The sequence below is a fragment of the Pollachius pollachius genome (assembly GCF_949987615.1).
Source record: "Pollachius pollachius genome assembly, chromosome: 8".
Taxonomy (NCBI): Eukaryota; Metazoa; Chordata; class Actinopteri; order Gadiformes; family Gadidae; genus Pollachius; species Pollachius pollachius.
This window is the reverse complement of record NC_136941.1, coordinates 13,600,161-13,660,160: the sequence shown is the minus strand read 5'-3', so window position 1 is coordinate 13,660,160 and position 60,000 is coordinate 13,600,161. Positions and strand designations below refer to the sequence as shown.

At 44.0% G+C, this 60,000-nt stretch overlaps 3 protein-coding genes across 3 annotated transcripts; 2 read left to right on the top strand and 1 right to left on the bottom strand.

Annotated features, from left to right (window-relative positions):
* Positions 1–1,783: 1,783 nt before the first annotated feature.
* On the top strand, positions 1,784–12,286 carry opn7b (opsin 7, group member b; the record flags this gene model as incomplete). Its single annotated transcript, XM_079740848.1, has 5 exons — positions 1,784–1,871; positions 2,039–2,201; positions 3,500–3,627; positions 10,728–11,062; positions 11,804–12,286. The coding sequence occupies 5 exons, from the start codon at positions 1,784–1,786 to the stop codon at positions 12,284–12,286; spliced, it is 1,197 nt and encodes a 398-aa protein (XP_079596974.1).
* Positions 12,287–30,207: 17,921 nt separating this feature from the next.
* Positions 30,208–37,301, bottom strand: spata2 (spermatogenesis associated 2). Its single transcript, XM_079742489.1, has 3 exons — positions 37,231–37,301; positions 35,650–36,461; positions 30,208–35,083 (listed from the first exon to the last, which is right to left on the bottom strand). The coding sequence occupies exons 2-3, from the start codon at positions 35,986–35,988 to the stop codon at positions 33,731–33,733; spliced, it is 1,692 nt and encodes a 563-aa protein (XP_079598615.1). The 5' UTR covers positions 35,989–36,461; positions 37,231–37,301; the 3' UTR covers positions 30,208–33,730.
* A 677-nt stretch (positions 37,302–37,978) lies between these two features.
* rnf114 (ring finger protein 114) lies at positions 37,979–41,664 on the top strand. The gene is made up of 6 exons (XM_079740886.1): positions 37,979–38,154; positions 38,685–38,835; positions 38,990–39,096; positions 39,664–39,778; positions 39,945–40,052; positions 40,401–41,664. The coding sequence occupies exons 1-6, from the start codon at positions 38,018–38,020 to the stop codon at positions 40,464–40,466; spliced, it is 684 nt and encodes a 227-aa protein (XP_079597012.1). The 5' UTR covers positions 37,979–38,017; the 3' UTR covers positions 40,467–41,664.
* The last annotated feature ends 18,336 nt before the right edge of the window (positions 41,665–60,000 follow it).

Genomic DNA, 60,000 nt, shown 5'->3' with positions numbered 1-60,000 from the left:
CAGACTGAAGTAGAGGAATCTCATTGGTTACCATGGACATGTGCAAACTGACGTAAAAGAAACTTATTGGTTAATATGGTTACATGCATATTGAATTAGAATAACTAATGGGTTAATATGGACACGTGCAAACCTAATAAGAATAAGCTTATTGGTTGATATGGACATGCACAAACTGAATTAGGAAAGCTTATTGCTTAACATGGATATATTTTCCAAAAAAAACAAACCTTGTGTTTATCCTCATTTCTGCATTGGGGTAGAAATCTGTAAACACAAAATGTCATGTTCTAGCATCAGTAGCAGATCTTTCCTGCATGTGTGGTTACAAGGGCCCAGTCAAAGAAATATGGCCCTGACCTGTCTGACACAGTTTTCTGCCACAGTTGTGTCTAGGTCCGAGAGCCAGCCTGGGGTCCCGCCAACTCGTGCTTGGCCATCTCTTCCCAGTTCAGATGTTGTGAAATTGCCAGCAACCCTTGAGGAACTTATCGCAGATAATTTATCTCTGCTTCGTCATCTCAGAATGTACAAATGCAGTATAATACCGGTGATTGTGTGGATCCTGGTGGGAGAAGCCTTAAACAATCAACACTCTTTTGGAAACAGCACAGTGGAGCATCATCAGGAGGTAACTGAAAGGTTCCCCTGAGATGTTATAAGGACAAACAGAAGTTTAGTAGTAGGGGTATTGTCACAAGCCGACCGTGGCGGTTTTGGCAAAGAGGGGAGACGCAGACAATTGACTGAGTTTAACAAAAAGGTTTATTATAACCAAGTGAATATAACATAACATAACATAACATAAGGTATGGCGTGTGTATTCAATCTAGTCAGTGATGTAAGTGTGTGTGTACGTAAAAGTGTATGGGTGTACTGTTGTAAGGTGTAAACATACCTAGGATACAACCAAACCAAAAGACCAAAGGAACCAACAATAAGTGGTGCCTCCCAAAGGAGAACCACCCTGACACTGGGCACACAGGTCTACTTAAATAAGCCCAGCTCAGGTGTTGTCAATGAGCTCGTTAGGCTCCCCTCGTTAGGGTCGCGACAGTATTCATTGAGTCAACTTCTTGAATGTGGCTTGTGGTTTGTTCCGTATCATTTATATGTGGATATGCCTAGTTTAATGTTCAGGAGACTCAAGACTCACTTGTTTAGAGTTCGCCAGGACTCTGCATAACCTCCCTTCTCCCTCCCCTTCACCTCCATGTTTGCACTTCCTGGCACTTACTGTACACACTTATTGTATGTTGTACATCCTGGCATTTAAAAATAGTACTTTGCATCCTATCATTGACATCTTTGGTGTATACTGGGAATGGGTTAACATAGCAATTGTAAGTGCCTGGCACTTGTTCTATGAACATCCTTACTGTAACGACAGTGTTATATTGTTGTTTCTTTTTCTTCTGAAAATGTTATGGTGTTGTCTGCTAAATCGCCTTAATGTAAATTAAATGTAATGTAAATGTGATGTAAATGTCATGCAAATGTAATGTAAATGCCTCTAATTGATTTTGTTCTGTTGGGCCTTGTATGATCCTGAGGGTCTTTATGATACATCTTAGTTGTAATTGGCAAAAGTAAAAGTCTTCCATAAAACATATATATATAGGAAAATGTAATAAAATGGAAAATAGCGTCAGCAAATTAACTTTGCTCAAATTGCATTAGACTACTTTGTAGTCGTTAGAAGTAGTTACTAAAAACAGGACTTTAACAAGTCTGTCTTTGTCCTTTTCTTTGTCTACTCTGTCTATATTTTCAATTGTCTTAGATGGGAAATGCCTCCGAAATGAATTTGCTCGTGTCAAGCATATCCAAAGAGAACGACTTTCTCATGGCCACCATTTACACCATTTTTGGTAAGTCTTTATTTGCATATTTTTCTACAGAAACCTCTGGCCTCTTGAACATAACGAACTGAACGGAACAATTAAACAGACAATTCAACCAATTAATAGCACCTTTTCTTCTAATTCCCCTCCTCCTCCTCCTCTTCCTGCTCCTCGTCCTCCTCTTCCTCCACCAGGTGTGCTGTCTCTGATGGGGAATGGCGTCCTGCTCTTCGTGGCCTACAGGAAGAAGTCGTCCCTGAAGCCTGCAGAGTTCTTCGTGGTCAACCTGTCCATCAGCGACCTCAGCATGACCATCAGCCTCTTCCCCCTGGCCATCCCTTCAGCGCTCGCTCACAGGTGAGCGGCCCATTGGCCCTGCCCTTCTCCACACCGACCTCCTTTCCAACCCCATGCCCTCTTCTGCTCCCCCTTTTCGCCATCCCTCACCTATTTTCTCCTTTACTACTCGCTTGTTGCCCCTCCCTGTTCTTTTTCTTTCGATCTGTCACTAAATGTTGTTATTGTTTGATTGTTGGAGTTTACAGCTGACAGATCTATAGACTGTAACATGTACACTGAGTGAGCCAGAGGAGCTATCTGCTTCAACCTTTATGGACATTTTTACACCGTCTGGCTCTCATCCTCCCTTACCCCAGGGCTATACTGCCTGACATCCCTGTCGGCCGTCACATTAACTTGCCGTTACATGTGGTCCCTAGCGGAGTGTCACAAAGTGTTAGGTTGTGCGCTGTATCACTGATCACAATCACTGTACCAAGAAGGATGTCATCGTTAATAAATGTTTGCGGCATGGTTACACGTTTCACCATCGAGAATTGATTGATTATGTGGTTTGGGTGGAGCCATCAGACCGTCCGGCCTTGCCTAGCCGAACGGAACAGCATACGGGATGCTGATGGAGGAGGATGGCCGAGCTGTGGGGTCCGGTTATGGTTATGGGCCATTATTATATACAAGTTTATACGCCATGTAATTCACAGAAGAGAGTGTGAAGTATGATATGATGGACAGGGCCCCACCGAAAACATAGTTGGATGGAGTTTTAAGAAAAAGTATATTTCTTCCTCTGGGGCTCGGAGAATTTCTTTGAATTAATAATCCAATATTAACAGGAATTCACTCTCTGCATTAGGGAATATCTATTAAAGGGTTAATGCCTGGCGATCTCTATCTCCCGCTTTCTCCTCACTCCCGCTATCTCACTCACTTACCTCCTCTCTGAATGGCATCCCTCACCACTTCCCTCATTGCCCCAGCGGCACTTTAAGTGCGATTGATACGCGACTGTCACACGTCCCGTGATGCCTGTTAACCACCACAGCTAGATGTCAGCTGGAGGTGTCCCGATCGGGGGGTACCAGAGCATGATGGGAAGGTCAGGAAACACCCCCCTCCCGGTTCTTCAGCAGGCTGGCACTGAATCATGCCATTTATCAGGCTTTGTTTTTGTATTGCTGTGGATCACAAGAGCAGTGGCCCGGTATTAAAATGTCAGCTAGTGACACATGACGAATGGCCTCCCTCTTGTGGAGGCTTACATGTTTTTACAGCTCACTTTTAAAAGTCTCTCTCTCTCTCTCTCTCTCTCTCTCTCTCTCTCTCTCTCTCTCCCTCTCTCTCTCTCTCTCTCCCAGGTGGCTGTTTAACCCGTCGCTGTGCACTGTCTATGCGTTCTGCGGGGTGCTGTTTGGCCTGTCCAGTCTGACCAACCTCACTGTGCTCTCCTCCGTCTGCTGGCTCAAAGTCTGCTGCCCCAACTATGGTGAGAAGAAAAACCTACAACAGATTCAGCTTGAAAGACCATGGTGCCCCATTATCATTATACACGGTAGACAGTTATGGTACGGAAAAATGACAGATTTGAGCATTTAGCAGACGCATTCATCCTACTTAAGGCGGCAACACACCAGGCCGAAAATCGGCGTCGGTGAGACTTGAGAGGCCGGTGACATGAGTCTCTTTGGTGTGTACGGTGTAATCGGCCACGTCTGCGTTCTTTTTAGCCGATTTAACATGTGACAACGTATTTTATACGTTTTATACTTTCTACTACTTTATCACATCTTATACTTTATTACCTCTTACAATAAAACACATATTTGAAACAGCAAATCTCCCTGCATACTATTGTCTTATATAATAGGCCATGGACTGCTCCTATTGCGTCTGAATGTGGGCCAGTCAGTGTTGTCTATGGACATCATTCACATGAAATGAACACTTCCTTCGTCCTCCATTCCCATGTAAGAGATGTCACTACTGACAAATGCCGATTTATGATTACATTAACTTGACATTTGAACTTTTCACATTCCATTATTCCCTGACCAAAAACTATGCGGCATGTTTCCAACATATATGACGTGTGGTGACTTAGCAGTGATGATGCTACTTGAGGCAATTATGATTTATATGATTTTTATTAATCCTTTGCATGCTCGCAGTTGTATCCACAGCTTCACCCAATAAGTGCGTCTAACTTTTCCCCTTACTTTTCGCTTCCGACTTTCTTCTTCCAAAAGAAAAAGCGCGAGAGCTGACAAGGCCAGTATCTTCGTATCAACATCATCCATCGTTTGACAACAGTGACTGGTGTTGACAGCGTGCTCTGTGTTTTGGTCTAGAGAGAGGACCTGGTATTTCCCTGGTATTTTTTAAACCACAATACAGATTAGCGCCGCTTGTTGTTTTGGAGAAATTACATCTCGCACAAGCGCAGAACGTACAGCGTCGGCTGTAATCGCATAGGTATGTCCTTTCCATTTCAGTTGATTGAGTCGGCCAGATAAATAGCCCGACTTCATTTACCGACGCGAATCGAGCAGTCGGGCCGGTGTGTCGCCACCTTTACAGTGCATTTTAGAGTCAAGAGGAAGCAGGTAGTGGGAAGGGTCATGCTCGAGGCATGCCTACATGTAGTACTGTTGTTTACATACATAGACCATTGGTTTCTGAACATAAAACCTTTCAGCTTAGAGTCAACGTGCCTAGCCACTACACTATCCTCTACGTATTCGCCCCGACGTGGCGCGTCCCAACGATGAGTTTGTAATGGGACATTTCTGATGGCATTTACAGGAAGCAGGCTTGTTGCTAAGTTGTCTGTACTGCTAATGTTTGTAATTTGGTGATAACACTGCACCCATGTTATTTGAGCTCTGGACGACTTAAGGCCAATTTCCACCATAACCAGCACAGAAGCAGCACAGAAGCAGTACGGCAGCGAAGCGGCTGTGTTCCGTACCGTGCATAATTATAATAGGCCTATCTGAATTCTAAAAGTTATTATGATTAGAATGATTCATACAATACTATTCACGAGTTATATTCAACCCCTACACATCAATATTTAGCCATTAAATACGGTATGATTTCTAGATGTCATGGCAACGTCGCGGTCTGCGCGCGACACTGGACTTGCGAATAGAGAATAGACAAGGCATCGACTTTCATTTCTTCTTTGCCACTGATTAGCTATTGATACCATAGATAGACTGTATACTATTACAATACCCTGTGAATTTCATAGGGGTCGATGTGAGCTCATGAATATTCATGAGCAAATGCAAACTGATTGGCTGTATAAGTGTTCTGAGACACTGCTGCGAACCGGCAACTTTCAAAAATAGAAGAGGCACGAATCGTAAGCTAAGTGCCGGTTTGGGGACGGTTCTGTGCCGTGCCGCGACCGTATCCAGTGGAATAGCCTACTTTGACTATAATAGTTTCTATTATTTTCGGAGACCGTTTCACTGCCGTGCCGCTTCCGTGCCGGTTCTGGTGAAAATTGGCCTTTTTGGTGTAATTTCAAATGCAGCATTGCCAGTCTTTAACCTGTGATCCTCCCATCAATATGTAAACGAAGGGACAGTTTCAGAGCTCTGTAGGAGGTTTATGATTTTCCTCTGAGGATGTGCTATCTGTTGAGAACTGAACATCAAATTAATTTGTATGCTTGCTTAAGTTCCTGGAAGCACGTTTCTGGAGGCTTTGCTGGGATCATAACTGTATGCCTTTGAGGGTCAGTATGTTTGCTAAACTAACGATTGGCTTTAGTATAGGCTTCATCCCCCAGGGCCAGGGTTAGCAGCCCCAGACTTGCTAGGACTGCAGCTCTTAAGCACGCTTTTCAAACCTCAAATGAGCAGTGACGTGCAGTCAGGGGAGGCAGGTGAGGCAGAGCCTCACCTGTCATCATGAAAAGAAAAAACAAATTATGATAAAATTTAAAAATTGTAAAAAATATTATATATTGGTATTTGTCTAAATGTAATTAATGTACGATTCCAATAATTTAAAGCATTTTTATTATCAAAATCGCAGAATTTGCCTTTTTCCTGAGGGGAAATACGCGAGCTGAGGCCTGCTGAGGCAGCGAGCAGTGCTGCCTCACCAAGAATTGCGCAATCCCTGGGTAGAGCGCATGCGCTCTACCCAGTTTGCTTTTTCACCGTTGCCACCAATGTAATGTTTGCAGACACTTTTATTGTATGATCGCACTTTACTTAAACTAGTTAATGTATTTGATGTACATTAACTAGTTTCAGTATTAAGTATGATTAAGTATGATAACTAGTTTAAGCATGAGTTTATGCTGATCTGACATAAAACCGCGCTGAAAAAGCATGAAATGAGGCAGCCAGTACCTCTGCCTCACTGAAGGGGGCGTATGCGTGAGCCCACAGTGTTTACAGGATGCTTCCGTTAACTTCTTTTAAGCAGTCAAGTGCACTGCATCAGTTTGTTTATTTAAAAAAAAAAACATTTCTGACTGCAAACATGGAAGATAATGATTCAAGGCCAGTACTATATAACAATTGAGTTCATATTTTTGTAAATCTGACTCTGAAAAAGTCAGTGCCTCACCAGCCACAGACCTCACAGCACGTCTCTGCAAATGAGAGAACACCAGAACTGCAGTCCCATAGTAAAAAATAATATTTCCTTTGTCCTTTCTTAACCTCTTATCGTTGAAAACCTCATGAGGTCAAGGAAAGATGTGAAGCAGAATTCATAAGGACTTAGGAAAAGAAAATCGGAGTGCTAAGTGAAGCCGACCGCACTCACACTAGGCTACATCAGCGGATGTTATAAACGTTTGGTTGCCGTTGGGAAACAGGAAACGTTTCGAAGATGGACCACTAAAAGCGTATTTTAGATTCTTGGACAGTACTGAAAAATGATTCCTTATTGCTACGGTTGGAATTGAAATGGAAAGGAAAGGAATGTAGGCAACAAGTTACAAAAGGGGAAACAAAATGTTATCTTATTGATAATGGTTTCGCACTCTCACACTCCTGTCTCCTGTGAATGGACCAATTGTGGGTCATTTTAAATATTCCTGCCCCAAGGAATTCTGGGACTGCATTATCTTCTTTCCTTTAGTAAAGGATGGTCCAGTGTACCCTGTGCTAAAGGAGGTAAGAATGGAAGTATTGAAGCACCTTTCCATAGCATTGAGAGAATTCATATAGCTCTTATCATGGCGGCCACTAAGATTATTCCGGGTCATTTCAGTCAGTTAGGAACCCTCCTAAACAGACCAGATTATCCGACCGCAGCCCTGAGGTTATTTTCGTTTGCCACGCTGGGCTTCTAGACAATATTTATCATGTAATCTGTCCCTTAAGAACAGACACATTACCGTCCCAGCAGCAGACCTGCCTAAACCAGGAATGATAGTGGCAACATCTAAAGGAGGTTGTTTAATTACCTTTTTAGGTTGTATTATAGTACTACTTTAAAGCAGTGGGAGACCATGGAGGAACAAGGAGTCAAGGACACAGCATATTTTCAATAAAGACCAGAGCCGGATGTGCTGTGTTTGCACATTAATTGGTGTCCTCATGCAAACAAATTTAATCTATTTGACAATGGAGCTTTAGCAAATCTAGCTAATCGTGTCAAATTGAATGAATTTAGTTTTCAGCTTGGTCATTTATAACTGAAAAGGCACTGATATGGCACACAGTAAGCACATACACACACAATAAAAAACATACACACACACATATACACACACTTAGACTAGACAAGCGAGAGAGAGAGAGGGAGAGAAATAAAAGAGAGAAAAAGAATGAAAGAGAAGTGCACGAGAGAGAGAGCAGCATGTAATAAGCCGACGGAAGGTGGACACCCGGTGTGACTTCCATTCTGCTCCTTAGTGAATATACCCATTTCAAACGGTGTTGGGTTGACTCAGCCCCAAGGACTCCAGGGTTGAGTCCTTAGGGAAATTACCTTGTGGACCTTGCAACCCGCTGAGTGCACACCACATGTTTTACAGCTTACAGAACGGGTGCCTTACATGTTTGACATTGCCATGGTTGTGTTAAATATATCAAAAGCATATAATACCTTGAACAGTGCTGTGGGTGGCTGGAAAAGGCCTTCATGAATGCTGCTCTGTGAATGCTACTCTGTGAATGTCTTTTACTGTTGCCTTGTATAGGGATCAGTGAGAGTGTCTCATCACACATCTTAAACCAAGAGATTGGCAGGAACAGGAAGATGTGTCTATAGCTGTATGTTTACATTGTGTGTGTGTGTGTGTGTGGGGGGGGGGGGGGGGTTGTGCGTGCATGCGTGCTTATTCAGTGTACCGATCTTCCTTCTCTCTGTGTTAACAGGGCTGACACATTTTATTCAGAATATACATACACACACATGCACACACACACCTATATACTATATATATCATTATATTCTGACTAATTGATGGAACTCTTTTCGCCCTTCAAAGCTGGCTTTGTTTGCTTGCTATAATTTACTTAATATTGGGATTCTTTTTTAACTCAATTGAAAGCACATAACTAATACAACTAAACAGCAAAGAATGATATATGGCTTTAATGGCAGACAACTTTAGGGGTATGTCTGTCTACTGGCTCCCTGATGGTATTTTCCGCATAGGACGACTGCCACTATTAGGCAAAGTAGAGTCTAAATCGAAGCCCCAGAGACCAACTGGCTTTTTGCTCCTGTTGCAGGATATGTACACAAATCCGTCAAGGCAATAGTCATTAAACTAAAAAATAAAAGCTTGTGCAAAGTAAAACTGGGTACTGCAAAATTGTTGTTAACAATACCGTTTTTTTAGATCTGACAAAAATGAGGGGGAAAATTGGAATAAACTTTATTTTTATGCATTGTCGACACTACCTTAATGACAGATATTCCAATTATTTGGTTGCACCAATGCGGCATGAAGGACACATAAAGTGAAAGGGTCTGAGATATCAAAAAGTTATATTTCAAAAAGCTTCAGAAGTACGACTGGATATTCTAAAGAAAGGCTTGCCCTCAATGCAGAGACAGTTCAATTATATATGTTCTGTCATTCTGGCAGCAGAATTCTGAATAACTTCCGACTTGCAAATGGATTATTTAAAGGGCCGCGGAAAAAAGGACAATATACCTGAGAGAAAAGCATGGATATTCTTTAGTGTGAAATCACGGCAAAGCTTTTAATCACTGGCCTGTTCTTGGAGTGCTCTGTCATCCACTTCTAGGCTACCGGTAGAGCTGGCTTCGGTAGAAGGATGAAAGCATACTGGATTAGACAGCAGCCTCCATGTCATAAACAAACATTCTATTCAGAGACACCTTCCTCACTTGCTTTGTATTAAATTGGTGAAAATCGCGATTCAAACCATGAGATGTCTTTCATTCTCAGAAACTCTTGCGCTCCCCTCATCTCTCAATTTCCCCTTGATGGCCATTAGTATCTATTCTATATGTCTCCACACAGACACACACGCGCAACACTCTGCTGAAAATCAATTAGGGAACCAGAAGCCATTAATAATCTAGATTCCCCTGTATAAAAAACAAAACACATGCACAGAGAGGCAGAGGGAGTCCGGCCCACCGATACTGCGGCCCACCGGGATTTGTCTCAGTATGCCCGGGCGGCCAGCACACCACTGGGTCCCAGAAGAGACTGCTGAAGATAATTTGTAAAGTTTCAATCAGATTACGAGGTCGCAAGAGGAAACTGAGGAACAATGTATGATAAACGAAAGGAAAAAGGTGGAACGGACTCCTCAGGGCCTCGTGTGGCCCTGCTCGTTAAGTACAGCTGTTCTTCTGGTTTCAGGCCTCTAGCAGAGCTACTATTTCTTCAGTGTAACCAACGGTAGCCGAAGGTTAACTCTCACCGTGGTAACCCCTGAGAGTGATATGTGATATGTGCGCCTATCCGTTAAGCAGCATCTTAACGGCTTTTATTGGAGGAAATTCAGGTTAGCGATGAGATCTTTCTCTGAATAGATTATACAACTCATTGCAACTGATCTTCACTTAAAGGCCCTGATTCTTTTTTATGTGAACATGTGGCCATATATTAGGGAACACGGCTATCGTTCCTTTCACCCAGCCGGAGGCTTAGGGAGTCAACACCATTCTAGTTTAACATCAGTGCATGCAGTCGGTTTCTATGGCATGGAACTGCCCCAGGTTATTTGTGTGACTGTTTTTTGTTTTTATAGAATAATTCTATGTTTCATTTGCAATAAATGATCATGCGTCTTTATTCTTACAAAGAGGGGTATGCAATTAGAAGTGTTGTGCTCAATAAAGTCTAACAACGCAGACAGCATGAAAGTACATCGTGTCTGGTCTCCCTTATCTCCATATAGCTCTCTACATTTGTCGGTAATGAGTCTGCTTTTCTTATCTCCCCGTCTCTCTCTATCTCTCTGTGTCTCCTGTCTATCTCTATCTCTCTGTCTCTCTCTATCTCTCTGTCTCCCTCTATCCCTCTGTCTCCCTGTCTCTCTCTGTCCTTCTGTCTCTCTGCCTCTCTCTGTCTCTCTGTGTCTCCCTTTCTCTCTGTGTCCTTCTGTCCCTCTATACCTCCAGGTAACAAGTTCTCCTACTGGCATGCCTGCCTGCTGGTGGCGGCGGTGTGGTGCTATGCCATGGTGTTTGCCGTGGGCCCCCTGAGCGGCTGGGGCCAGTACGGCGCCGAGCCCTATGGCACGGCGTGCTGCATCGACTGGAACGCCCCCAGCCACAGCCGGGCGGCCATGAGCTACATCATCTGCCTCTTCTTCTTCTGCTACATTGTCCCCTGCACTGTCATTGCCCTATCCTACGTCTTCATCCTGATGACCGTCCGGGGGTCCCGCCAGGCCGTCCAGCAGCACATGTCCCCCCAGAACAAGGTCCCTAACACACAGACCCGCATTGTTAAGGTGAGAGCCTTCAGAACTCTCCCAAGGTCCGCTGTAGGGATATCACACCTGGTGGCCCAAGCTACATGTGCATGCTGTGACCCACCTGTGGAGGTGTTGGGGTTAGGGTTAGTAAATAGCAAGTACCAAGAAAGTGTATTGCCCATCCATACAGTATCCCCGTTTCAGTGAAGGCATGCGTTCATTTTATGTTTAAAAGCCATCCTGCGCCCTGCCACGTCCAGAGTTTGACATCCACTGTGTTAATATATATATATATATATATATATGCAAGGGCGTAGGAACCGGGGGGGACGGAGGGGACGTGTCCCCTCCAATATTGGAGACAGGCGCATTTGTCCCACCTAAAAATTATACCGGGGGGAGAAAAATATTTTATTTTATTTTGAAAGCGCAACATAGCGTCTTGTCACCGCTTCTTATTCTAAAAAACTGGATGATTGAGTGTGCAATTAAATAATTTATTTGATATTTATCAGTTCATTACTGCCATTCAAAATGTGTTTTCCTTTACATTTACAAATGTATCTTTTTAGTAGAATAAAATATATTTGTGAATTTTTTCAGTGTTGTTAATTTATGACATATTTCTGTTCAAACCATTAACGGATCTGTCAGGTTTCCAATATGTGTCCCCCCCAATGTTTAACTCATTCCTACGCCCCTGTTTGTATGCAACATATTAAGTCCTCACGCAACACATGACCTGTCTGTCTCTTATTCTCCTGTCTTCTCCTCCAGCTCTCTGTGGCAGTGTGCCTTGGTTTCCTCATCGCGTGGAGTCCCTACGCCGTTGTCTCCATGTGGGCGTCGTTCGGAGACCCAGAGAATGTGCCGCCGATGGCGTTTGCCCTGGCAGCCATGTTTGCCAAGTCCTCCACCCTTTACAATCCCGTCATCTATTTGATGTTCAAGCCCAACTTCCGCAAGTCCCTGTGCAGGGACGTGGCCCTGTTCAGGGGCACGCTGTGCGCCTGTCTGTTCCAAGCGGACCCCATCCAGAAGGACGCCTGTGAACAATTGCAGCGCAAAGTAGAGCATGACTCCGCGAGGCTGCCCAACTGGCGGCCTGACAGCCAGTCCAGCAGACACTGTCCCGAGAGCAGCTCTGGGGAACACTGCAGTGACACTCCCCAGAGGACCAAGAGGATGCTGGCGTGGTCGCTGAACAGCGAGCTGACCGTGAGTCAGCTCTCCAACGAGGCGCAGAGCGACTTCCTCTGAAAACAAAAGGGGTAAAACGCCAACACGTCACCACACGACGTGTTGAGTTCACAAACAAGGTGTTAAGCAATGGATCAAAAACTCTAATGGAAGACAAAACAGAGAAAGTTCAATGTTCAGAGGTTGTCTCGGTCTGGCTGTGCTGTTGCAGAGATAATGGCAGAAGAGTCTGCACTTTGTCTGCACGGTTCTTAAATTTGACATTCTCTCACCATGGTCATTCCCAGAGGTCCTTGATCAGTGCGAGGGATGGAGTAACGCAGTGTTCCTTTTTTTGTTCAGGATATATAAACTGATCAAACACAGTCGATCAACTCATTCACTCGTGGCAAGATGGGGTGTTCAGAAGAGGATTTGAACAAATGTATTCATACAGTGGTCAGGCTGCTACACAGGTTTGATTTCAAACCTTTACAGAAACTTTGTCTATGGAGGTTGGTGTCCGGACAGGACGCATCAACTTGTCTTCACATCGGTTGCTGGAATAATCCTGTTAGCAGTGCTGACCAAGTTTGGGTTTGCTGTTGGCCAAGAAGGTTTACCGACATGATCAAAGATGAATGGCCGGCCATATTATGTTTGTTGGGGTACCCCCGGGCAGGTGGTTTCCCGAAGAGAGCCATTCCATGTAACACGCATCTGCAGATTCCCAGCCTTCAGCGACATGATCGATGAAAATACATACGGAGCGAAAGAAAATGAAAAGCGCCGTTCACCCAGCTTTAAGCTTGTCTGCCGTAAGACATCAGAGGTTAATCTAAACTCTGATTCGTGAAATGTTGAAAGAAAAGCTATTTGATCTTTTCGGAGATCAAATGGATGTTTAATGCCTCAAATATATGCTGAAGCCTAAAAAGAGAGGACTTGAAAGTGTAAAGCTCAACAATTTTGCAATCGGATATGAGAACATAAATATTCTATCAGGTGAGATGAGCGATGGCAAAAAGCCATCCAAGAGAGAGAGAGAGAGAGAGAGAGAGAGAGAGAGAGAGAGAGAGAGAGAGAGAGAGAGAGAGAGAGAGAGAGAGAGAGAGAGAGAGAGAGAGAGAGAGAGAGAGAGAGAGAGGTCTTATCCGGTGGATTAGTGGGCAGCAAATAAACCTCATTATTACAGAAACGTGTTCAGGATCACTAACTCTCTCCTGGCTTGACTTCACAACAAATCCTGTTACCAATATAATTAGTCCAAATTAATTTATTGTAGTGATTCTGCAAAAAAAAAAGCGTTTAGCAATAGCGTGCCTGCAGTACTGCACTTTTGTCTTTATAATGAATGTGTTTCCTGCAACTTATCTAATAACAAATGTAAATGTCTCATCACAAAGACCAGGGTGCTGTATTGCTGTTGTTTACATCTGTGGCGGACACATTCACGCTGAATCTGAAATATCAAAGTTATTTTGATAAATGGTACTGGTCGCAGGTATTTAGTAAAGATAGCAGAGAAAGTTACATAATTTGATAACCCAGACTGGGGTTCCATTTAAGTACCTCTTACAAGGCGGCAAGTCATAGTGAGTCGGTATTCCTGTACCTGTTTACAGTTTCCCTCATTGATAAATATTGAGCTTGATTCATTGGTTCTCAAAACAGAAATTGATAATCATCATAACATTTGATGAAAAACGACACAGGACTAACTTAACATTTGTCCGGTTATTGTCGTATTTCTGTGGAAGTGATCATGGATTTGAAGGAGTATACCTTACATAGGGTAATTTTGGACTAATTGGAGATACACAGTGTGTTTACGTAACTGTAAAGAGTGTATCTCATCATTGGTTCTTCAAGATAATACCTCCAATGCAATCTGGATGTCCAAACATCTGGTCCTCTACAGCTCATGGCTGCGGATCCTCTTTCTTCCCACACCGGCCGATACTGCAGGTATGTATCTCTATAGTTAGCTTGTTAAGTTCTCTGAAGACCCACAGAATGATCCAGATGGAGGATAATGATTAGTAATGATAGTGATGATGGTGATGATGAGTGTATGGCTTAAATATAGCCGTCTTCGGACCTTGCCGGCTCATTTCACTGACAGCCATATAGATAATAAGGGGTGAGTGATTGATCTGAATGGAGAGATTTCTAAATTGGTGTGCATGGGAATTCCACCCTTACAAAAAACATGGTTTCCCTTTAATGGTTGCTAAATAATGCATTTCTGTATAAAACATTGAAATTAGTGCATTATGGTGCCTTCCGTTCCCATCTTATTTGTATTTCTGATGAGTATTGTCAAATAGATCCAGCCAGAGTCGTGTGTTCATGGAATGAAGATAAGCCTGAGGGAGACCAGAGAAGAATGCACAGCTATCAATAATTTTATACCATACCATTATACCAATACCATTTCTTGAAGTAGAGAAATCAAGTAATCCAGCAAATATATATGTTTTGTAGGAACTTATTACTTTGGAATTGTCAAATCTCTCAGGAGTTGCAGTAGGAAGGGAGAAGGGGGGAAGGGTATGGTAATTGTATAACTCCTGGAGTGATCACGTGGTACAGAACTACAGGCTCCAATATCATACTTTGTGCTTACAAAAAACGGAATAGGGGGCTGAACTCTTAACAAAAAACGGTATTGCCTTGATTGAAAAAAATACTTTCAATCAATCAAGGAAATATTTTCTTCTTAGTAAATTATTACAAATGTTATACTATAATGTATAGTTATAATAATGAGTAATACTATTTAAATTGCTTATATATGCTATATATAGTATAGATGTTGATTATATGTGGTTACTAAGGTATCTATGTGCATGCTAAACTGCGAAAATTATATTGTAGTCTTGTATCCCGAATAACATGAGGAGTATAAAATGTGCCTCAAGCCGTCGAACGTGGATTACATTGAGTTTGTGTTTGTGGATGCAGGAGAGCTTCTCCATACCTTCTGCGTATCAAATCAGGGCATGATCTTAGTAAAGTGGATTTGTTACACCAGAAACACCAACGATTTGCCTTAGCTCCGTATAACCTTGTGATTTAAAAATACCTACCAAACATTCTATGTAGTGTTTCCTCAAACAGCAGGGATATGCACTCCTCTCCCCTTCCCACACTTGCACACGCACACATACGCACACACACAAACACACACACACACACACACACAAAACCAAATAGCTTAAAAGTATATAAAATCAAACCATCTACATGATGGAATAGGCTATGATAATAGACTGCCTCACATCTATTCATCTTCTCACTTGCATCTCACATCATGCGTTGCATGACTCAAAAAGAAAAAGTTTTAATGTTGGTTTATCTCTTGTGACTCTGTTTGATACCTGAAGCTGTGAATTATATTACGCATTGTACTGGAGTGATCAAATCGCATGGACCTCCTCATGGGCGTTTCTCAACGGGGCCTCACCTCCCATTGGTTGTAATCAGGGGGGATGTGACACTTGTTCCTCTATCTGGATGTTGGTATGATTCCGAACATTTGAATGGATCCACACACACACAACCACTACTGTTCGGATTTTGTGTCTCCCAGTGTTCAGCTGTTTAAGCTGCACTCACTTTAACGTGTTCATATCCAAACTGCCAAGATGAATTGACAAATACGTTGTCAGACTTTGATACGTACCTGTTGTTATTGGAATACTTCTGAATACTTTGAGGTTGACCATTGGGGTTATTGTTTAAAATGCCTTTCTGAATAGATTATCATTTTCCTGATGGTTTGTACCAAAGGTTACAGAGCCCTTCAAGTCATAGTTCAAAACCAGAACTTTTGTTTTCTTGAAAACCAGCATTTGTTATCTGTACATTTTTTAGCCAGCACACAATCTAGAATGTGAAAGCTTGACATATCAAAGGCTTGCCTTCCAGTCTTATGTTGGACAGAATGTGGTTTCTGTAAGAGACTCTCGGGCGAGCAAGGACATGCAAACCACAAGCTCAAACTGTGATTTTTTCTATTCTGTTTACTCAAGGAACTTTGTCTGCACGATTCTTAAATTTGACATTCTCTCACCATGGTCAGATTCAACTGACTCCACTTCATCCAATGTCAGGGATTTTAATTGCATGTATATAAAGCATGTATGTATGTCTACGTACAGATGTCAAATATATATCGGCCACCATGCTGATAAGCCTCAAAGTGTGCTGGGGGAGGGTGGGGGCTGGGAATCGAAAAATGCTTTGATTTCTTATCTATTTTTCTGTAACTTAGTATGCATTTCCACTGCAAAACATCCTTCTAATAGTGTGCCCTCTTTTGAATGCCATACCAATGGTCACTCTTTTTTTTAATTTAAGGCCTGGTTCAGACAATATTACATTTTAGTACATACACTGTATATCTCTGTTTTAATTATTGTATAATCCCATGAAAAAAAAATAATCATGAGGTTTTTGTTACCCTTTCTATCTACATTTGGACAGCGAGTCCTCTTCCACGGAGCCTGCCAATGTTGCACCGCCATGTTTCTACAGTAGTCCAGAACGGACAAATGACTTTAGAAAGGACAAGTTCATTTGTAGTCATAATCACTACGGCTTCTAGTTTTACTTAAATAACCCCATAATTTAACACTTGGCTGCTCAATGCTGTCGTAGATGATGACTCATTTTGTTAGTACCTACTGGCACCTAGACCACTGTAGCTTCTCCTACGCCGTAGGAAAGGGAGAGATGGGTGGGGGGTACTTAGTTGATTGCAATCTGAAACCTCACCACTAGATGCCACTAAATCCTACACACTGCACCTTTAAGGACATTGTGAAAAACATGCATTGATATAGATGTGGACCATAACATGGCCTAGCATAAGATTTGAGATCAACTTGACCCTGTATACTAAAAACAGTGTGTTAAAGAGAATATATGGGAATCAACCAATTCCCAACCTGTTTATAAGCTATTTTTCTTGTTATAAATTCCTATTTGTTGCCAGTTTACAAGTGAAACTTCAAATAACCTTCTCCATTTAAAGCTTGCCTACATTATCCTGACATTGGGATTCTGTGCTATCTGGAAGAAGCCTAGAAAATGCACTTCCTAAATACCAACTGAAAAGGTCCTCTAAGATTGCATTTAGTTAAATGGGCTTATGATGCACATAGTGTGGTAAACCATGTGCTTTCTCTGGTACAGTATGATAAATCCTAAATGGACTGTACTACACACCCAGGCTAATCCTCTGCATGTATTATGAATGAGTTTTCGCGCTGGAATCTCAGCAATGCAGAGTAGAGGATTAAATAAGCTATATGCGGTATGGCAATATCAATATACATTGATTATTGTTTGTTCTCTGGAACGGCAAAATGTACACCCTGCACTGAATTATAAGACTGTAAGAGGTGTGTTCATATATACAAATTAGTGCTGTCAGTTTAACGCGTTATTTACCGCGTTAACGTAAACCAATTTTAACGGCGTTCATTTTTTTATTGCGCGATTAACGCTCTTTTGGCTTGGCAAACGTTGTAGTTTTTTCCCCTGCTGTATCAACAACCAGTCACATTACAAAAACTACAACACCATACTGGATCTAGCTACACCGGAAACAAAACAACAAGCACGCCACACAAACTTGTTAGGGCAAGCAAGGATACACCAGATCAACTCGGCTGCCAGATCGACTCAGGGTCCTGCGCTTACAGATGACTATCGACACTTGACGTATCGACACAAGCCAACGGACGAAACCCGGAAGGGTTGTTTATCAACAGGGCTCAATCATGGACATAAAAAGAAGGCTCAATCCGTTTTGGTTTTGATTTCATTGAACGCATCCCGTTCTTTCGCACAAACAAAGCCATTGGAAACACGTCTAAAAGCACTGATGAATGCATATGCAACCCAGTTCCTGTTAGGGACTCTTATTCTGAAGGAGCAGAACGTAAGTGTCTGCCTGTGGGTCGCTGTTTTGACTGTGTGTTGGGAGCGCTGGAAATAAAGTGGATCGCCCCGTTCAGTGAATGGAGTTAACCGATTCTTCTTTTATATATTACCCAAGTATAGGCAACAGTAAAACGCTTGGTTACACATATGTTTTTATTTTCACATATGTTAAAGTAATTATCACCTACAAAACTTATCCTATATTGATGAAAGCCCCCCCCCCCCCCCCGCTAACATTTATTAGCTCACGTTAGCCACCAATCTAAAGCCACAAATATTATCTGATCAATCTTTGTACATTAGATTATTATTCATAGATTAGAAAACAAAAGGAGATTGTTAATACTTGGGAATAACATGGGAATGAATGAAACGCGCATGCGCATTTAAAAGACAGTGTTTACAGGAAGTGCATCATTATTGCGCATCTAGGACCCCGAGTCGATCTGGCAGCCGAGTCGATCTGGTACCCACACCTGCACGAGAGTTCAATGTTGTCATTAGCTGTTACATCTTTCTGACCAATCGCAGTTCAAGGCCCACCTGGGCTGTACCACTTCGGGAGGGGCCGCTCAGTTACTCCCCTCTAGACAAAATCGACTTGGTTGCGACGTTGACAGGTTGTATGTGTTGCATCTGTTGAGTGAGTGAGAAGTTGAGGTTGCACAGTTCTGCCGGACGGCGCTGCAAGGAACTTTTATAAACGCAATATTGTTATCCCGCAGTAATCAGCCCGACAGCCCCGAAACGTTAACGGCCCACCGCCCACCGGGAATTCTCCCGAGTACCACTCCGCCACCGCGTGTGTGTGTGTGTGTGTGTGTGTGTGTGTGTGCGTGCGTGCGTGCGTGTGTGTGTGTGGGGGGGGGGGGGTGTTATTCGATAGCCTGGTAATGTGTATAGGCCTACGTATGGTAGGAATATTCATACTGGTTTAAATAATAAATTAAATAATATTTCCCATCTTTGTTGAGCAAGACTTTTGTTCGAAATTTTAGGGATTGAAACAATTAAAAGCCTAGGCTATTGAAGTTTTACGGTAGGCCTCCCACTGCACCTACCCGATCTCAAGTGGACAGGGTTGATTCACCGCGGGTCTCTCTTCTTACTGTCCTTCTCAACACTCTCTGATCTAACTAAAAGGCTAGCAGCACGAAATCAAGGGATATTTAGAATAGAAAAGATTCTGCGATTAATGGCGAGTTAACTATGACATTAATGCGATTAATCGCGATTAAATATTTTAATCGCTTGACAGCACTAATACAAATACAAGTGGACTAATATTAGAAGGATGTTTTGGTGGTCTTTAGTATGTAATGTTCCAAAAAAAGGTGGACTGTGATGTTGTATTGTACATACGTGTTTCTCTATGAAATAATATACATATCCATATTGGTTTTATAATATTCTTATCAAATTATAATTATTATTTAAATTATATTAAGCCTTTTTGTCAGTGAAGTTTCTTATGCACTGTGAACACATGATGACATAGTAAAGTGTATAAACTAAATGTATACTGTCATGTATTTTCTTGAAAAAGAAGAAAGAAAGAAGGGGTGACTGGTCCTATCTGGAAGAAGACTAATCTTACAAATCTGAAAGATAAGTCTGGTATAAGTTAAATGCAAATAAATAAAAACAACCTTCTCAAACAGAATATGACAATTTTGCTTGATTCCTCTGTTTTTCTATTATTTTGGTTCTTTACACTAAACCCTTAAACCAAACAATTAAGAATTAATCACAAAAACGCACTGCGCATGTATCACACAACACAGTCAGTTACTTCGGAAGTCAAATAAAAAAGGAAACCATCTGGCCAATAAAATCAAAGGTTAAACATCGCCAGGATTACACTAGCACTAACACTGCATACAAATCCATGAATTGTATTTAATTGCAGAAATTCCCTAGGGCATAAATTCAATGACAAACACATGCATGGTAAACCATGTAAATAACTATCCATCAAATACTGGTCTCAAATGAGATAAAATAAAGAACACAGTTATTATCGGGCCCCTTCTTGTTATAAAAGACCCCTTTGTCGCTGAAGCAGGCTGCTCAGGCAGTCTGAGTACCTCGATGGGATTCCTACTGATTGAAAACGTGAACAAAATGGTGAGAGAAAAAAAGATATTGAAACATGGGTTTGGTTTTTAAATTTTAGCCAACAATATCCTTTCCTCCATACTTCTGTATATATTCACTATGCCTTACCTCAAGCTAGCCAAGGCTGGCTTTAAATATGGAAAAGATTGGATAAAATTGACAGGAGATATGGTGAGGAACATGATCACGTGAAAAAAATGAATGAATAGGGACCAATACATTTGTGTACAATCCGATGTAAAATCAGCAGACTTTGAAGGTATCATTAAGTGGAACATGGAGGAGACTTCATGGCAACCCCATGATGCAGTGAATAGATCCAATCTGATTTGGTGAAGCCTTGGGGATTGTCCCAGAGGCGACAGCAGCGATGGTTATTATGTGATATGGAAGACAGTAGATAAGAAGATGGATGGATGGACGAACGGATAATGAGTGAATGGCTGTGTGGATGATTGATGACTGGGTGAAGAGTGGATGGGTGTGTGGATGATTGATGGGTGATTCGATGAAGTGGGGGATGGATGGATGGATGGATGAGTGGAAGATGAATGGATGGGTTAGTTGATGATGGATGGATGGATGAGTGGATGATGAATGGATGGGTAAGTAGATGATGGCTGGATGAGCGGATGATGAATGGATGGGTTAGTCGAGGATTAATAGGTGGATGGAGGAGTGGATGAATAGGGGGACGAGGAGTGGATAATGGACTGGTGGATGACGGGTGAGTGGATGATTTATGGATGGATGAATCAGTTGATTTGTGGAGGATGGATGGGTGAGTGGATGATGGATCCCTTTGTACAGACAGCAGGTGGTTCATTCCCTATGTGTGGTGAGGACTAAGTCCATGGTAAAAGGCTTGTGCTCATATCCAAAAGCTCTTGCCACGTGTTGGCGGAGGTCTGTGATAGGGAAGATGTATGCGTGCCCAGTGTACAAAGAACATGGAGGAGGCAGCCTTGTAATGTAAGTTGCGGTGTGTAGCTTTCGGTGTGTATCTGGGGCTGAAAGTGACAGCACTTTCTGCCCCATGCCTCTGTTTTCCACTTGCTACCATTAAATACGGTGTGAGCGTGCCTGTTCACTCATGCGGGTGTAAATCTTTCTCTATAAAAGATGTCACATGTCTTACTAGTGCAGCAAACAACCTGGACTGGTTTGAAAGATTGTCAGCAGTATGCACGCACAAACACACACACAGACACATGCACACACACACACGCACGCACGCACACACGCACACACACACACACACACACACACACACACACACACAGACACACACACACGTGTTATACCTTTCGCTCCACTGCTCTTACATTAGGCATATTTGAACTAAGATTCCTGTGCCTCAGTGGAGTTCAGTGATTATATCATACAATTCTCCATTACACAATGCCTATAGAAACAACCATTAAAAACCATCAGAGGAGACGGTGAACATAAAAAACATTAAGCAAGATCGGCTCCTTGCTCGCTCATATTATCATACAGATATGAGCAAACACATGCCAATTAATACACATGCCGCGTGAAGATCTTTCCTTCTCTGCGTCCTCTCTACCTGTCCTCATCGGTTGGCCAATGGCCAGAGAGGGGCAGGATCGTCAGATGACCTGTGCTGAGGTTAATTTGAGTATTTGCATTTTTTGGCTCTCTGACTCTTAGTTTGTGCTCCCTTTCGTTCTTTTCTGTTCGGGAATCTACCAGTTGACTTACTGGTTACTTTTCTACCAAAATACACCTTTCGCCTCACTCACCCATACATTGCTTCATTACTGAGACCTCCCTGCATCCATACACATTCATGCTTTTGTCTGTTTTGTTCTGATCAGATTGGCAGTTAATGACTTCAGTCGCATCCTTTGAGACTCTAATTTGCTGCTGGTGATGAGTTGGTTGGAGAGAATCTGATTAATGTGTCTCTTCTGATGATGACAAGAATGTGCGAATGTTTGCCTGTGTGGGTTTGTATGTGTGCCTGCATGTTTGTTTGTCTGTGTGTGTGTGTGTGTGTGTGTGTGTATGTGCGTGTGTATGTCAATGCGCGTGTGTGTGTGTGTGTATGTGTATGTGTATGTGTGTGCGTGTATGTGTGTGTGTTTGTTTGTTTGTCTGAGTGTCTGTTCGGCTCTGTGTGTGGTGTGTGTGTGTGTGTTTGTGTGTGTGTGTGTGTGTGTGTGTGTTTGCATGTACGCTCTCTCTGCAGCATGTGCTTTGATTCTGCTCAATGTACTCCACTATAAGAGGTAGCGCCAGTATGGCGTCAAGGACGTAGGTGTGTGGTGCTACATAACGTATTCACTTTGATGTGCTAAGACTGTCTGATGATTTGAATGAAGAGAGAAATTGTTTCCATTTGTCTCATGCATTCAATGCAGGATTACGTTATCATCGAAAAACCTGACCTGCCTTTTATTTCATAATGTCTAAAGAACGATATTTCTAAAAGTGGATGAATTGACCTATTTAACACAAAGAATGTTGTTGTATTTAAATTGTATCTAAAGCACACAGGCATTACTTATCCTCAACCAAGGTTTATGAATTGTGGGACAATCCTCCAACAATTTACCAATGAAAGGGCTGGTTCTCTAAAACAAGCAAGGGAAGAAAATCCCTACCAGTGATGTCCAAACATAAACTTACAATCAAACTGTTCATCGTCAACCATCCATTGATAAAAAATGGACACAAAATGACAACCAGTGGCTTTGCAACACTATGCAAAACAAAACAGCCTGTAATGTTATGCTATAGGTGGAGGGAACAAAGATAACAACTTTTAAAATGTTGGCATAAATTAATAAATTTCAGACCTCTCTCAAGACCTTTCCTAAATATTTCCCATTAATTTGATATAATACATTGCAAAGTGTGAATCTGGATAATGAAGATTTAATGAAAAGGCTTTAGTGTCATAGTTTTATTTCGGTATCATCGCCATACTGTTTCTATATTTTTTAAATGTTTGAGCAAGCACCGTTTATACCAAGGTTTAATGAACACAAACATGATTACCATTTCATTCATTACCTATGCTTAATTGTATGTACGTTAATTGTAAGTTTCTTTATCTAAAGTGATTTGCTGTAAGACTTTATGGCTCGAAATACACTTATGTCATTTAGATAGCACTATTTATATATATCTAAGCTCTGAATAGTGCTCTTTCTTTCAGCGATATTCAATCATTTTTTAATTTTCCCGACAGGCATAGTATGAAGGGCAGGGAAATTAGAAATGTGCGCAGCCATGCATGTATTTAAAAGATAAAGAAGAAAAGGAAACATACGCTATCAAAGCACTGGGGTAAGGCTGACTTTTAATCAGACTAAATCCAGTTTTGTTAAGTTTAATCTGTTCATTTGATTGTCTCCCCATTTATAAGCCTATTGCAATTTTTCAACTAATGAATTATTCTGACATGCCAAATAATTTTAAACCAACAATAACGAAATGAATGAGTTTCTTTCATCTTTAATGCTGCATGTTCAGTCAGGCCATAAGATTCAAATCAAATGTGATGGTGTTCCAATGTATCCTTTCCTGATTGGCGTCTGTCCGACCAACGTCTTCTCCCAACCTAGCCTTGGTGTGAATATACTCGATGTGGAATTAACACTGTAGCATAACACAGGTATTGCCAGGTTGCTTCAAATGGGTTCCTGCATTAGCTGGAGGGTTCTCAGCACAACCCTCAGTGAAAAACCACACCCACCCAGACACACAAGCCAATTGAGGACCTTGGGTTGTGAATACAAAGTCCTTCTTTGGATTCTCAACCCAAGTGACTTAAAAGAGTTTCCTTTCCATAGCTAGCATGAGGTGCTCAGTGGCCGAGAGGACCTCAAAGTGCAAATCTCTCTCTGTCTGTTGGGAGGAGCAAGCTACGGGGACTTCTGGGGGGAGGGGGATCTCTCTCAGGAGGGGTATCAGAGACCCCTGGGAGGGGACCCAGGATGCACCTGAGGAATGTCCCAGTTGGCCTGGGAACCATAAGGTAGGTTATCAACTCATCCGTTTCATGGTGATGAATGTTTACATTTAGTTATTTTAACGTTCAATATTTTTGTTTTCACTGATTCTGATTTTTTGAAGATACCGTGTGAATAGTGGTTGTTGTTTCTATAATATTCAGGGACGGCTAGTATCAATGGCCTAGTGGGGCTAAGCCCTCCCTATCTTTTACAATAAACATGAGAACATTATTAAATTAATGAAAATATTAAAATATAATTATTACTAAAACTTAGGATTGGTTGATTTTGGTGCAACGGGAGAAGCAACAGCACCAAATAATCACAAAAACGCAGGAGATACATATAGATATGTTGTGGGCTTAGAAAAGTCAGCCCAGACGATCTGTCTGGGCTGACTTTTCTAAGCCCACACTTATGAAAATCAGCATCCAATCGGTGTTGTCCAATTGATGGGTGACCTGACATACCCCATTGATTTAGAGACCATTTTGGCTAAATGAATATAGCCCAGACCAACAGTGACAGTGACTCTCACTGGTGAATGTCACTGTTGGAGGCGGGAGAAAAAAGTGTTGACAACAATGGCGAGCGCTAATTTACTTAACGAAGGGGACTATCTCCTGACCCATCCGTTTTCGTTGATGTCTTTAGAAGAAAGAAAAGAAATAAAGAGACTGGGTGCACATCGGCCAAACGATGTCCAGATTAAACAAAAGGTCACGCGACAAAATCGTTGATTTTGCATCTCTTGGTTCGAAAGGAAAGACTGGCTAACGGCGAGCGTAGCTAGGAGCGCTCTCTTCTGTTTCTCTTGCGTGCTGTTCGGAGGAGACACAGCTTGGACCCAACAAGGGGTTGTGGATTTAAAACATGTGTCCTGTAAAATCAAGAAACATGAATGCAGTGCAACTCACATTGGAAACTGTGTGAAGCTTTCAATGTTGGGCAAAGAACAACCTAAACTGAAGCTGAATACTGAAAACCGTGGATGTGGTGGAGGTGCCGACAGAGATTGAGCCTTTGAGTCTCAGTAGGAATTATGCAGCAATATGCACCAATCTGAGGAATGTGATCTTTAATCATAACTACTCAGGTTTGACTTGTGTCAGAATCCACTGTCCACCTTATCTCAAGTCTACCAAATTTATATGTAACTTAGTCGTATGCAAAGACAGAAAATGTTATGCTCGCATTCTTCAGGACAGGAAATTACTTGGAGAATTTTTGAGTAAAATAAATAAATAATGTCATCAATGATCAGTCTGTGTGTGTGTGTGTGTGTGTGTGTGTGTGTGTGTGTGCGTGCGTGAAGAGTGTTTGTGTGAGTGTGTGTGTGTGTGTGTGTGCGCCTGTGTGTGTGTGTGTGCGTGTGTGTGTGTGTGTGTGCATATGTGTCAGTGCACGTGAGTCAGTGTTCATGTGTTATGTGAATTTTTTGTGGAAGAATACAAAAACATTATAAGACAGTTAGGTCACCAAATATAAACAAATCACAAAGTCAAAAGAGTGACTCATTTTAGATGAGTCATATTTTGCCAGTTATATTTGAAAACATGTCTAGTAGAACATGACTAGTTATGTAGATAATTAAGTAGCTGATTAAATTACATACATTAAATTATGGATGTTGTTCAATGATGAAAAAAGTGATTATAATCTTGATTGTAATTGTGATTGAAATCTTAAAGATTTCCAAGCAATGAGGCATTTACTCAATATATTGATGAAGACATGATTTGTGTGGTAGTGTTTGTGAATGATGCGCCAGCTCAGGCTGATAAAACTAGCCATCATCCACACACAATCACAGTATGATACCATTCTAATGTTATCATGACCTTTTGCTTTACTCATTCACCTTCATAGCCACAAGTTTATTTTGTATACATATCATTTCAGGATAAAAAGGCAAAAAAAGGTAAGGTTCAAAGCAAAGCACCACATGTCAAAAGAGGAAACACCTTAGGTATCTGAAATGGACGAAATGGAGGAAATTTGCTTTAACCCAAACTGACTAATGCACTCACAAAAACAAACTTCCTTGGCCTGAAGTTCACGCATTGTTAAAAAGTGGTGTGTATAAAAGGGTGGGCTGTTCCTCTTTTATCCATCTGGAGGCCTTTTTATCAGAATATCCTGGGAACTTTCGAACAGACGTGTCCTTGATAAACAAATTTCATGACTTCAGATCGTGGCTATAAAATGTTTGATTTCATTCTTTGATTTAAGGACGAAGGTGATGAGGAGTATAGTGTTAACCCAGTTTGTCTTAGTCCTGACAGCAATTCAACATTCATACTGAAAAAAGACATCCGATCCATCTCATCGATAAGACTTGACCATCTAATATATATTTACATTTTATAAAAGCAAAAGCAAAAAGTAGATCTATGCTCCCCCTTGAAGATGAAAGCCCCCCCCCCCGGAGGGGACCACCTTAGGGGCCAAGCTCAACCCTCCAATTAGCTGCTTGGGGCTCATGGCACACGGATCAACGCCTGAGGACAAGTATATAATGAGGGCAAACGTGTTTATTTCATGTTGTTTTGGCAATTTAAATAAAGCGAACAAACACTCACCTTCTAAAGCATGGCCGAGTTGTCAACTAGAACAAGAACCTCTGAACAGCCAACACCCTTTTAGTTTTTGATTACTATACAGTCGTATCTTCCTGACACCAACAAATTATTATATTTAACTAATTTAAGAAAGGGCTTATTCACCCACACCAAAAGTTCAACAGAAATCAGAAGGAAAGAAAGTGTTTCCCGTAATCAGGAGAGCTACCTCTGCTGAAAAATGCCAACTTAAAACTCCAGATCTCCTCATTATCTCATTTGGTTCCCTCCACTCATTACAGTTCTTTCGCTGGACTAGCCTATCCCTGCTGCTGATAGTTACTAGATTAGGGGTCCCACATCCTTGTCCACCCTGCCCCGTGATTATGGATTTCCATCATGGCACCCACTTGCACTGCGGACCATCATCAGATCTGATTCTGATTCAGAAACCATTCAACTTCAAATCCTTCTAGTGGAGGAATCTCTCTCACTACGCTTACCTTTTCAGGGTTCCTTCCATTTCTTCCCATTTGGTTGAGGGAAGCTGTTCAATGGGGGAGGAGGTGAAATCTAAATTGCTCTGAAAGTGGGCCCTCTGAAGCCCCTTTGAGATGGTAAGGGGGTTAAAGGCTTTATAAATAAACATGTAGCTCATGTAGTTTAGAGCTCTGAGGGTATATATTGCTTCTGGTGGGCCAATAAGGAAAATGGGATTTAATGAACGCCATGGAATGTCCAAGGTCGTCAAAACAGCCTCATAAGGCCGCTGAGAAAGTAGGAACCCTACTCTCAATTACAGAACTAATATTTTGACTTGGGTAAGTGCTTTTCTAACTGCCTGTATAATATAGCAATATTCATTTGCTTAAACACCAACATGACTTTCGTCTCCTGCCTTTCATTCCTAGAAATGAAAAAGAAAAACGTTGTCATTGACTGTGAATGAAGGCAGAGAGTACATCGCTTTGCTTAAGTGAACCTATGGTAAGTAAAATAAAAATGTCTGTGCAGACAAAGGATGCAGGGAAAACATGTAATGGGTGAAAGTCACACAGAAAAGGGGCGGGGGGATTTGAAGTTGACAAGTAAGGAGAGTAACGGCTGCATTTTCCTTCAAGAATGCATTTAACTGATGCTCTGCTGAAAGACTGTAATCATCATCTCTAACACACACACAACACACACACACACACACACACACACACACACACACACACACACACACACACACACACACACACACACACACACACACACACACACACCCTTGTCCTTGGATTTCTGTTCTACAAGTATTCCCTCCCCTTGTGCTTCTGATTTGCACTTCATATTAAGATATTCTCAAATACGGTATATCTCTCATGTTAATGCACATGCTGTCATGCAATGCATGATTGTATCTTCTTGTGAGGCAGGTTGCAAAAAAAAAGTGGTCTGGTCAGACAACATTCACTCCACATTCTTCTCTAGTAATCAACCCTGTTACTAACAATCTAGCACAGATGTACACACAATGTTTATGTGAATGGAACCCGTTAACCTTGATGCATGGGACTTAAGTTAATGGAATGGCAAGTAGGCTAGTCCCAGATGCAATACTTATATTTTGTATGTTTTTATATAAAAAAAAAAGTGTTTCTGGGATGCTGGGAAGGACTTCTTTCCGGCACCATTCTCAAGATGAGGGAATTAACCGGGTTTGCTTGCGACTTCACAGAGTTCTTCTTGTTGATGATATTCTAAGTGGGGCGCATCTCTGAGCCTATTTCCTGTAGCGTTCATTAGTGCAGTGTAGTGACACTGACAAAAAAAACCCGGCGCTGCAGTTATAAGGGGAGAAGGGCTGGGACATGTGTAAAAATACTGCCCGAGGTAATGGAATATTAGTCGTGTGTCGTCTGTTGTGATGTACTATTAAAGAAAGGCCCTGCGCCGAAAGACACAAGATACATACAAAAGATAATGACATTATTTACATGTATCGTAGGTGACCTCAGGGTTCTTTGATTGAAACAGATCAGTTCTCTTGCAAGTGAAGCTAGCTTTTATTTTGCTGCTATTTGGTGGTGCGGTCCTTCTGAAACGATTTGCAATAATAATAAAGGCAACATAGTTGAAACTATACGGAATGTGGAGGGGATGTACATAATACCTCCATCTGCTCTTCGCCTTCTTGGATGAGCCCCCGTTTTCTTGGATTAACGGTCCTTAGGCCAACCAGGCATCCACTGTACAGTAACACTGGATGCTGTGTCTGGTGTTCTGCCTGTTCATCCGTGTTAGATAAATACGTTTAGTTCGCACTGCAAATGTGCACATTACCAAAATAGTCTAAAATTTGTAAATCTGTTGCAGCCCATAACTCCCAGCACTCAAGATATGTTAATATATTGGCAATAGGACACTATTGAAACAGAATACCGCTAGACCCTGTTTAAAAACTATTTTATCTGGGAATCATCTTTTTGACTTCATTGAGTGGAGAAATATCCCATCATCCCCCATTGGACACACAGTTACCTGATCCAATATGTTAACATTAAAGGACCATTTATTTGTATGAGTTCAATTATCTATTTATATGCAGCAGATAAGACTTACATCCTGATTATTTATCAGATGTGGATGGGAGCTATCCTGACTGAATAATCAAAGACAAATCGGTGGTCTATTGTTGGCAAATGATAACTTCCTGATAGGCCAAATGGTAATAAAGTAGTATATCGGAGTAGGGCTGTGTAATACTCAATGCATGGATGTAATCCTTCTCAAGTTAATGGGTTTCACGTGAGTCAGAAGATAATGGATTTTATCCAATCCATTGACATACTTATACACAAATACATGTTCCCATGCATTTATATTAATGGATTTCACTCTATATGCATTTGAGTCTGATAGTGAATATGGATTTTGACTCAATTTGAAATTGTAGTCATGTTCATTGAGCCAGCGATGTTCAATGGTCTACTGAATTGAATGGGTAATCTCTCTTCTCTTGGTGCTGTCCTTCACTGCCATCTATTGGAATTATGAAGAAAGAACAGTTGATTTTCAAACATCGCATTTGTTGTATGCATCTGTTAGAAAAAACCTTTCTTACAGGGAAAAGCTGTAATTTAAGACATTTAAAGTAAGTGTTGCACTGTATATACCTCAACGGGCAGTAAACAACATTTAAACATTTCCATTTTTTTTTCTTTACAAGGTTTCAACTTTCTGCAGAGCTTGAATAAGTGCTTTCTAAAATCACCATTGAAGAGCACACAGGCAATTTTCTTTCTCCAGAATTTTATTCTTGAAATTATTTTATCAAAACTCATTACATTTCAATATATATATTCATATATTTTTATATTCATATTTTTTTCTTCACCGATTAACAATGTTGGCTATTTTCCCTTTACTCCCCTTGTATGCCCTCGTGATCCTAACAGGGCTGGACATCCCTTCACACAAACATTGTGCGGCGGCCCTCAGCATATTCGCAGAGGGGAGGGGAGAGCGGAGGAAGGGCTTCCTGGGGAGTGAGGTACGGGTTCAGGCCGTTAGTACAGAGCATGCCAGAAACTGCTGGGATATCCCGAACCCAGGTCAGCGGGGGGGGGGGGGGCTTTTGTACACACTACACCACTGTTAATACCGGTAAGATAACCACACAAAGAGATAAAGACCTTTCAGAATGCCTTGTTCAGCATGTTTGGTGGGATTAAAAACAGATCATGTTCAATGTCTCCTTGTTCGAGATGCAAAACGCGTTTTTTGTTCTGTTGTCATCGGTAACCAATGACGGGAATGACAGATGCAAACGAAGTTCCAGATACGTAAACCCCCAATGCCTACAAGTAGCAGCCCTATAGGCTGGTTTAGCCCTTTGTGAAGCCTAAAACAAGAAAAGATTTGTCCAAGAAACAATAAGTAGAAAAGGCAATTTACAAAAACTGAATTTCTGGCATGTTGATTGTGGGTCAATTTTCTTTCCCCCCCAACATTCATCTAGCGTTCTGGAGAGGACAACACCTACGGACAATATGGTGGCCTGAATAATTGATCATAATATAATGTTTGATTATATATCCGGGATTGTTAAACCAATCAGATGACACCATTTTAGGTGTTCAAAACTAACATTCGTTCTTCATTTGGCAATATCATTTAAAATTGAAACTTGGCTCAATGATACCTCTTAAAGTCTCCTTCTTTGCTGGTATGAATTGCTATGAAAATAAATCAGGCAATAAAATAGATCTTGATAAATATTCACACAAGCCATTTTAGAAAGGCTTCATTGGATTTAAACAAAAAATTATAATTGCACATCTCCCCAAGGTCATTCAAGACATCTGAATTCGTCCTTTCAAACGCCATCTCGCACAGCCATACGTATACGCACACATATCTATCAATACAATTGATCTACTATCTGTCATCCATCAAGATACAGCCACACGTATACGCACACATACCCACGTATAGCTACCTGTCCAAAGTGGCCAAGCAGTGCCTACCCTGCGAAACCCATTCAGGATGTGACCTCCACAGACCCAATGAACACATCGAGCAGCTACTCTAACTGAGGCATATATTTGTCATGCGAGGATTACAAAAACAACGAGAATTTAATGGCAAAAATAGTTAAATAAAGTCTAGGTAGCAACCGAACAACGATTTAAGGAAAAGAGCATCTGGTGTGACTGTTGTTTCCAACAATTAATAAAAGCAAGTGTGGTTAAGAATCAGTGTGGATGAGCCCAAAATAAATCCATTAAATTGTGGAATCAATGTAGAGCCATAACACACAAAAAGGTACCCACCCTGGCAATAACACAAATCGATAGCCCTCAGTAAACGCAACATGCTAGTGTTTGACCTATGTTTTACTAAAACATGAAATCAATCAAGTGTCTGACTGTGATCGTCTTCTGTCAAAAAGACGAATCAGAACAAGATTAAGGCATTTGGAAATGATACCTTTCCCAGAACAAGCTCACTGCAATCTGTGATGAGTCAACATAACCAGTTGTCAATACCATCCTTTTGTGATGAAAAGGGAGCCCTTGAGGACTATGTGATGCAATGCATATTACTCTTTGGTGATAGCAGCCTTGAGTCCCTTCAGGGAAAGTGCGCTCTCTTAATGAAAAGCATTTGTTTAAATACAGAGCCATAGTTTGATATAGGCAGGCTGTTTGGAGTAATAGTGTGATAATGAGATGGCCGTAAACACTACTCATTTTCCAACCGGATGAGTTTCCTAAATGAAGCAGGCAGGCCTTCTAAAATACTCAAAAGTTGAGATAAAGTTAGTTTTTGTACAGCAAAAACTTTAATGCTAACACTAGAAGGATCACTGCTAGATATTGTCTCGAAAGCACATTACATGGAACCCCAAATTGTCTAACTATATTGATGTAGCCTTAGCCTATACTGAGGAAACTTTAGTGCATTTTATATTTTACAAAGTTTTCAGATGAGAAAGCCCCTGAGGATTAAATGTGAATGAACAAGTCCACTTTGACAATCAGAAGGTGGTTAAATTGACTTATCAGAACATTACAGGCAACATGTCTGTTTCCTTAGGCAGCACATAAGAAACAAGAAAATAACACCCGCAAAATGCCACAAAATGAAAAATGAAAATAATAACTTCGGTTTTCAGGGCTCGTTCATAACCTGAACGTCAACAACAGGTAATTAGGCTGAAGTGATTTGAGGTAGACAGACATACTGTTTTCAAAGTACAGATCTTTAAGCTGTCCATAATCAATTCAAACAAAGGACACCGTTCACCTAGACGACCACGGCTCAGGATGATTTGTTTTGGCCAGCTTGAGCAGACTACCTGTGACCTGAGACACTGGGACATTGACGGAATAAATCATTACAGTAAGGTCAAGGTCAGTATGTCATGGGGGGAGGGGGGCTTAAAGTGGAGTGCAATGAAAGAAGTGGGCTTGATACAACGCAACAGGTTATTTACCAGTAAAACATTTCACATACTTCACAGATCTCCGATGACCACGATTCAACAGCAGATTCTCAAAACTCCTGCTATGTCACTCAAAATTCTGGGTTCATTTTACATGGGATCTTCTTGTACTAGGCCATTACTTTTGGCATTGTATAAGAAATACATGCCGATACATGGCATATGAACGGTTTCACACTGGGCCCTTCCAAGTGTATCCACGCCAGTCCCAAAGACACGAAAGCTTAAAGCCAGTTCTCATGCCCATGTAACAGTCACACATTGTTCTAGAGAATAAAAAATATATACCATTGACTTCCAGTGTACTCCTGTTTTGTTTCAATTTTTCTTTTCAAGTTAAAAAAGGTTCTTCTCTATGCACGCAACCTCACTCACACAAAGATTCACACTCTCTCACACACACACACACAAACGTATATATATTTATATATAGAGAGTGATATTATACCTTTACGGAATTCTTATCTGAGAAGTTAGGCAAAGTAATTTTTTTCAGGTTCATTTGGATAGACTTAACTTTAAACAAGAATAAATCAAGCTCTCTTTTGTTCCACCTTCCCTTTGTGAAGGACATACATTTCTCCGGAGTGGGAAGCGCTACAACAACACATGACTACTGAAGAGCAGGCAGCAGGGTTTAAAAAGGAGAGTGGGGGGGGGGGGGAGAAATGGTCAAAAGGCCTGACCTCGAACAAGGCAGAGAGATGAGCCGAAGATATGGAGCTCCGCGGCATGTGCAGGCCGAAACACACTAGTTCAAGGTGGAGAGAGGCCGTGAAAGGTAGTGGAGGGATAGGGAGAGAAACCGGAGGAGTGCAGGCTGCTAAAGCGCTCACACTGGACTATACATTTGAGGTCAGGGGGAGGGAGTAGAGGGCGGCGGGAGAAGAGAGTTGCATACAGAGTCCCCGGCTCATCGGTAAACCAGGTGGGATATAGTGCCAGTTTTGAAGTTGAGCTGATGGTTGGGCACAAAGTTGTGCTGGGGATTTTTCCGCGTACATACATCCTTTGCATACAGGCCCATACACGAGTCACACGAAACCTTGGAGCAGTTCACGCAGGTGTGTGAGGCGCCGGGCTTATTACAGAACCCGCACCGGGACCCCCCTAGGCTGGCACGATCGCCGTTGCCGCCGACCACCGCTGCCATGGCAACAGACTTGCTTGGAAACAGCTTGGTGGACATGAGCGGCTTCTCCAGCATCTGGGGGTGAGGGTGCGTGTGCGAGTGGGTCAACGTGAGGGGGTGCGGGTGGAGGTGGGAGTGAGAGTGGGTGTTGGAGTAGACGGACAGCTTTTCCTTCACAGGGATGTATCCGTCGAGGGGCCGCGGGGATTTGGGGTGGTAGTCCTGCAGGCCGCAGCAAGGGGCGGGGTCCACGTCGTGGCAGGCCGAGCACAGGATCACGTCGCACCTCTGGCAGGAGGCCACGCTGGAGCAGGCCACGCCGCAGCCCTGACACTTGACACTGCCGTGGGACTTGAGCATCCACCCGTCCCTGGCCTCCCGGGGCTCTCGAGACGGAGGTCGAGAGGGGGTCTGCCGGCCCCCGATCCCGGCCATGCCCCGCTCCGTGTACAGGTCGATCTCATCCAGGGAGGACAGGTGGTAGGAGGTGTACGACTCGGGAGGCGGCGGCGATTGAACGGGAAAGAAATCGGCGACAGGGCTGTAGGAGGGCGGTGCCGCCACAGAGAAGAGGGACGCCGAGACGCAGGGTCTCAGGATCTCGTCCTTGGCGTCCTCCTCCATGTCCACGAACAGAGGCTCCTTCCTCAGACTCAGGGAGGCCTTGAGGATGGGCTTGTTGGCCGCCGCCGCGTGCCAGTGGCCGGCCCCGTCGGTGACGTCCACTGACTTGGAGGGACGGCTGCCTCTCCTCAGGTGGTGGGGGTGGCCCCTCTCTATGTCCATGGGCCGCACCGACAGCCGAGCCATGTCCGACCCCAGGCTGTCCCGCCTGCGCAGCGCCTCGGCGCAGCCCGCCGCGTCGTCATGGCACCCCATGCGGAGCTCCAGGGCCTCCAGCTCCGAGGCCGAGCCGCGGGCCAGGGCGACCACCTCGGCCAGCAGACGGCACTCCGCCTGGGCCAGGAAGAGCTCGAAGGCCAGCTGCCGGAGGTGGTTTGCACCGCCCGGGTGCTCCCGCAGATGGAACTGAGACTCATGGTCACGGGAGTAGCCAATGGTGCGCATGATGGATCGGAGCTCGGTGTCAGAAATGGCGGACTGCAGCTGGTACACGTAGGGGCCGGTGAAGGTCTGAAATGAAATCGCAGAGAAACAATTATACGCATGCAGTCATTAACTGCTTTTGTTTTGACTTGGCTAAGGTAATATATTTGTTTTGACTGTGGGCTACTATGGACCTGAATTAAACTTGATGCATTTAAAAGGGTAAGTGTGGGAGCCATGAATCAACGTAATGATTGTGAAGTAACTATGGTGAATCACGCTTTGCTCCCTCTGCAATTTTTCCAGTAATAGTGAATGTATGGCCCTTTCTCTTGAACACATCAGAGAACACGCCTGTCGTTGTAGATACGTTATCTAACGGCTACAGCATGCAGGTGTTATCAGTTCTACCCAATTGAAAAGGCAATTGTTTGGGACTTAATCTTCTAAGCCCATTCTTTGAAGAGCCCAATGAACAAATCATGCCCTTCCCCTAAATACTTTGCTATAATAACCTACGTGCTTCATTCTACTCCCCCCACATGATGTAACCAACATCTCAGACACTGAAACTGGAAGCAGAAGAATTGTTTGGAAACGACTGGTCATTTTCCAAAACATGAATACAACCCGAAATGTATTACAATGCCCACCTTTATAGACCTGAACTCCTTTTTCCAGGGGAAGAGCAGAAGGTTTGTGCAGATGGTTTCCAGGGTGTGAAAGGCCCTCTCCAGGCCCTTGATGCCCCCTCTTTGGCAGCGGAGAGAGTTCTCCACCACCTCATAGAAGCGCACCATTCTGAAGCGCTGTCCCGGGTCGGGCTGGTAGGCCCCCAGCAGCGCTGTGGCGGTGGAGAGCAGGGCCTCGCTGTCCTTGTGTCTGCCTTTCCCGCCCTCTGGAGGGGGCCCGCCACCGGCCCCCTCCTCCAGGCGCCTCTCCAACGCCGCCACATACCTCCGAAACAGGTCCTCTTTTAACTTGGCATCCATTCTCAGCAGCAGACCGTTAGTCGGCTGTGACACCTTTGTTCAGAAAGCTCTTTTAGCATTCCCTTACCCAGGTACCACGCCCAGGCTTAAGAACCATCATAAACCACATATTGCCACACAATCTCAAGTTTATGTCTTCTGGGAGGGGAAGGTGGAGCTCTATCTTAATCAGTAGCATATCATCTTCTTCTGAACCGTTCAATGGTGGTAACTAGGCTGCTGCCTGAAGGGACGCCTTCTTAAGGGCATCTCTGGGTTGTTCTCTTGGTTTGCACTTATCCCTCAGCCTGCCAGGCCAACGTCATGCACAATGAAGCCAAACAGAGGAGAAGTCTTGCACTGTTAGTCCAAAGCTGAAGACACACATTGACTGTCGATTTGACCAGTTTCTTCAAACGTAGTTCATCCAAGGTTACTCAGCACACAGGGGAAGGTAAAATGCGACGCGTTTTTTAAGCCATGTTGACTCCAAGCTGTAATTTAAGAACAAAATCATCATCATCTTCTTCTTATTGATGTTGTTAACACATTTCCTACACATTTACACCCATTAAATGTATGGCTGTTCATCACTGGTCATTCCTAGCGTTTTACATTCAAAGCAATACAGCCTACTATGCTTCACACCGGCACCATAGAGAGACGCTGAGCAAAGCGGTCTGCACATATAGGAGAGACGAGCATTCTCACCAAAGCAAAGCAAATTACTACACTGCGTGAATTCCTGACAATGCGCAGTTTAGGAAAATGTCAACGTTTACCTATGAATTGAAATGTACCTGCTCGCGCTAATGGGCAGAGATATAGATCAGTAGATCATGCTCTACTGGTGGGCTGGTTTAATGGTTAACGTTTGACTGGTTGGACTCCGTGCTAGCTCATACACCAGCACCATGTACATGATCTACGGCTGGCCAGCTTCCTGCGCCAACACCAGCGTTGGATTCAAACAACCAGATGTTACGAAGGATAATGTCGTTTAACTCCAGGGCTACAATCAACAAACGTACAGTACGACACTTGCCGTGCCCCCCGAATACTGCTTAGACCGTAAACGCCCATTTCGGTGCGGCTAGTTAGCAATCGTTTGGGCTAGCAACCGACTTGATCTACACGTAAACGTCTACCGCATCCAGCCTTTATGGGCTCACAAAACACCTGACCCGTTGCCCTGTCCCCGGTCCCTGGTGTGCAGCTTGGTGTAATAATCACAAAAACGCAATAAGAACTAGACAGCCTTACCTTTAGGTAATGCTAGCTATGAGCTAGATACTCCTTCGCTAAAGGAAATTCCCATCGTTGCATCGCGCATGTGCACGAGTCTGACAGCTCTTCAGCGTCAAATGGTCCACGTGCACAGTACGGCTCCAGAATAATATAATATAATATAATGTAAAATAATGTAATATAATATAATAATCTTATATCATGTATTAACATGATATAGTATAACAATAATATAAAATATATTAATTGTGTATAATAATATCATATCAAATAATAGAATAATATATTTGAATAGAATAATATAATGTAATACAGTAAAATAATAAATAATATTATACAATATATTGATATGATATATTATTATATAATACCATAATACAATCGATAAAATAGAATAATTAAATATATTAGAAAAATATTTAGAATAGAATGATAGAATACAATAACTATTTATTTGGGATCTTGGATATTTTTATATAGCTTTTTTATGCACAAATAGCAGAAACATATTAAGCAAACAATTCTGACAAACCATTGCTTACTAATATAATAACGTATAAACTGCGCTGGATTTTCATTAATTCCATCTCATATAAATATACATTTTTAAAAAAACAAACGCAGATGTCTGTTAACAGAAACATAGGTCATTTCTAAAACGCTACATCATTGTGAAATATGGGAAAGTTTTTAAACGTATTTCCTGAGGCCAACTCCACCCTCATGCATCCCACGACACTGCCAGATAAACAGTGACGTCAGAGTGGACCGGTTGGGGGGGATTTCACAGCGAAGAAAAGAAATGGCGATGCTTGGGAGCTTTAGCTCTGCACATCAAAAGAAAAATATATCCGATGGCAGCAGGGACGTGACAGAATTTCTTTGTCCAGTTTGTCTCGAGATTTTCGACAACCCTGTAAGAACACAATGCGGGCATACGTAAGTATATGCGCGTTTCGCTTATCTTTCAATCTTTACCTCTATCTAACATCATCGACGCATCGTTGTACGGAAACTATACAAATGCTTGTTAGTAATAGACATGTCATAGCCCACCAGCATGCGATATTGGTATCTACTTTTACTAAATGTAAGTATGAACTGAACATTGTTGGTATTGTTGTTAATTTGCTTTACAGATCATGTAGCCAAAAAGAAAGTAAGCTTGCTAAATCACTATCAGTTTTGTTTACATCAAAGAAGGGGCCTTGCTTGGGAGTTGTAGTTCAACACGTTTACGATTTCACCTTTATGTCAATTCAAATGACTACAAATCCCAGCACTCTTTCGGGCTGGCATGTTTCCATACGAGTTTCAGGAAATGGGTTCGATTATGATACCTAAGCTCCCTGGCTTTTTAACATAATGAAAGATAAATATTCTTCCGTAGTGAAACCAAGTGGAACGTATCCAATGCCGCATGAAGGCGTAACCCGTTAAACAACTTCTCCTTACCGTTCTTAAATTAGGTTTTGCCAGAGTTGTCTGCAGGAGTGTCTACGTCCCCAGAAGCCTGTGTGTGCAGTGTGCAGGGCTTCTCTTGGCAACTGGACCAAAGCAACTGAGCTAGAGGCCCTTATCCACTCCTCTGTGGCTGCTTGTAAGGGCTGTGGCGTCCAGGTATTGTAGGCAGCATTGATTCTATGGAAGAACCTTAGTAGGCAATAGGCAATGCAACATTTACTACTATAGGGCTTGTACAAAATAATGCATCACGGGATTTGTATTTTAATGGGAGATTACGTGGATGTACATTTAATCATTCTTTTTACAGGTTGGTCTGTCCCAGATGAGGAGCCACACAGCTGCCTGTTCAAAATATCAGGAGTACATTGAAGAGGGAGTGCGAACCTCTGCCCAGACCCAACCACCCATTGTCAGGTGACCAAAGTACAATAAAAAAACATGGTTAAATTTATGGTAGGCAATTTGCAGTAACCAGCCAGGGTAAGGTAGACTGAAAGTATCCATCCAAACACATTCTAACCCTCCCTTCAGTCCTCCCAAAGAAACCAGTCCCCAGACACCCATGTCTAGCTCACTAGCTTAGCAGTAGGTATGCCCAGCCTTGGGAAAGGTGCCAGTCAGGCGCAATGAGTGCATGGGCAGAGTGTGTGGGGGTGGCCAAGTCGTTTGGTAGACAGACAGGTATGCAATCTAACCTGTTCATTTGGGCAAAATGAAACTGTTAGACAGGCTTATTACAGGCCTGCCACAGCCACTGGATTAAATTTTTTTTTATTGATTGCTGTCGGGATGTTAAGAGAAATTGCTTCTTTGATAAACGTCCTACCCTTGCTTTAACACATTTCCCTGAAAAAGTTCCACACATTCCCTAATGTAAGGTACATATTGGAATCCAAATCTGTCTTGAAGGAACATATGTCAAAGACTAAATGTTGACACCTATCTAACAAGATGATTGTGTTGTTGCCTTTACCCACCCAGTCCTGTTCCAAACCGCTATACCTTCACCTGCCCGTACTGTAACTGTCAGAACCTGGATCAGGATGGCCTGGTTGAACACTGTACCTCACAGCATAACAGAGACACTCGCCTAGTGGTAGGTAGCCCACCCTGATATGTAGAACTCATTGTCTTAAAAGTTTATTACGTTGATTACGAACAATTGCATTATTGTATAATTCCTTAGAAAACGTTATATAATAATATAAACATTGACATGATGACATTATTTTACCATGGCATTCATTGCTTTGCTTGTATAGGTTTGCCCTATCTGTGCCTCGATGCCCTGGGGAGACCCTAACTACAGGAGTGCAGACTTCTTCCAGCACCTCAAGATTAGACACACCTTTTCCTATGACACCTTTGTGGTAAGTAACGCCTCAAGTAGGTTCTTGATGTGGTGTTATGTAAAAATATTATCATGCTTTGTATCATGGTAATGGTGTATAAAAACGTCCATGGTGATGATGTTTTGAGAATGTTATGTTTTTATGAAGTTTATGTAAATGTTTTATTTGGTTAAACATTGGCGTTTTATCTGAGTCAGAATGCTCCATACATGTTGTCACTAGTTTTGTATGCTAGCATTGTATGTATACAGCCTATGTGGTATATGTTTGTGATGTATGTAAGCATGCATAAATACATACATCACATACGTAGTTGTGTATGTATGTTTACTTACTTCAAACCTTGCCCTTGGTGTCTCCTTTCAGGACTATTCAACAGACGAGCACACAATGATTCAGGAGGCTCTACAGCGCTCCTTAATGGAGAACTGAAGTAAAGAACAGTTCCTTTGAAGGGGTAGGGGGCAGGGTAAACTGCAGAAGGTGGTGTGATGTTTTTTGAAGACAGTGTTCAGTACTTCATTGTCTTCAAGTTCATTAATTGACCGGTGGGTAAAACTAAATGGGCGATTGGCTTTGTGAGGAATGTACATCCTTACATTGAATAGAGATTTATTGTTGATCTAAAATTAAACGGGGCAATATAAAAATGAGAGAAAGCACAATGTGCTTTCTAATTTAGGAGCCATGTCTGTCACACGTGTCAACATCCTGTGTCTCCCCTAATACAGCCTAAACTCTCGATAGATTGTGGATTATATCAGTCATATTTAAATTGTTTTTGTTGTTTGCACTGTGTCAAATAATCACAAAAGAATGCCTCAAAGTCCTACCGTAGTCATGACTTGAAGTGTATTAGATGGTTCTACCACTAGGTGGCTAGTAGTTTGCAAGCAGAATACCAACCTCACCCAGTAGAGTGTTTACTGATGAGGAAAACGCTATTTAAGAGCATGTTTAACTCTTCAAAGTGTGAATTGCTGCAGTTGGAATATGTCAAATCAAATGGACACCTCCTGTATTTTATGTTCATGTTTGTATGTTCATACTGAATGGGATATTTCTTGTTTTTTTCATGCATCCCTTGGTCTGCTAGAAAGTATAGATAATATCTCAAAGCCTCAATGTGGCTGTTTGTTTTCTTTTTTAACTGTTCTTCCTTTTTCCTCTATGTTCTGTGCTTGTTAACGATCTCATACCCATCTCAAAATTGCCATTTTTGGTTGCTATCTTAGCCAATCAAATTATATACATTTGTGCATACTTGTAAGTAAGGCCAGTGATTTACTTTCATGTCGTTGTGGCCACTAAAATACATCTTAGCGGCCATAAGGGGGCAGTAGAGTTCCATCATTTGCTCGCCATCTGTGAAAGCCACTGGTCTACACCAGGCTCTCACCCAGCGCATAATAACGCTTCATTCTCTAAATGTGCTTCTTTTAATAGTCCGTTCATAGTTATCATCTTGGCTAAATACTTTGCTTTGCAATTTATCCTTTGCATTCAAGAAATTATCCTGAAATTTGACAGTTGTCATAGCCTTTTGATAAAACTGCAAACATGTTAGGCAGTTTGTAACATCTATATTGTATATTTCTTTATTGTAATTAAAAGCATTTTGTTGACCATTTCTGATGCACCTTTTACATCAACTGTCCTTTATCTGTGATATTATCTTCATTTTTTGATATTGCTGCCGCAAAAAGTAAATGTCAAATATGTATTAGTTGTAATTGTTTCTAACTAGCAGTATTTTAATCTGTATCTGAGCACACGGCAATCTATATTTTTTAGTTTTAACAATAGCAGCCCAAAAAGCAACGGCCTATGGCCTCAATGTAAAGATTTATAATTTCAACCCATTTTTGTTTCTCAAATTTAAAAGGGATTTCTTTTGTTATTTGTGCAATTTCTGCTCTGATGTGTGAATTCACACTTGGCCACAAGGTTGTCCTTTCGTATGTATTGATGACTATGTTCATGTCCAAAATCCTATCTCATCTTGTCCTATGTTCATGACTGCAGTTGTGTCTCATAAAGATTAATAACACAATCCACACCCAAAAGAGAAGTAGCACTGGCTAACAACCGGAATGCCTTTTTTTTTTACACTGCTCTTTGTGCCACACACAAATTCTCATGTATCTTATTCTTCCTTGTCATCCTGGCTGTTACTAAATCCAGATAAATTAAAGTTCTTCAATTATTTAAAACAAACCCGCTCCAGCAATCAGGCTGATTTATACCTATGTGAGTGTGTGTGCGTGCGCTTGTGTGTGTGTCGGGGGGCATGCTGGACACAGAGAGAAGTAAAGCATTAATGAGAAGCTACGGTGTAAGTACAGACTATGTCACTTGTGATGCTGATGCTCAGATATAGATAGATCAGAACGACGTCAAACCACTCAAATGGGTTAGGAAACAAGAGCGTCCTATCGACCCCGGTGGATTTGTCCCCGTGTTTGTGCATTATATTGTGAGGGCCTATTATATTCCGAAGTTTATGATGAAACCTTGTGTTTCCGTGTACATTTTCCACAGGGAGAGGGGGGAACCCTTCCATCTCGCAGGCTTTTTTTTTCCTGTTTCAAAATCAGTAATTAGTTAAGCGATGGCACTGTTCGCCGCCTAACTTCATCCTCCCCTACCCTCTTGTTGTTGCCCCCCCTCCCCCCGCCCCCATAAGGATTTGGCTCCTGGCAGTTGGAGGAGACGAGTTAGCTGAGATAACGAGATACAACCAGTGCTCCTGGGCAGGAAGGAAGTGCAGCTGAAAAACATGGCGGCAATAAGTCTTTCTTCTGTCTGTTTGGTGGCAGAGTAAAAAAAAATAAAGGTGGGGGGGGGGGTGCAAGGTGGGTATTAGCGATAGGAAGAAAGAAAGTGGGTGGGGGCGGATGAACATATTTAATAAAAATTTCATAAAGTTCAGTGTTAGTGGGTTCTTTGATGCGGGAGAGATATGCTGTGTGGAGTCTGCAGGCTGTATATAAGATGCAATTAACGGTGCAGGAATCCGCAGGCGTAGCCTACAGCCAGAGGCAAAGCGGACGTCAACGTGTCCCGCAACGATGTCGCTTGGTCACTCGTGACATGCGATCAGCCTTATATTCCCCGATTTGGATGAAACCAAGTGTAATGTAAATGATGCATTTATGAACATGCAGCCAGCTGCTGCTTATTTACATATATTTGTTTGGGATGATTGATTTCAGGATTGTAGAATCACATTTACTCCGGAAGTGTGACCTATTTTTGAGGGGTTTTGTGTGTTAACTTCAGGTTATTGCAATTCAATATATTTTTTGAACAGCTCCAAACTAACTGTCAGTTCAACTAAAGGGTAGGAATCTAAGTTTTGAACTGGAGGTGTTGGGGGTGTAACAAGCCTGTATCGCCTGTGGGTCAGAGGCAGTGTAAGGTCACTGATGGGCCACTGGTCCACGCAAAGCAGTTCCAGCTGCCTTGACCCGAAAGCAAGACGGCTCTTCAACATCCTTCCAAACAACTTTATTTCAATATTCTCCAGGTTACATAAAGGAGGGAGCATCTAGAGGTAGAAGGTATTTCCATATATCAGTGCCTCAGAAGTTATCTCCATTTCTTCTCCAGCGCTCTTTCTAGTTTTGCTGAGGCAGGTATCTGTGATTAGGTGTGGCGTGGGATGGCGGCGCATTGGGAGTTTGTTCGCCGTAAAATTCCTCAAAGTCAGGAGAAACAGGAAGAGCAGGAATCCTGCTATGCAGGCACGGGGGCCTCACCGGGCTGGTCGTCTCAAATGTTTGAACACAAAGTGCCACTGGGCTTCCCCGACATCAATACTGATTCTACACAGACTTCTCTTCCGCTTTTAAACTCTTAACAACCGACCCCCTACTCTAGTCACACACACGCACATGCACACACACACACACACACACACACACACACACACACACACACACACACACACTCACACACACCACACACTCACACACACCACACACACACACACACACACACACACACACACACACACACACACCACCTCTGGTGTTCCTAGCCCAAGAGCAATGTGTCTTAACTTTGATTTAATAATGCCTGCAACTAATATGTTACTGTATCGGCTCATGTTAACTTTACAAGGTTTTGCATTGTTCATGTGTGTGTGGGGGGGTCTGTGTGCACATGTGGTTATGTGCTAGTTTTATATACATGACACACACTGGCACTATGACATCACTTAATATACTGTAGGAGGTAAAACACAGTTTAATACTACGCACACAGGAAAAGCAACTTTGTTGAGTTAAAGAAAACCCCATTTAGGTATTTACTCTCTCTCTCTCTCTCTCTCTCTCTCTCTCTCTCTCTCTCTCTCTGTCGACTAATCAGGAAAAAAACACACCTGGGTTGTAAGGACCAATTCAGGGTCTAAACAGTGGCTAGCAGCATCATGTCACACAACCAAATGAAATGCTAAAAACTCTTAAAAATCACTGCAGTTGCAGAAATTCCCCTGGCAGTGTGAATGAATATCAAACATATTGATTCATCTGTCAAGGGACTTGCTAATCATTGCCGGCCCATTTATTAAATTATTTGAATTTTCCGCCGCCACTGTACTAATATTTGAAAGTTAGGCCCTCTAAGGTGTGAATGAAAAGGGGGGTAAAATCCCTGGAGTCATGCATTTGCAATTTGCACACATATGTATGTATGTATGTATGTATGTATGTGTGTGTGTGTGTGTGTGTGTGTGGTTCTGTGTGTGTGTGCGTGCGTGCGTGCGTGCGTGCGTGTGTGCGTGCGTGCGTGCGTCTGTGTGTGTGTGTGGGGTTCATGCATGTGTGCATGCATACGTGTGTGTGTGTGTGTGTGTGCAGGGGCTATGTTTGTGTGTGGAAGAGGTGTCGGCCCAAGGCTATTATTTCCCACATTAATTTTTCCATTTGAAATCGTGGCTCAATGGCCCAGTGCAGGAGAATCAGGGAGGAGAGGAAGACTATGTTAGAGAGGAAGAAGGGGAGGTGGAACAAGCGAGGGATGCAACAGCTTTAATGTCCAACAGGGGAGGCAATTTCACTTTCAAAGCGTATCCCCATTATGTGTGAGACAGAGCCCCCTCTTCTCCCCACCTTTCTCTCTTGTTCTTACATTCTATCACTCGCCCGGGGGAAAGCCTATTTCCCCCCAATAAGACAATTGTTTCTGCCTGTTCTTGTTATACACCCCAACCGATACTACATTATAACAGATGAGGGAATGGCATTCTCAAGCATGCGTCTGTTCTTATGAGCTGTCTTTCCATGCCAACCTGTTCCATGTATGCCCACCAACCAGTGCACCTAAAGGCTTAACAAACGCTGACAAACCAGTTTGTTGCCTGGTCGTCCCAACGTCGATTTTTCCCTCAATTTCTCCTTCCCCCTCCCCCTCCTCCCTCCCTCCCTCGGTCTTCCCCTCACACAAACGCTCATCATCTTTGCCACTCTTTTCAGTTCCTTCACTTTCAATCACTACCACCTTACAAACCCACCTCCCCCACCTCCCCCGACATCTTTCTTTAGAAAGTGCCCGAGTTTGCTGATCTGTCATTCACGTGTTGTGTCCTGTTGTGACGATGGTGATGATGATGATGATGGTGATGGCGAGGGGGGAGGGGGGAGGGGGGGGGGGGGGGCTCCGTGACGGCGGGCTGTGAAACCTCCAAAAGCTCGGATCAGATCAGAGCAGCTCGATGATTAACCAGGCAGGTAGTGAGTCAAACTGCTGACAGCAGAAACCCTTGTGACAGCTGATTTGGAAGACAATGGTTCCCGCTCCCTCTACTTAACTTGTCACAGCCGTCAGAGCACCTTCTCCACTGACCCCCCGCACAGGGAGGGGAACATGCCCCCCGTTTACCGCGTGCCACAGCCACTTATGAAGATATTGTCGCACACACACACACACCCACACACACACACACACACACACACACACGCATGCATGCAGAGAGCAGGGATTGAGGGAGATCTTCTGCCTGGCAATCTACAGGTGATCTACTTCAAGGGGAGAGGTCCAGTGTAAATTTCGTCAAAATTCACAGATCAAATATATACAGAGAAAGAGAATCAAACTGAACACTCTTCTAATGCGGGTGTCACGCGCCGCCACCGTCTGACGGACGAAGCGGCGTTGTCTCAACCAAACACCGCCATGACAGTCGGCTGACGGAAATACTTCTCCAAAAGCTGGCCTCTACTATTAATTGTCCAACGCCCCCAATTATTAACCGCCCCTGCAGTGTGCCATTCACATGCAACGCCATTTACCTCCCTCCACTTCCTGTGCATTGTTGGCCACTGTGTGTGTGTGTCTGTGTGTGTCTGTGTGTGTGTGTGTGTGTGTGTGTGTGTGTGTGTGTGCGTGTGTGTTTGTCTCCTTCCCTCTCTTTACAGCAGGGAATGGACGACGCAGGCAAATGTGTCACTCAGCAAGCAGCCGGCCCAGCAGCACAGGCTCCAGCAGTACCTTCAGTCCTGCCCGCCTAGACAGCCATCCATATACCTCAGCCACCCCTCTTCTCACCCCCCCCCCCCCCCACCCCCCCGAAACACACCCCCTCCCCACTCCAGCTCAATGAGTAACCAACCTGCAGGTACTGAATCAAACTGCTGACGAGCATGGGGATGGGTGGGGGTGGTGGGGGCTAAGGGATGGGGGGGGGGGGGGGGGCTTGAGAATGTGTAGGCGGATGGACAGGGAAGCATGGAGAGATGAGGATGGATGGGAGAGAAAAAAAAAGACCAGCATGCCCGTCAACAGCGGCAGTTCACAGCCCACCTCAGTGATGTAACATTTCGTTTTCAAAGGAAAAACTTTTCTTTTTTTTTTTATCCCTGTACCCCTAGCCTTTATAGCTCTCCTTTAAAGATATAAAAAAGTATATCTTCCAGGGCTCTCCCTCCTTCTCCCTGTGAGTGGCCGTCTTTGATGGGCCGTCTCCCTGTCTCATCTCGTCTTCCTAGACAGACGAGTGCTGTCACTGCAGCCGTCAGTGGCCAGCTAAACATTAACAGTTCCCCTGGCTGCCCTGGGCTGAGGAGGAGGAGGGGGGTTTGGGGGGGAGGACCAGAGAAGAGGTGAAAGGGGGATGCCTCTGGACAAAAAAAACTGGGATGAAAAGAAGGAGTGATGGCTCTATCGGTATGACAGATTGTTCTTTGTCTCTCTGAACTTGTGTATATGTATGTGTGCCATCAGCAGATTCTTGGCCTGACGTGACGCTTTTATTGCCCTGTTTTTCCCTCTCCTCTGAAGAGATGGACCTCTTTGTATTCCCATTGCCCCCTATCCTTCCTGCTGGCGTAACTGACATTCCTTCAAGTATACACGTGTTTGTGTGGGATTGTGTGGGAGTGTGTGTGTGTGTGTGTGTGAGAGAATGTGTGTGTGTGTTTGTGTGTGTGTTTGCATATTTGTGTGTGTGTGTGTGTGAGAGAGAAAGAGAAAGAGTGTGTGTGTGTGTTTGTGTGTGTGTGATAGAGAAAGAGTGTGTGTGTGCATGTGTGTGTGGGTGTGTGTGTGTGTGTGAGTGAGTGATGGTGTCTGTTTCCGCATTTATGTGTGCATTTAGCTGAGTGTGTGTGTTTGTGTTCGTGTGCGAGAAAGAGAGAGTGTGCATGTGTCCATGTGTGTGTGAATGTTTGTGTTTGAGAAAGAGTGTGTGTGTATGTGTGTGAGAGTATGCATTCGCAACCATTCGTGTGTGTGTGTGTGTGTGTGTGTATACGGTGAAGGAATGCCATATATGTGTGTGTATGGCACGTATACGTGTGTATAAAATGCGTGGATGCCAATGTGCCATGTGCACAGACATGCGTGTGTGTTTACGTGTGCAGGGAGGCGTCCATACCTTCCGCGTGCTTCCTCCATATCCTCTGGTGCATTTCTTGAAGAGGGCATCCTGATCTTTGATGTCGGCAGCCGTGATGGTGGTGACGGCAGGTCACACGTAAGAGGCCTCCCTGAGGGACCGCCAGAGAGAGGAGAGGAAGACGGGTGGAGGAGGAGAGGAAGAGGGGTGGAGGAGGAGAGGAAGAGGGGTGGAGGAGGAGAGGAAGAGGGGTGGAGGAGGAGAGGAAGACAGGTGGAGGAGAGAAAGACAGGAGGAGGAGAGGAAGACAGGAGGAGGAGAGGAAGATGGGTGGAGGAGGAGAGGAAAACAGGAGGAGGAGAGGAAGACGGGAGGAGGAGAGGAAGAGGGGAGGAGGAGAGGAAGAGGGGTGGAGGAGAGGAAGACGGGTGGAGGAGGAGAGGAAGACGGGAGGAGGAGAGGAAGACGGGTGAAGGAGGAGAGGGAGACGGGAGGTGGAGAGGAGGAGGGGTTGAGGAGGAGAGGAGGACGGTGGAGGAGGAGAGGAAGACGGGAGGAGAGGGAGATGGGAGGAGAGGGAGAAGGGAGAAGAGGGAGACGGGTGTCTCTGTCCTGCTCTTCCTCTCTCTCTCTCTGTCTCTCTCTCTCTGTCTCTCGCTCTCTCTCTCTCTCTCTCTCTCTCTCTATCTCTCTCTCTCTCTCTCTCTCTCCTTCTGTCACTCACACAAACAGCCGTTATCCCCTGTCTCTTTTGAATTATTAACTCCCCAGCTCAGGGGAGTGAATGGGTACTGCTGAGTGGACACAGTGCAGATCCGGCTTCACATTGCACACATTTCGGAAGTCTGTCCATTGGAGGGTATTGCATTGCTGGTCACATTGACACCCAACAACCCACACTTACCCCTATCCCCTTCTCTCATTCTACCTCTCCCTTTCTCTCTCTCTCACACAAATTATTTTCTTACTTTTACTCTCTGTCTCTCTCCTGATCCTCTCCCTCTTCTTTTTTCTTCTCCTCTCTCTCTCTCTCTCTATCCCCCCCCCCCCCCCCCCCCCCCCCCCCTCTCTCTATCTCTCAAACACACACCCACACCCACACACACACATCTATTTGATTGTGTACCACTGTCCAGACCGGACCACCAGACTAGCGGTCAGACCCATCTCCCCGACCGGGATTCCTTTGCAGTAAAGCTCCAGGTGTCCTGCGGTGACCACGCCCACCCTCCTTGCCCACGTCTCCCCAGGCGGCCCCTCTCTCTTCTGGCTTCCCCGTGCAATGATTAACCCTGGTCCTGATCAATGCTTCTGCCGACTCTGATACATCACTGGAGCCTTGCAGCTGCCATGTAAAGGAAGCGTCAACTCTGCGCTGCCTGTGACAGAGGGAGGCCACTCCATCACTACTGCACTAGTGTGTGTGGGTGTGTGTGTGTGTGTGGGTGTGTGTGTGTGAGTGTACGCGTATGCATGAACACTCACACCCGGCTGACACACACACTTAAACACACATGCACAGACACACACACACACACACAAACACATTTTCGGATAACTTCTCAACCTGCCCATGACTTTTTGTGGTAGAATTATTGTGTTGATACTTAACTTAAGATTTAATGAGCTTGTTAGGCATTTTCTCTGTGTTGCAGTTTCTGAGGTGAAACTTAAAGGAGGGCTCTGAACAAGTGTTGAAGTTGATTGCAAAATAAATCCCTCAGATAAAAAATGAATTTGTCATCGCTCATCATGGAGAGGGGCTCTACTCCGACAACAAGGGGAAGCATGGACTTCCTGTAGGTGACAGGAAGCACAATAGCTCAGTGTTCTGCCAGCGAAGCCCTCTCTCACCACCAGGTTAATGATTCCAAAATTCACAGCTGAGCTGGAAGGGTGTTGGGACGGGTTGATTAGAGGGAGGAGCCATGTGTTGAGAGCTGGCATTCAGGTACATTTAGGCTTCTATTAGTGCTGCCATTACAAATGATGGTGTGTTTTTGTCATTTTAATTGCCTATAATCGGATCTCTCCATTGCCCGCCTATTTGTTAATGAGGCATGAACAAGCTACATGTCACAAGTACAGTACTTAGCATGCATCCCATCATTTAAACAGCTAAATTGGCCCAGACGTCGCTGTGGTTTCTAAATATTGGGAAGACATTAATTCAATAAAAGTCTAGAAAAAATGTTTGTTAATACCATTACATGAATAAAAATTAATTAACACAACTTTGGGAATCTCAGTGTGAATAAAAAAACAATAACGAAAATGATTGCTACCGGGATGGAAATGACAAATAATGATATCTATATTATTAATATTATGCTGATTTAACTTGTATGTTTGCAAGACTTTATTTTCTTGGGAAAGAAAGTAATGTCTTCACAGAAAGTAATGTCTTCTCTCTCTCTCTCAGTCTCCCTCTTTCTCTCTTTCTCTCTCTCTGTCTCCCTCCTCTTCACCTAATGTATATCGCCAATGCTACAGCAGCAAATATCATCGGATGAAGACAGAGAGTTGGTGTTCGTGGTGGTGGTGATGGGGGGGGGGGTAATCCCTGTCTTTTGTCTACATACCAGGAGTCGGTTAAAGTATTAACCCACTGCTGCTTAACAATATTGCTGACTGGTGTGTGGAAACAGGCGGGATCAAAGTTATCATGTAGAGGTGAAAGGAGCCATTCACGCCGGCCCATACAGCCTGTCCACTCCGTCTTACTGCCCCATTCAGCAGCAGCTTACCGGGACCCTAGCCGGGAAACCCCCCTTCCTCCCACTCCTCACCTCCCTCATTCTACAGCCATCTCTCACCCCTGTCTCCTCCTCCATTTCCTATTCACAGCCTTCATCCCGTGGAAGTCTACTTTGATACCATTTCTCCTCCCGTTGTTGTTGTTCTGTATCCACATCGACCCCCCCCCCCCCCCTTCCCCCCCCAGCCCATAAACGCATCAGCACTTTCCCCTTCTCCTCTCGTGCACCCTATCCTTCACTTTGCTCGGGGCCCATCCGTCTCTCTATCTGTCACCTGCTGGGGTAATCACATCCACATTTGATAAGGCTGGTTAGGTGGGTCATGAAAAGTTTATGCTCGCGATGCCCGAGTCTCATTTATTATCCCTGCTAATGTAGCAGACAGGGGGGGGGGGGGGGGGGGGGGGGGGAGACAGCAGACCACCACATTAAGGGATCATTACTCCTCCTCGTAGGTTGTGTGTGTCCCTAGCTCTCAACGCCGGCTTAGTCTCCTTCTTACTTTATGGCTTGGATGAGGCCAGGAGTCTCTGTATTTAAGTGTTTCTTCAGCCGCTAAGAGTTTGAGATGCTCATTGCACAGGAGGTAGTTACTTTTGTCCAAACCACAGAACCACCGGCTTTGGCCTTAATGTCCATGTCCACTTCCCCCTTTCATTTGCACTTTAACAAAAGGAGGAGGCTTTCATCCACGTCTTTTAGTGTAAGATTACGGCTAAACGTTTGTTTACTCCAAGCAGCATAGGTATGGCGTCACCACCCCCCAACCCCCAGCTCTAAATGTAGTTGAACGCTCCGTTTTAAAATTTCATAGCACCGGAGGGTGCATTAAGAAAGTTGCAACACTGAGCATGATATTATATCACTCTCTGTGCTGTGTTTGCCGTCCAGGTGCCGAGCTGTTCCAGTAAGTGGCGGTGTACAGTATCCACGCACACACAGACTCTCACATGCTAGTGCGGTATTACAAGGCAGTGCGCGAAAAGAAAGGCGTCCCCACCTGCTCTCCGCTGGGGCGGAAAATCAGGGCCCCAACTCTCCAGACGCACTCGCCGGGGAGACGACACCGCCCTGCTCCAATTCTGAAGAAGAAAAAGAAGAAGAAGAAGAAGAAGAAGAAGAAGAAGAAGAAGAAGAAGAAGAAGAAGAAGAAGAAGAAGAAGAAGAAGAAGAAGAAGAAGAAACAACAGCTTTACTTCAATCGGGTAGCTTTTTAAAATATAGGTACAAAATGTGTGTCTTTAGGAAATAATTAAAAGACACGACGAGGAAGTGCTTTTGGTCTGTGTGTGTGTGTGTGTGTGTGTGTGTGTGTGTGTGTGTGTGTGTGTGTGTGTGTGTGTCTGCGTGTGTCTGTGTGTGTTTGAGTGTATGTGTGTGCATGTTTGATACTGTGAGTGGTGGTGGGAGGTTAGGTGGTGCCGGGCTGGTGATAGATTAGTCTTAGGAGAACTGTGATGCAGATCTACTCATCAAGATTGATGTTCTGCCATTCTGCTTTAAGTGCAATTAAATTGGCCCCTGTGTAAAAAAGCCCAGCCGATAACATAGACCAGGCAGGAGATTATGCTACATTTCCCCTGCGCCTTCTACCTACGCACCGCTGCCATACATTCCCCCACGCAAATGTACTTACCTTCTTCAAGTGCTATTGGCTGGCTGTGTGTGTGTGTGTGTTTGTGTTTGTGGTTTCCAACATCCTGACCCGGTTCCTTTTTACTGTAATTTACAACTTAATGCATGGATTGTGTTTTCCACATACGGTCCATAGGAAAAGCCTTTAAATCAATGTACATTTAAAGTTATTACCGAAAGCCCCAAAATTGATCAGTCTCACATTAGTGAGATGTTTGGGTGCGTAAAGTGTTATGATGCTGGATTATTACAAGGGAGAACCAAGATTTATGGAGAGCTATACGGTCACCAAATATTGTCCCTGGACGAGGATGCATACGAACACAAATGTGACAAATAAATATGTAATAATGTTCAAATTGCACCTTAATTGCTCTTTTATACCTCTATTTCAATCTCCCACTAAATTCTGTTGTCTCTTTACTTGTACTCTGAACAATGACAATAAAGTTTAATCTAATCTAATCTAATGAATCAGAAAAAAAATTCTGTCCAAAAAAAGTCTCCTAAACTGACAACGGCACCACGGACAGACGGGCGAGGCCAACCATTCGTTCGTCCAGACTGCACGAGGAAGTCCCTCGCAATTATAGAGAGATCACACGGATCATGCGCCTGATTCTCCGCTAAATGGAAATATTAGCAATAATTCAAATTGAACGTCGATCACAAACCACTCCATCTCTCTCTCTGTCTGGGCTCTGCCCCCCCTGCCACGCCCACCTCTGCCAGTGTCAAGTTGTTAACCCGTGTCAACAGAGGCACAGGGCGTATTTGGGCCTGTGTGATGGATGGGTCTTGGTGGACTTGTCCCCTCGTAAACACATTCTCAGAGTCAGCTGAGAGAGAGAGAGAGAGAGGGGGAAAGGGAGCCAGAGATAAAGAGAGAGAGAGAGAGAGAGAGAGAGAGAGAGAAAGGGAGAGAGAGGGAGAAGGGGAGCCAGAGAGAAAGAGCGGGAGTCCAGCGCGTGTTGAGGCAAACCCCTCCGCCTACACACGCACACGCACAAACACACACATGTATACACACACATGTGTGCCCGTCCTCCGTCAGGGTCCCATCCCCCTCTCGGCCCTGTCCCCCACGTCCTCACGCCCAGACACAGATGGCTGAAGCTGACCCCCCACTGTCACAGCGATGAACTGGTCCACTTTTTTCCCTCTCTGTTTTTCCTCTCCTCGCAAAATGGTGGGTTTGACCCGTGTCCATCGCACCATTACGTTTTCTTGTAAGACCATGACACCGTGTTTCCTTAACCAACCGATAGAAATTACCTTGGCTAACCGACCCCCCGAGGGAGAAACGGAAACAAGGATGAGGGAGGGCAATTACAAATCAGCGTTATATTTCTTTCTCCCTCATATCCTGTGATGGGGGGGGGGGCGGGGACAGTGGAGCACTTAGCCAGTCAATGGCAATTCCCTGTGTTTTGATTTTGGGTCTCTGATTGTCTCTGACTCTTAAGGAACTCGCTCATTGTGCTTTTGTATCTTGTTTACAGTATTATTGTTGTCATCAATAAAATACTAATTTGAAAGCTGGCTTATCTACTCTAATGTGTAGTGAAAACCACAAAGCACTGGCACACATCAGAACCAGATAAGTGCACCCGCTTATTAAGTTTGCACGATCAGGGAACACAAAACGGCCGCATTAAAAAGGTCTACAGAATTATAAAATCAAAACGTTCGACTGCACATCGCCAGTTGACCAAACACGGGCCTACAGTGTGTTTCGAGTATCCACACATGATACATCGCTGTGTCTTGTTTATTCATTCACCCCCCCCTCCCAGAACATCCCCAAGCCATTTCAAAGCCATTCCGGTTGATGTATCACTTTCTTACGGTCCGAGACAGAAGAAGAAGACGGCCGAGTCGGCGTCCCCCCTATGAGGAGACACCGTGGACGGCGAGCGCACGGCCGCGATCGGAGAGGCCCCGCCTCAGCACATGACTGATCGCTCATCAATAGCCTGGACTGCTCGGGCGCCATTACTCATGTGAACCGCGGGCTGTCAGTCTGCACAGCTGCTCACCGTCTCCCTCGTACGCTCCTCGTTCCTCTCCCAACGCTTTGATTCCCCCCCTAGCCCCCTTGCTCTTTCGTAGACTCTCGGCCAATAAGAGGTGCAAGAGAAGAGAGAGGGGGTGTGTGGGTGGGGGGCAGGTGGGCTTTCTAATAACGTTTATGAGGACTGGCGGCGTCTGGCATGGGTGGAATAGACCGTCATGGTATAAGAAAAAGAAATTGTGCTTGCCGTTGGGCAAGGGGGTGCATTAGGGCTGGGGGGGTGGTGATAGGGGGGGGGGGGGGGGGGGTTATCATATTGTGTTCCGTTGTCCACTTTGGCTCTGAGGGTCAGATTAACAAGGAGCCCCGGTCCCTCTTAGCTGCGGTCCCAACACAGGACACAATGACAGGGGCGATCCATCACAGCTGTCCCTAACAGGGAGTGGTGGTGGGTGGGGGTGGATGTTGGGACGGGGGGAGTCTCGGGGGGGGGGGGGGGGTTCTACGGGGCTGGGCCTGGCAGGCTGACGGAGAGTTGGGAGAACAGGATGGGGCTGGTTAAACTTTAACCAGCTCCCTTCCTACACAGCGCGGACCGCATTCAGCCGGCCACTCTTTGAGGAGGGGGGGGGGGGGGGGGGGGGATTCCGATGTTTCTTCAAGCCGGGCTCCGTGACCCACCGCCCACTCGGACCCCCTCTGTCGCCCACTCAGGGGCCCACAGCACCCACCTGCTCCCATACGGAGCCGCTCAGTGGAGCAGCGGGCGGGCGGCTTGTAGCGTGGGAAGATAATAGCTCTGTCCGTACGGCAACAAAAAAAATGCATGTGGCTATATTCACCTCACCCCACCCAACCCCTAACCCCCCCTCTCTCTCTCTCGCACGTGCCACACAGCCCGGTTGATATACTAACCATGAGTCCATATTCCAAACACCCTGTTGTCCTACTGCTACTGTTTGTCCGCGGCACTATGAATAACCAGTGTCAACACATTTTCACGGTGGATCAATAGCAACAGCCCTCTTTGTTATTATAGCAGCGCTGGCCCCGGGGCGCCCCATGGTTATGGCATGAAAAACGATGGCTGGCCTTTTGATAGTCATACAATACACAGTTGCACACTTTGATGGAATTTGGCAAAAGCCTTTCCCCGGCGAGTTAACAATGTGTATTGAAAATCATATTTCCATGGTGGGCTACTCAATCTTCACCCCGCCATCCAGTGAAAAACTGCAGTGACAAATGGAATGTGAACACACTCTGGGTGGCTGTGGGTCGCATCAGGAACAGCTCAGGTTGAAGGTGTTAACCCAATGTGTTCCTGTTCACTGGTCCAATCATCTCCATTGATTGGCTGGGTGATTGAGAGGGCCCTGCCTCCTTCCTTTACGATGCTTTTACGAACAGCCAGAGAGGCCCAGGCTGGGGCCGGCAGATATACAGTAGACGATGAAAAAGAAATATAAAAAAACATACATGTGCAACATTTTTTTTTTTTTACAGCTGAGAGGCGTGTCGGCGAAAAGCAGAGGCGTGTTCCGGTGCAAGTTATACGTGGTGCTATCTAACAGATCGATAAAGCAGTTGCGCCACTGACCGACAAATACCTGGTCTAAGTGCACTAGGGGATAGCGCAGTTGGTGTTGCTATTTTGACGTACCATAGCAGGTCGGAACTGTAACATAAGCTTAAACCAGTAGGCTATACACAGCACAAACATGCAAACGATTTGCCTAATTGAAATATTATGATGATGATGATGTGGATTGTGGAAACATTTTTTTTCCATAGGGGCTGCATGAGTGAACACTGTAGTAGGCTATGCCATGCGTTAAAATAATAATAATAACAATAATAAACTCGAGCAAGGTAGGCTGTATCCCAGCCTTCCAAAACAAAATCGCATTTTAGGGTAAATGATAACGTTGGTTAAATTCTTTTGGAAAGAACAGCTGATGCAGCAGTAATAAATTGTATTCAAATCAATGCATCTGCAAACACCGTACAACAAACACATATTTTCTTAACACAGACATTGTGTACAAGCGCATAACTTTTAGGATTGATGAGTATTTGATCGTGAGAAAACATTGTTTTTTATCGCGAGTGAGTGTTTCAAAAGAATGAATGAATGCGGGCACGTATGTGCCTCCATTTGTTTAAGCACACGCAAACTAAACACGTAACGCATAATATTGTTCATGGCAATGTATATTAATGGGGGGACACATGCCTATTAGGAACACAAGTCGACAATGATAATGTATACAATACTGGTAAGAAACAATGTTTGTTAATGTGTGTTAAGTTTTCTTTGCAGAAATTTACATGACGACTCAGTATTTCTGAAGTTGTAGAAAAAAACTCTATTCCATGTGTGAATTAGGCCATATTTTTTGGCCATAAACTGAGCCAATTGAAGTTTGAAACTCATGTGGTCATGCATCTGTCTCATCGGAGACTGCAAACGTGCTGTCAAAATATCAATTTGTCAGGCTCAAATGCGCACATGGCTCTTAAAGGGGATGGGAGATGGCACTCTCATTGGTTTATTGCACGTTACGGCCAAACCACACCTACGGGTAATTAGACTACTACAGGGCAACCCTTTTTAGATTTGCGTCGGACGCAAGAGTCAATTATCCGCCGGTATAACAGCAATATCGCCATAGAACCGCCCACAAAGCTACTTGCTTTTGGCGCTTCTCACTTGTGTTTCAGACCGTTAAAATAGGGCCCTTAGACTCAGATACAAGTCATTCAGGACCATGTTTAGGGGTTGTTCATGTCCTGCTCTTAGAGGATTACAGGTAGGCTGTGGACATTAGGGATTGAACCCAGAACCCTTTTCAGCTGGGGGTGCAACACCCTGACCACTACACTCTACACCCTACTTCCAGGACCAGGCTATGTCCAGGCCTCACACACGTGTCTGATATCCATAGGAGCGCAAGCCAGGTGATGTGACAGCCCCGACTTGATGTGACGGGAGTGGTAATTTGACCGTCCACTCACATTTAATAATGCATTCATTTTATGCCCATTTAACACGGGCGAGACTGAGTGTGGCTCGGTAGGGGTTGGGGCACGGTGAGGAGTGCGTGTGGATTAAGTAGAGGAACGGAAGGCCTAAGTAGAGTAGGACCGCCATAAGGAAATGCGGTAAGAAAAATACGGCCTGGGTGAGGTGAAGGGAAAGTGGTGCGTGTGAGGGGGGTGTGGGGATAGAGGGGGTGGTGGACCGGGGCCTGGGAGCTGTCCGTTCGTACAAACCTAAGAATCTGTCATGTGTCGGGTGGCGTTTCCCCGAGTGGAGCTGAGGTGGCCCTGACAGCTGGGACTTTCTCTCCCCTTCATCCCCGGTGCAAATGACATTATAGAAATTGTGTTTGTTGTGTTGCCGCTACGAGGGGCTCCTGGGAAACCCGAAGGGTAACAGGGGTCAGGTAAAGAGAGGCGGGGGGAGAGGGAGAGGAAGAGGGAGAGAGAGAGGGAGTGCGAGGAAGAGGTGGGGGAGGGATCGAGAGACAGAGGTAAAGGGAGAGGAAGAGTTGTGTAACGAGTAAAGGTTTATCAAAGAGAGAAGAAAATGAAGACCCTGATTCAAATGAATAAACCCGGTCTTCTGCGGTATGTAGAAACCATGAAACCAGAAAAACCCATAAAGAATTATAAAACCATCAAAGATACCAGCGATATGTAACATGTAATAGCAATAGCATGACCTTGCTGCAACAACGCAAGGCTGCTGCAGCGTTTGGATGTGGAGGGATTACCATGTTGCCAAGACTCCTACAGCCTCTTAAGGGTACGCTCAGAGTCCTGAATATTTCAGCACTGGAAATGAACTGCTCTCTCTTGGGGGCAATCCCAGGCATGATTGCCCAGGTCTGATGTTTATAGCCTGGATAGGTATTGGTCGACATGTGCCTGATCACAGCCCTCCACCCCTCAGACAGGTGTAGTAGCCCTACCTCTGGCTAACTAGGGCTGGGGGAGCAGTCGGGCCGAAGCATCCCTATAAAGAACAATTACAAGCTTTGAGGAGGCAGGATTTGGTGCCCTTATATTGGTGTGACTTCCCCCACCTTTTACAGCTGCCTTCCAATCAATCTTTAATGAGCCATTGAATATTAACTGGATTTGTCTGAGTTGAGTGTTAATTCCCATGAGTGCAAGCAAAGGGGGCCCAAGGTTTAGCAGAGAGAGGCGAGAGTTATCAGGGATGGGGTTGCAGAGGGCTTGGGGGGGGGGGAGATGGGGGTCTTTACATGCGGTTAATATGCAAGAGCTGGTTTGAGTCAATTACAATTACAATCATTCACCGCGGGGGGACATCCCGGGCGATTGTGTTTGGAGCACCCCAACAGTCACCGCATTACAATAGAGCACAACAACCGAGTGTGGTCTAAGAATGCTAAGAGAGGAATACACTCAACGCAAACACGTAGAAGGACCGTGATACATCGATGGATCGGGAGCATTCTGGTCAAAATGAAGTGCAGGCTTTATTATTTCAAGGCTACAAGAGCCCCCATAGACCCACACGCCTGGAGGGCATCACAGCCCCAAAGAAGTAGTGGGGAAGGGTTCGAAGCCCTCTGAAGCTCTGACCCCCTGTTGGGCCGGCTCTTTGTCACCAGCGTGCTTGCTACTGATTAATGGACGTAGGCCTGTGATCAGAAGGTCTGGACGTGGCTGCTGCTCTGATCTCTCCCTGGGCCTGAGATGGATGGGGCAGGGGGAGACGGATCAGGCCTGCGGGGCGGAGGAGGAGGCCACAGGGCCCGGGATAATGGGGCCGTTCTTACACCTTTTAAAGGAGAACATGTTTATGGCTACTTAGAGGAAATTGATTTGATTGTGCCAGAAACGTGTGTGAACTCCCATGGCACTTTTATGGACTATTTGTCTCAGGAGTCACAGCTGGAGAAATTTATGCCCACGTTGGGGGTTTAGGAGAGTGAGTGTTTGGCTCTGTGTGTTTGTGTGTTTAAGTGAGTAAATATTAAGGTGCGCGCGGGTTTGTGAGTGTGTGTGTGTGTTTGTGTGTGAGTATGGGAGGTAGTGTGTGTTTATGTATGAGCGTGCGTGTGTTTGTGTGTATATAGTTATGTGTGTGTGTGTGTATATGTGTGTGTGCGTGTGTTTGTGTATGTGCGCATTTATGTCTGTGTTTGTGTGTGTGTGTGTGTTTGTGTATGTATGTAGGTTTGTGTATGTGTGTGCGTGTGTGCGTATGTAGGTATGCATTTGTGTATATGCGTCTGCATGTATGCGTGCGTATGCGTGTTTGTGTGTGTCAAGTCAGGTCTTGTGATTAGTAATGCACTAAAGGTGCTCTTTAACTGGATGTCAATCACTAAGTATTGGCTCTAATGACTGGAGACACATTAGCCTATAGACTCAGTGCATGATGGAGGATATAAAACAAGATTTGTTAGTACACAATTCTGAGAATTGATGTCAATAGGCGGAAACTTTCCACTGCTCATGTTTTCCTGGCCATTTATCTCAGATCTCTGAAATGACAAAAACTCAAACATGAATATCCACTTAACGTGATTTCAAGGGGCCAATCTAATTAGTTTCTAGAGGGTCTTTTTTTTGGTTTGGGACATTTGTCCGAGTGGCACTTACATCATAATCATGGAGATGAACAGATTCTCAAACCCTCTTTGACAAATAATTTGTATTTAAAACAACGGAATGATA

What these genes read in the sequence shown, in the direction of transcription:
- rnf114 (XM_079740886.1), top strand. Translation starts at nt 38,018, where the DNA reads ATGGCGATGCTTGGGAGCTTTAGCTCTGCACATCAAAAGAAAAATATA. An exon ending in ACCCAACCACCCATTGTCAG is followed by an intron (nt 39,097 to 39,663) that starts GTGACCAAAGTA and finishes TTACCCACCCAG; the next exon opens with TCCTGTTCCAAACCGCTATA. An exon ending in ACAGAGACACTCGCCTAGTG is followed by an intron (nt 39,779 to 39,944) that starts GTAGGTAGCCCA and finishes TTGCTTGTATAG; the next exon opens with GTTTGCCCTATCTGTGCCTC.
- spata2 (XM_079742489.1), bottom strand. Translation starts at nt 35,988, where the DNA reads ATGGATGCCAAGTTAAAAGAGGACCTGTTTCGGAGGTATGTGGCGGCG. An exon ending in AGGAGTTCAGGTCTATAAAG is followed by an intron (nt 35,084 to 35,649) that starts GTGGGCATTGTA and finishes ATTTCATTTCAG; the next exon opens with ACCTTCACCGGCCCCTACGT.